The sequence below is a fragment of the Schistocerca cancellata genome, unplaced genomic scaffold, assembly GCF_023864275.1.
Source record: "Schistocerca cancellata isolate TAMUIC-IGC-003103 unplaced genomic scaffold, iqSchCanc2.1 HiC_scaffold_754, whole genome shotgun sequence".
In the NCBI taxonomy this organism is placed as follows: domain Eukaryota; kingdom Metazoa; phylum Arthropoda; class Insecta; order Orthoptera; family Acrididae; genus Schistocerca; species Schistocerca cancellata.
The window spans coordinates 10,238,538-10,305,419 of record NW_026046765.1 but is presented as its reverse complement, the minus strand read 5'-3'; the positions used below and the strand labels follow the sequence as shown (position 1 = coordinate 10,305,419).

Genomic DNA, 66,882 nt, shown 5'->3' with positions numbered 1-66,882 from the left:
AGTTCTATCCAACTCTGTGGAGTCACTGATCATTGCTCTCCTGCTGTGAAGTAAAAAGATACTGCCAAAATGGAAATAATGAGAAGTAGAAACACCTGCCAAGTCGGAATAAGTTCAGGCAGATTGTGAGAGATAAACCTGCTTTATACTCTGCACATTTTTAAGGAGAAATGCAATCAGGCAATGATCACTTTTAAAACTGAAATTGCTAACTACAGGAACTAAATAGATATAGAATACTCTGATAAGTAAAGCATCATGGGAGCTAAATAAAGTACTACGTAAGTCCCAAGGAGATGAACTAACACCTCACAGATGCTGCTTTGGCAGGGTACATATCATGCATGATGCAGTCAATCATGGTCTCTACACATTTTCTAGTTTTCATGGTGTAATGACTGCTCCATTAAATTTTGCAATTGCGACCATATAAATTCTGTTGCTTGTAAAATTTTGGCTGTATGTCATTCAGAAGGCTTCAGAGGAAGCAAAGACAGATGCTCCAGCTCACTCTAGTTTTATACTAGGCACTGTGCCACAGTGCCACAATACTTGCAGTTAGCTACAGAAGGGCTGGAGACATTGATCGGCAGCAAAATAGTAAGATATGGACAAGTCAGTCATTCCACTCTGGGATATGGTTGTAGTTACTAAAAGCTGTGCTACAAGAATGTCTTCACAATTTTATTACAGCAACTTCCATATTAAGACGTACTTAAACTGAAGCTGCCGTTTCTTACTAAATTCGTCACAACGTGATGCTTCAGCTTGATGTGAAGATGTCACTTGGGGACATGCAGTGTATGACACACACACACACACACACACACACACACACACACACACACACACACACACACACACACAATTTATGTTTATGTGCAAATAGCTGCCACCACCCTTCCCAGAGGAAGAGTGTTCTCACAAATTTGGTTCAGAGTGCACATCATTGCTGATGAGAGCAGTCTTCAGGATGAACTTCTGCACTTAAGTTTTCTGAGCCAATTGCTATTTTTCCACAGCAGATACATATGGCATTATGGATAAAATGAAAGGTGAACAGAAAGAGTTAAATCTGTGGCTTTCCTGCAGTATGTGGGACGCCTATCATCAGAAATATGACAGATTCTCAGTAAGCATGGATGGACCAAGTGGTATTTCATCCTCCACTGAAGACAGAAGCACTCCTGGCTTGCATCAAATGTTTTGATGCTCTGGAAGGCTTGGGTTAAAGAGATTCTCTGCAGATGTGGCCTTTCATACATCAGACCGAGAAACTGAGTCTGTGAAAGGTCTGCAGAACACTAGGTACACCTGGCTTTTCAGCTATTGTGGCAGAGCAGTGTATTTACGCTGGTCATTGTATGTTGTATAAATAAATCAACATTTTAGCACCCACTTTTTTGCGTTCAGTGGTGATGGGGAAAATTAAAATTTACTTAATGAAGAATTGAATTAATAGTGATAGTGGCTTCAGTTTGGATAAATCAAGGAATCCAGCACTTTCTGCAAATGTACAAAGGCATTTCCACAGTACAGCTTGCAGTGATACATAAACATCCCAGGTACTGTGCAGCCATAGCTAGAATTCATGCATATCATACTTCCTTGATCAGTCATTGGTGCTTGGGTATCTGTGCATGAATGCACAGTGGTACAGTCTTAAGTATAAAAACATGGAGTGGTTACTGGAGTGTCAATCTTCCAGCTCACTCTAAAGATATAAATAGCCAAAATATTAGAAGAAACAGAGTTAATGCAGCTATTCCTTTACTGTACATAGTATGCAGGGTTGTAAAATGTGTTCATACCCTTCATTTCTTAAACACAAGGTGACCACTTCAAGACCATGAAAACCACCACCACACCCTCAGTACTTCCACTGTGTTGTCACAGGGTATTCATTGCTTGAAATGACAAAATTCTGGTCATACACTGCCCACAGGTGTCACTCTTTACAGCACCTAAAGTAATGCGTTGCATTGCTTGACCATTGTACCACATTACTTTTAACTTTGTACTCGCAATCTCATTAACTGCAGTAGCAATCTAGACCTTGAATGATTCTTCTGTTTATTTCATGAAATTTTTACAACCCTTAGCAATGCTAGATGTCAGCTGTCCCTGTACATGAGGCCGGCTTGGTCTTGGTTTAGCTATGGTTGTTCCTTCAAATTTACACTTCACAATCTCATAATCACCAGGTGACTTAGGCAGTTTTAGAAGGGCTGAAATATCCCTGTTAAATTTGTTATTTGGGTGACACCAAATGGCTAGCCTTATGTTCGAAGTCGCTAAGCTCACATGACTGACCCATTCTGATGTTAGTGTGTTTCTGCTGACAATAATACTCATTGCCTTCTTTTGTTCTAGCAAGTCAGCCTCTCATGATGTTCAGTGGACAATTACACAATGTGTAGGTGTCTGAATAATGATGATAATCATAAGCATCCGTCGTTAAACTTCCAATTTACCAGTAAATCTATAATAAAAGATGAACCTTGTGACTCCATCCTTCGTACACTGCTTTCATGAATGACTTAACACAACCCTTTAACCCCCACATAATCAAATATGGAAATGAGTTCTCTTGTCTTGTGGATAAATATGTTAATGACAATAATGAAGTTTTGAAAATAGAATTGGCTGGATAAAAAGTAATTAAAGTGGCGCAGGAGAAAACACATAATTTATGGAAATGTGTGAAAGTCAGGAGCCAGTTGCTCCTTCTAACAAGGTTGAAAGGAAAAAGAGATAAAAGAAAAAGATTAGAAAGTTTTAAGAAACAGTTATGGAAAAGTTGCCCAGACCATTGGGTCAGGGGAGACTTGCTGGGCGGGATGAGAAGATTGAGTCATTCCTGTTCATCGCATCTGGTAGGTCTCGCTGACCTGGGGTTCTGTGAGACTTTCCTATAACTCTCCCATTTCCCAAAACTTGCCAGCAATTTCCCTTGATCCCTCTTCCTTCCCCTTCAACACACTGCAGAAACTGCCACTGATTACAAAAGCTTAAAAATTTCCCTAACTTTTATGTGTTTCCTTCTGCAGTCACATGAGTAGATTCTTCATCAATCAAATTAAATTTTATTCAATGGTTGGAACTGTAGTGAGTAAGGATCTTTAATTACTAGAGCTGTAACAAACTTGCCAAAATACTTCAATGTGAATGTCAGTAAATCTCAATTACTGAAATTTAAAATGAACAGTTCTCAACACACGAATGCCAATGTGTGTAACTTCTCAACAGAAATTGGCAGCTGTAAATTAATAGGTGGTAACGTTGATGGAAAATTCGTGAACAAACCATATTATTGTATGTGGAAAAGGCAGTAGTGTGTTATCTCCTTAGCCAGCTAGTAATGATAGTGCCCAGTGATACCTTAAAAGTAATATACTACAGGAAGATTTAACTTTGGGAATGAATTGGGGGCTGTGCAGCTGATGACTGCATTAAAAAAAAATCCTTACAGAAAAGAACAACAAAACTTGCACATGGCTTTTTCACAGAGAATCTTTTCGTGAAATTAATGAAAAAGAAAATTGAAACTGACAAATCCAAGCACCTGATTCAGTGGTTTGGTTTGACAAATTACCAAAGGCACTAAGAAAATGTAAGTGGAATGACGTTAAAAATTTGGTGTAATCTTTTCTAATAGAACACGTTCTAATATGAAGTCGTTGAATTGTAAGACACTGATTGTGATAATGGAACAGTATATCAGCTGTAAAGTAATAAATGTATAAAATAGATATGACTAAAAATTGTATTATATTACATAATTTGTAAATGAAATTACTGTAATACCTTAATTTCTTATGTTTGCAAAATCAGTTGTCATAACTCTGTGTGAAGAAATTTTATTTAAATCTTTAGTCTTCAAAAAAGGTATTGGGAAGTGATAAGACTTGATAAAAACTAAATCTCATTCAATATCTGTTATTTGGTTAATGATTTATATATCCAGAGGCTCATGATAATAGGTTTATCACACAACAGATGTAGAACTACATTGTGCACCCTAAACAGCTTACTACTATCATAACCGGATCCTTTCTCAGTGATTTAGAAATTATTGTATTTCACTCACTACATTGAACAGTAAATGTTTGTATGAGGCTGTCACTCAATTTTAGTAAATGACTATCATAAGATAAGAAGTTAATTCCACATTAACTTTGCATCCCTGCCTAATGAATCGAGCAGAGACTTTACTCTGCCACAAATGTTCCTGATCAGTTCTCCATGTATACAAAATAAAGTTAACGTATGCTAAGATAAGTGAAACAAACATCAAAATTTATCCTGCTTGCTATTCCTAGAAAACTTTGAAAGCGTATTGTGAGTTAAGTATTTCTCTCTAGTTTAAATATATGGCCGAAACAGGCAGCTTTCCTGTCGTCCAGGAACCTCTGCCACAAAGAGCGCAGATTCACCACGAGATGAGGAAAGTCAACAGGCAGGTTACTGTGATGAATGGGGCCAGGCTAATCAGCCCAAGTGCTGTAGTGTGCGAGTGAGACAGACCCTACATCACAGGGAAACCCAGGCTAGCATAGCAGTGTTCAATATTGCAGACCTGAGATCTGCCATAAAGGAAAAAAATTCGTGAAAACTATTCAATTCTGTAGTAATTCAAGGAATTAAGCCACACTTATTTTATTCTACCATCCTCCATAAATTTTCATTGTGATCCCAATAAAACTTGAATATTGATCATATCTATAATAGTTTAGGATTTACTGTTACAATGAAATTAACAGGTTTTCTAAAAGACGTGAATGCTAAAATCTGAAGGCTTTGGTCGATCTTAACTACCGACATTTCATATAGAAGCGTGTCATTAACATGAAAAATATTGTAAATATCAACTCTGTAACTTTGTCTAAAAGATATAGTAAATTTAAATTATCACTACTTTCAGTTAAGCATCAGATCATTAGGTAACAGAATATTTGTTGTAAAGTTTAGTGCATAAGTAACTTTTGTTCTTTATCAGAAAGCACATTGGTGCAAGACTACTGGCTGTGACATTCGAAGTTGAGAAAGAAATTGTATTGATGTTATGTAAAAGAATTTAATGTTTATTATGTAATGCATATTATTGTTACTTTATTTGGAATGTGAAAGTGGTGAAGCTTTGATTATTTAAATACGTTAAAATGTAAAATAATTAGAATAAGCTGTAGCCAATTGGATGGACAGCTTCAGTAAAGGGAACTGCCCTAATTAGTTGATGAGTGAGGATATTAGATGTGCAGGAAATGCAGGCAGGGACACGCAGAGGAACAGTGTGGCTGGAGGCAGCAAAGTGGATGGTGCTGGAGCAAACACGAAAGTGGACAGTTCTGGTCTAGACACCAAAGGGAACAGTTCGAATACATGCAAAAGCAGACATTTCTTTAGGTAACTAGGAAGTGAAAGGACTTAGCGAAGTTCACTTTGTGTGATACCATGGGACTTAGTCTCCAAGAGGTGAGCAACTGCACACCTGGTGTGAACTCTAACTTTTCATGTAAATCTTGAGATGGAGTATTGAACTTGTAATTCTCGATGAGATGGTGAATGATCAAACTGTGTCAAATGGACATGTGCTAGAGGGCAATAATAATTCTAAATATGACCACTTTCACAATTAGTTTGCATTCAGAATAAACATTATTCTAACCAAATTGCAACTTTGTGGCCTACATCACTTATGGGTCATAGTTCCTCATATTATTATTATTACTGTTGTAATATATTACATTAACTTTGCATTCCACAAACATGCCATCAGCCACACAATTTAACCAAAGGGTCACAAGTGTCTAATTTAGGGTGTGTAATATGATGTGTGGTTAAACTCCTAGACAAGTTTCAGCCAAAACATTTTGACAAAAAGGAACTGCATGTGAGCCCGAACGTCTTTAGCATGTTAGCTTGCAATTTTGGTAGCACTTTAACACAGTTCATTATAAACATACCACAGGACTGTACATGGACTCATTCTTAAAGTGTAAACAGTGTAAGTAGTCCAGTTCCTTGGTCTTCGGCAAAGTGCATTATTTAAAAAACTGCCAAATGCATTTTCTTATGTAATGTTGAAAAGCTGACAAATGTAGTAAAGTCAATTACAATGAAATAATTGTTACTGGAGAGCACCCACATTGGGAAAGTATTGGTTATGGTGGCTTCCTTGTTTATGGAATACATTAATCAGCTGAGTTCCCACGTATTGTTAGCTGTATTGTGCCTAGTTTGATACCACCTACTCATTTCTTGCGTTGCTCCAAATGTGATTATGAGGTTCCAGTAATGTTGCCATGTAAATTCATTACTATATGTAGATTTTTAATTCTGTCCTACTTCTAGCTTCCAATCATAATTCCACTGGATTACACTGCTTCTGATCTGGAGCCAGAGCACCGTGTTGCATACTTTCGGGAGGATATAGGCATAAATTTGCTGCACTGGCAATGGCATCTTTACTACCCATTCTCTGGCCTGATGGAAATTGTCAAGAAAGATCGTCGAGGTGAACTGTTCTATTATTTTCATCAACAGATCATAGCAAGGTTTGTATTTCTTAACTGAACTTGTTAGTGATGTATCAAGAAAAGCTTCACAATTGACTTCATTGTACCTTCATTTCATTTTGTGAATCAAGATAATAAATTTACGCCCTTCCTTTGTTTAGTTAGATTTTGGTACTAAGAATATCCCTTGTGATGTCAGAACATATCAAATTATATGGAGAAGAGACACACTTGGTTAAACTATTTCTTATGTTTACAGAGAAAGCAAGTGGTTCTGGAGAAACTAGTGATAACAATGATACCGACTTACATTTTTCTCATTAAAATGAGTTAAAACAGCCTGAGAAAGTTAAACAAAAAAGTTAATTTCATCTTCCAGGTACAATTTCGAGCGGCTGAGCAACAAGCTTGCTCGTGTAAAACGCTTACTGAATTGGCATGAACCAGTGGAGGAAGGCTACTTTCCAAAACTTGATAATATCGTTTCCAGCAGAGTTTGGCCCCCAAGGAATTCATTTACGACTCTCCGGGTAAGATTGCCTAATACAGCAATAGTAGCATACCTGTGCTGATGGATTTTTGTTTTACTGCTATGTCTGTTGATCCCAGTAGCATCAGAGTTACTAGAATATGGAATGAGTCAGTGTTTTTGAAGAGTGGTTCCAATCAAGCTCTTTAATAAGCAAGGTTAATAACACAAGGAATAGTCATTAATATTTAAGCATATGCTGATACATCCATATTAGTAATACCTTACACTTAAAAACTAATAAATCATTTGACAATAAACACTTGCACATGCATGCTCATTTAAACTAAAAGTTTACTAACTAAGCAGAATCTATTTACTGTGGGTAATCTATCAATTTGCTTTGTCAACTGGCAGCTTTCATAACTGCAGCAACACACCAAAGTGTACAATTCTAATCATTGTGCCACAGATGGTGATCTAATTGGACAAATAGAAATGGAGGTGCACAATCATAACTTAAGACATGATACTCAATGGCATGTGAGACCTCATCTTCCTGCTTTGAGGGTAGGGCAGACGAATATTTCATAACTTCAAATCGGGAACCCTATTCACAACGTCGTATTCCTCTGACATGCTGAACAAGGGACTACTCGACGTGCAATTGTGGCTGTGGGTCGAGGCCAATGCTATTGTACTTCTCCAATTAGTGTTCAGATGTAGAGCTGCCAGCTTCAGTACACTTAGTGATATACTTTCCAAGTGACAATACAGACAGAAATCTGGGGACCTGGTGGGCCAATTAATAGGTATAAGTTTTAACTTAATTTCTAGGAAATGTGGTCATGTGCACAAGACTCATTATCTAAGAAACTAAAACTTGAAAATTTTTGGCAGGGAAGAAAAATAATTTACTTATCAAACCAGACATGGACAACTGAAGCCATGTGAAGACATACCTTGAAAGGTGCATTCTCCTGCTAAAAACTACTCAAGTCAGTAAAGGAAGTAATTAAAAATGGTTGTGTTGATAGTTCCAATGTCTTGTCTTTCCATTTAACCTAATTTCCCATTGAATTAAAATAAAACTACACAAAAAATAGGTGTCCAGTATTCTTGTGAGTGGAAGATAATTGGACTATGTACTTCAATCACTGTTTCCTGGGACTGGTAGTACAGACTTGTTTTCACTGCTGTATTGTACACTCCTTTGCACTTGTTTGGGTTGGAAAAAAGCCGACAATAATAACATGGATGTTTGATGCATGCAGTGCGCATCATTTTTCATTCAGTGTTCTCTAATCACATGTGGTTGGCATTATTAGAGATCAGGCCTAACAATCTTCTTTAATGACCTCTCTGGAACATTAAACTTTCCTCTACAGTTTTATGTAGCAAATAAATCGCCCACATAATCTGTGTGCAGCGATACTCCACGCTTTACTTCTAGCTGCATGTGGAATAGTAATAGGCTGTAATCACATGTGCATATAAAATCAATAAAAAATTCTGCAAAGACTGTAGGGACAAAGTAACAAGGTATAAAAAAAATTAATGGTGTCACTTCAGAGTGCAAGGAAGAAACAAGAAATATTTATTTTACTAATAAATGTAATACACAGCTAAAGATGTATCTTTGAGCTACAGTGTATTTGTCCTAGCTGCTGCAGAACTACACCAAAGCAAGGAAATTTATGAAAAAGGCTTTAAAAGGAATAAATTATTTATAAGGTGTTAAATGAAAAAAATAGGATTGAACACAATTACTAATAAGTCCTAGACATGGTGGAACATATGCTTTCTGCAGTTATTCTGCAATGTTTCCAATGATGCAGAGTGGGTAATTGTGCTTTCATTAATGAGATGTCTAATTCTTGCAGGACATAAACAGAGAACTAGATCAAATTAAGTTTGATATCCAGGATTTAGAGCGCTGGAGGGACCGCATCTTTGAAGCTATCCATAGTGGATCTGTTATAAACGTGAGTATTTGCTAATAGTTAATGGATATGTGAAGAAGAATGTACAAATTTTCTCTCTCTCTCTCTCTCTCTCTCTCTCTCTCTCTCTCTCTCTCTCTCTCTCTCTGACCTGGTAAATTCACATGAGTTTAAGCCTTTGCTTGTCATTTATTACGGTGACATTAGAAATTGGAAAGTCTGCATGTAGCAGTATTAACAGCTGATGTATAACATGGAATCATACTAAGAATGTACAATCTATAAAAAATTAGGACATAAACTTTCACTCAATGTCCACACAACACAAATTGTGTTTGCAGTGGTGCCATGATCACGAAGCATGCAATACTGATGATGGTGTTACACTATGTCGAGTAATTAGCTCTACACTGTGCACAATAGTCCCTAGTGTGTCAAGCAGTGGCCTGCGCAAATGTTAAATAGTTCGCTAGTTTTGGAGGGGTGCACAACTGATGTTCCCAGTGTCCAGACATTGGGAGCCATTGAGTTGGAGATCAGGTCGGAGCTGCTGGTAGTGGTGCTGATGGCATCCTGGTACGTTAGACGTACTGCATCTTCATGTTCCCTCCTGTGTGACAGTATCTTGGTGCCATTTATCAACTGCACAATGCTTATTGACAAATGCCATGTGTGTCTATTACGATGCTCCAATGGCCAGCAAAAGCCCCAGATCTGGCCCTGATATGACATACAGGGGGCCAGCTTGGTTATCAGCACCATCCCAGTCCCCAGTATTCAGGGTACCAAGCACTGCGCGCGCATCCGATAGACTATGTGGCCACCGTTAATGGCAACTGGCAAGCTGAGAGTAAGTCACCAGATGCCCCTGCAGTTTCACTGGACAGTGGGGATGTCCTTCCCGCTCGGAGCAGATCACCCCAACATGTTTCACTTAAGTTTATGAAGCGGTGGCCCATTGAGTTTAAAGTAGATATGGGAGAGATGATATTCCTCGTTACTTGAGGAATGTACAGGCTCAGTGCTCAGAATTGCTACAGCTGTTGTCAGGTTGGGGACATACAATAAATGGTGTGTTCATTCACAGGGGCAATTCTCCATCTGTGCACATTATAAGAAAGTGGAATGGCTGCTCAAATTGTTAGTAGTAAATTCGCTGTTGCCAAAAACTGTTCTTCACTCAGACGGTTGTCTTTGTGAAAAATGTGTTGTCACTAAATACACCATTTGGACTCCCTATCCATTCACAAGGCCTCCTGTTTGAGAGTACTTTTGGACAGGCTGAAAATTTAGGCATTATGCTCTTCAGCTGTCAACACTTACTAAATATTGTTGCCCTCCCCCATTCACTTTGCCATGTGTGACAAGGTAAAAGTAGAAATTTGGCAGGGTTAAGCCTTAATTACTGCTATTATCTAGTCAGTGGGCCTCACCCTTTGGTGATGTCTAAAGACAGTACCATGTGACTGCAGCAATTTTAAACAGATGGTCAATGCACAACGTCCTGGATTTCTATCCAATTCCGCAGGTGGTGGTGTGACTAGAGTTGTTGGGAAATTAGTATATTTCATGCAGTGACTTCTGCCATGTCTACTCAAAGTTGCTGTTGAATTGTCACAATGACTCTTACTAATAAATATCCTCTTTGGGCTTCACTACTTAAATTGCTAGCCTTTCAGAACTTTGTCTGCACCGAAAATTGACAGAATTTGGAGCAGATTATTACAGATATTATCTGTTGCATTGGTTACCTTGACATCTTAACCAGCCCTAAAAGAGCAGCATTCCCTTCATTGCAGCTGAAAAACAGTTTTCTCTCCTTAAAGGTGTGCTTCTTGTACATTTTCATAGTAAAGATGGCCTTTTTACAATGGATGCCCACACAAAACCTAAATAAACATGCCAGTGCCCAAGAACTTGAAGGATCTCCATGTTCTGTATTATCCACAGTTAGCCCCCCCCCCCCCCTCCCGGCTATGCACATCTAACATCCTCTAAATTGGTATTGCTAGATGGGCTTCACGTTCATCTGGTCTGCAGATTGATCAATGGGATTTTCAGTCCCTCAAGCAGTGTTCATGCTCTGCTCCCTGTCTCACTACTTTTACACAGTGAAACTTTACCCCTAGCCTGTGACGTTCCATTATGGCACAGATGCAATTCTGTCTGACAGAAACCTGTAGGGCACCAAACAGCCCATCGCCTATGCATCAGACATTTTCTGCCATGCAGTGTAATTACTCAGAAGAGGAAAATGAAGTGCTAGCTATTTGTTTGAGAGTTCAAAAATCCCCTCGTCTTGCCTGTGGATGATGTTCCCCTAATCCCTGACAAAGCCACTGGTGTCTTTGACTCTCATTCAAAGCTGTCCAACAGGACTAACCACAAACTGCAGAGGTGGTTCCTCTCTCAGTAATTTTTGCTACATCATAAAGACTCCACTGCTCAGCATTCTCATGGCTTCGTGTGGGGCCCCAGGCAGAGTTCGACTTGAAGGAGGCTCTTGTGTTCATGCTGAAGACTTTCTGCAAACGCAGTCAGATTTTCTGTTCACAGTATGAGGTGTTACAACCACTGCAGTTGCTGAACCACGTTTCTGGAGAATTGTCCAAATGTGTTGGCCAGACTGCATCTCTCCTGCTATGGATCACCCTCTCCCCTCCCTGCCCATGATGGACTAAACAATGTCAAGGAGATCATGCTTGCCACATAGGAGCAATGCTGTCGAGTCATCTCCCAGTTGTTGCATGCACTGCAGTTGTTGGGTGCTCTGGGGAATGGCTTATGTGAAGGTATTGTGCTACTTCAGGTCTACTGATCTGCAGTAGGTCAAAACATACTGTCGGATGTGGGCTTGTGCACAGAAGCAGACTGTGGAGCTATTAGTTTCCTCCTTAGCTGGTCCTAGGAGCATCCTTTGGCAAAGTGCATGTTGATTTTGTGGATCTGTTTTGGGCAGCATGTAGTTGTTGATGATAAATGCATTTTTAAATTTCTTGTATGTAATAAAGCTGTCCTTCACATCAACTGCCATTGATGGCTGTCCTTGGCATTGTTGTATCTTCTCTGGAGCCTTGTCCAATAACAGTAGGCAACTCGTCATTGGCGTTTGAAGATTTTTCACATTCAAAATCATGTCGGACATGGAACTTGATGTGTTACATAAAACAGGGAGAAAGAAAACTGCCCCACTTCCTGCAGCTTCTTAAATGGAGGTGGAGTACTTCTTGTGTACATTAGACACAAATGAAGTGGCCAATGTCTGTCTCTTCCCATCATGGCACATTGTTCAGTTGTCTACGTACCAGGTGATGCTGGTCAGTGTGTGCAGTCTGGTATAACATTTACATGGGTGAAAGCTGTGTTCTCCTAGGTTTGTTGTACTCAGTTAGATGCCACACACTACCATGGCACATGGAGTACCCCTCCTGAGGATGCCATGGGGTCTGGTCACTGAGCTGGTGGTAGGGATGACTTCCAGGTGTTAGTGTGGGCTGCAAAGGTTGGCAATTTGTGGATGACACTACGGAGCAGCTTAGCGATCGTGCAAATCAGTTATGCCCATGCGCTGTTGGAATGTCACTGCCATAGTCTTCTGGTCCTGGATGACAGAACACTGTTGTTCCGGGTGCTAGTTAAACTTAAAGCAGCATGCCTCACAGTTTCTGTGCCCCTTGCTGTCACCTGCAGACTTGAAGCCCCAGTGAGGTTTGCACCTACGCTGCTGAAGTAGTCTATAACACAACCATTTTGTCGTTGTCGTCTTCAGGCTGGTTTGATGCAGCTCTCCATGCCACTCTATCCTGTGCAAGCTGCTTAGTCTCCCAGTACCTACTGCAGCCTACATCCTTCTGAATCTGCTTAGTGTATTCATCTCTTGTTACCCCTCTGATTTTTTTTACCCTCCACACTGCCCTCCAATACTAAATTGGTGATACCTTGATGCCTCTGAACATGTCCTGCCAACGGATCCCTTCTTCTAGTCAAGTTGTGCCACAAACTTCTCCTCCTCCCCAATCCTATTCAATACCTCCTCATTAGTTATGTGATCTGTCCAGCTAATCTTCAGTGTTTTTCTGTAGCACCACATTTTGAAAGCTTCTATTCTCTTCTTGTCCAAACTATTTATTGTCCATGTTTCACTTCCATACATGGCTACACTCACTACAAATACTTCCAGAAGGACTTCCTGACACAAATCTATACTCGTTGTTAACAAATTTCTCTTCTTCAGAAACTTTCCTTGCCATTGCCAGTCTCCATTTTATATCCTCTCTACTACGAAGATCATCAGTTATTTTGCTTCCCAAACAACAAGACTCATTTACTACTAGAAGCATCTCATTTCCTAATCTAATTCCCTCAGCATCACTAGAGTTAATTCAACTAAATTCCATTATCCTCATTTTGCTTTTGATGTTCACCTTATATCCTCCTTTCAAGGCACTGTCCATTCTGTTAAACTGCTCTTCAGAGTCCTTTGCTGTCTCTGACAGAATTACATTGTCATCAGCGAACCTTAGTTTTTATTTCTTCTCCATGGATTTGAATACCTACTCACAATTTTTCTTTAGTTTCCTTTACTGCTTGCTCATTATACAGATTGAATAACATCGGGGAGAGCCTACAACTCTCACTCCCTTCCCAACCACTGCTTCCATTTCATGTCCCTCTACTCTAACTGCCATCTGGTTTCTGTACAACTTGTAAATAGCCTTTTGCTCCCTGTGTTTTACCCCTGCCACCTTCAGAATTTGAAAGAGTATTCCAGTCAGCCTTGTCAAAAGCATTTCTCTAAATCTGAAAAAGCTAGAAACTTACATTTTCCTTTCCTCAATTTATCTTCAAAAATAAGTCATAGGGTCAGTATTGCCTCAAGTGTTCCAACATTTCTATGGAATCCAAACTGGTCTTCCCTGAGGTCAGCTTCTACCAGTTTCCCATTTGTCTGTAAAGAATTTGTGTTAGTATTCTGCAGCTGTGGTTTATTAAACTGATACTTCAGTAATTTTCACATCTGTCAAAAACTGCTTTCTTTGGGATTGGAATTCTTACATTCTTCTTGAAGTCTGAGGGTATTTCACCTGTCTCATAAATTTTGCTCACCAGATGGAAGAGTTTTGTCAGGACTGGCTCTCCCAAGGCTGTCAGTATTCTAATGGAATGTTGTCTACCATGTTGTTAGGCAATGAAAATTAGTACTTAGCTTTGATTCTTGACACTGAAGATTCAATCTCTATGCACTGCAGTTTGCTCCATGTGAGAATTGGAATCCTGTATCTGACATATTGCCAGGCAATTAGTGGTTAATAAATGTCAAGTGAAATGATCTAGCTGAAACAAAAGTTATTCTTGAAAACATAATCACAAATGTTAAACAGAGCTTGATAAAACCTGGGAAAACAGTGGGATGCCAGTTCTGTTGCCAGTGGCATAATATGGGTTACAATAATGGAAGTATAAGTTATAACACTGATTAAAGCATTAATTAAAAACTATAAATTGAGTTGTTTTCCAAAAGTAGTTACAGAACTTAGATTTCTAAAATGTTAATCATTTTAGAATAAAGAAGCTGAAGTAATATGGTTAACATAACAACATGGAAAAACCACCTAGCAACAATGCTGACTTCAAAAATTGAAATAACTTCTAAATTAAAAGTTGGGTTTTGTTGCTAACATGTTTTGCAGGTCTTTTCATCAAATAGAACAGTAATAACAAGAAAGTTTCCCTGTACCAATATTACAAGTGGGAGTTTTAGTGTTTATTTACATGTGTTGATATGTCTTTGAATAAGTTGGCCCATACTGCTGCTTTTCAAAGCAGCTACGTTTCGAACCAGCCTGTTCATGCAACTGCCCCCTCCCCTCCCCTCCTTCTTCTGTGCATGCACATCAGTGGACCCCCATTTCCTCAGCATATGTGCCCTTTTGCCTTTCCACTGAAACATGTAATGTTTGCATTTACTTCTTCGGTGGCCAAACTGCTGCCATGTTCTTCAGTCCTGTGCTGGAGGTTGTGACCAGGAACGGGTAACTTTCAGCCCTACATGGCCTTAACGGGGTAAGGACTTTGATGTGCCTACCAGCGGATGAATGCAGATGAGCTGGCTTGAGCAACACAGTGGAATAATACAGAAACACGTCATGGAAGGTGCATGTGATGTGTAGTGTGGCCAGACAGGCTCATCGAGAAGTTTACCTGGGGATATTCATGAGCAGAGCAGGCCAGTGCTTATGCTGAGTTAAACTGTCGCAGACATCACCTTGAACATAATGTGTTTGTGCCTAGTGGTTGGTCCACAGCTGCCCATGCTGGCTGTGCACAAGCTATCGCTGTCCATGTCCCTGAAAGTGCATGGTGTTTTGCCACTCACAGATTGACTTGCATAATTAGTATTAGTTCCCTCTTGTGGATTTTGATTTCTGTCATTGCAGAGCCATTTGGCCTCATGAAGTGCCTGCACTGATAGTGCAGTGTAGTGCATGCCAGTGTAGATACTAAAATAGAACTTGGTGGAAAATGTTACTTTTTGTTTCAGTAACAAAAAGATTAACATGCTGTAAACATAGATATTACATTCTTGTCATGTAGTTAAACAGTAAATTGATGCTTGTCGAAATAAATCTTACACATACTAATGCAGCCAATTATTTTTATACATTGTTTTACAGCTCTTAAACATCTAAAATTTGCTGAATGAATACACTTTTCAATTAAGAATTATTTTAGTTTTGGATTTAAGTTGCTTTTTTATTACTGTTTCTTCATGGGCTCTGGCAGTTCATTATACCATATCGGTCCATTAGTATATGGGCTTTGGTCCGTCATTTTTTAGTGTTATTGTTTGTCCGTAGTAATTTTCTGTGGACCTGGTGTTGTGGTCAGGTATGTGACTACATTTGGTTACTGCAGTTTTCTGGGAGGCAAAGTAATTAAATTATAAAGATAAGAGTATATGGTGAAGTACTTGTCTTTGAAAACATCACAGCAAGACTCTTATAGTCCAGTCCATGTATAATCCTTAACCCTCTTTCTTGTAGCAACAGTACTCTATTAAGGTGAATGTCTGCAGCACAACCCCATATTTCTATACAGTAGCTAAGATAGGGATAGATTGTCCCATAATTCAGTTTTAAGTGTGTGGGTGGGCACCATTTTGGATAGTTGGCTAAGATACAGCCCATTTCTAACTTTTTACATACAGCATTAGTGTGGCTAATCCACCGGAGGTTTGAGTCCAGGTGGACCCCTAGAAATTAGCACTCATTTGCTTCCTCTGCCACTATGCCCCATATCTCATTTAAGCACGAGTGGAGTGAGCTGCCAGTTGTAAATATTGCCGTCTGGGATTTATTTACATTGACCTTTAATCCTTGTACAAGAAAATATGAACTTAATTCCAATATTTTCAAAATTTCAGTTCCTCACAATCTTTACCATGAAATAAAACTGAGGTGTCATCAGCATTTACAATGTGCAAGTTAATGGGGTGTACAATGTCATTAATTTATGCTAAAAAGAGGAAAGGTCCAAGAATTGAGCCTTGAATGACTCCGTGTCACCATTTCACTTGCGGATTCAAAAGTTATGGTGGAGGTGTTAACTTGATGTGTAAGTTCGGTACACTGTTTCCAATTCACCAGATAAGTGGATACAAGTTTCATTGGTGGATCACTGATATTGTACGCCCACAGTTTTAAGAGTTAATGGTTTACTGAATCAAAAGCTTTGCTCAGGTCAAGGAATATTCTGGCTGTTTGCATACCCTGTTCTATATTGCAATATACTTCATGGAAAAAACTGGTAACAGCAGTGGCCATGCTAAAGTCTTTGCTAAACCCATGCTGCGATTGGGTAAGCATTTTGTATCTTGAGAAAAATGTTGAATTATGATAGGATAACTGTTGCGAATATTTTACTGAAGGTAAGGATTAGTGATACCAGTCTATTATTTGAAACTACTTCTTTATTACCTTCATATGGATTGGCTGAATTACACTTATTTTTAAGGCATTTGGGTATATGTTCTCATTAATACTACAACTGATAAGATACGTAAGGGGTTTAGTTATTTCATTGGCACATCTCTTTAACACCACACTTGAGGTACCATCCCATCCAAATGAATGCTTGGTCTTCAGCTTTTTTATTGTTACATATTTCCTGTTGATACACCTCCATAAGTTAGTTCTATACCTTCTGTGACATCATTTGGTGTGCCAGCCTGTAGATCTATAATAAGGGCTGGTTGGTCAAAAGAAGAGATAAAATGCTTAATGAACAAATTACATACTTCATTTGGATCTTCTACTAGCTGGCCCTCTCGTCTAATGCTAACTGGTTCACTCTGTCCCTTGCTGGTGGCATTACAATTTTTATTGATTAGTATGTAGGATGCCTTACTTACATTGCCTGAATGCTCTATTGTATCACTGTTCACCCATTTCCTCAAGTGTAAAAGGTCTGTCTTAAGTATTTCTGGCTTGATATGACTTTTCCTTTCATATATGTAGCTTTGTCTCCTTATATACACAGTCAAGATAATATATATTCTGCCTTAATCAGCCTAGGGGTAAGTTTCAGCCTAGTATTACTCTCTAAAGACAATAGTTGGTTCATACCCCAATTATTTCTTTGAGAGGGCAGCAGCAGTCAAAGTGCTTCAGCACTGTCCTATAATACCCCAGGGGGCTCACCACTCGTTGGTGGGCTCATGCTAGGCTACTATGGGGTACCAGTCATTGCAGCATCTGTTTTCCCTTCCGTGCTGCATCTCTGTCCTCCTATTCTTTTTCCCCTCTCTTGGGAACGACGACGACGACACAACACCGTCATCTCGAGGCAGGAAAAATCTCACCCCGCCATTAATCAAACCCAGGACCCCGCGCTCAGGAAGTAAGAACGCTGCCGCGAGACCACGAGCAGCGGACTTCGGGAACATGTCTAGGGTATTCTTGGGAATGTTTCACATTCTGAGCTGATGTGCAAACAGTTGCGACTTTGTTTGTGACTCACTTTTCCTTTCTTTATTTCCTGTCTCTTTAGTCTCTGCTTCAGCGTAAAAGGATCCTCTTCATTCTTCTTCCTCCCTCTGTGCCCATGTGTCTGACATGTAACAGGTTAGTGGGTAAGATGTAATTCCCAGCCCAGGTTGGCAGGTAGGGTTTGCACATACACCCTGGCACAGGCCGGGTCCATGGAAGGGTGATTGCCTGAACTGCAATCTACTCAAATTGCCGATTGGTCCTTATGTCAGGTGTTTGGGGGTGTGAACAATCACCTAAGGCTGGTGCCCCCCCTTGCGAAGAGGGGCCCCAGTTGGGAGGAGCGCGTCATCGGAGACACTAGCAATCATTGCAAATGTCCTCATGATGCATCAGTCAGCTTCCCACTCCCCTTCTACAAAACGTTAATGCAATGAGGCTAATGATTAAGAGACATTTCCTGCTGCACCACAGTTCCTTTTGGTATCACGTACTGAAAACGGTCAGTTCTTTGTCCCGGTAAATCTGTTTATTTTTCAGAAAGGTGTAATGCAATTTATGGCCCTGTGAAACACTGCTCCCGTTCACAGAATGGCACTTTGCTTCTGGCGACCACTTCTGATTCTCAAGCTTGACAATTGCTTGCTGTCTCGCCTCTCCATTGTTACCTTGTCTAGGCCTGCAGAACTTTGAATTCCTCCTGTGGTGTAATTTACACCAGGCTGCTCAACTGTCTGAGGCTGAAACACAATCTTAACTTCCTGAGCAGGGTGTCATTGCCATTCATCATGTAATGAAAAGTGTAGAGTCTTCCTTAGTGCCCACCTGCACTCTCTCTCACCTTTAATAAAGTGTTGCTTCCATCCAATCTCAAAGCAGGCTATGAAATCATCGTCCAACCACACATTCTGAATCCGATGTACTGCTACCAGTGTCATTGTTTCATCCACACTAGAATGACTTGACACCCAACCAAATGTCTTCTGCAATAGGAATGTGCAAGAGGGTGATCGTCCACCACCTCCTCCCAGCTGTAGTAACTGCAATGGCGGCCATGCCGCCACCCCTCAAGAGTGTCCAGCGTTTCTTCATGAGCAGGCTGTTGGAGATCTGCATAAAGGAAAAGGTGCCTTATCCAGTTGCTTGCAAGTTACTGGCTAGTCACAAACTGTGTTCTCCCATCAGGTACCTAAAGTTCTGTTCTTGTTACCCCCCTTGCTCCATGAAGAACACAGCCACGCAGACACACAACTTCCAATTCAGCTCTGAGGTTGTGAAATTGCCTATTGTCAAGATAGCATAACACCCCCCTCCCTCCCCCACCGCCCCCCTCTCTCTCTCAAATAATACCTGAGTGTTCATGTAACTAGAAACACTCAAAGAAATCCTCCAAAGGCAAACAGTCTTCTCCTTTGCCACCTTGAAGATCCTCTTCGATGGTGTCTGCACATAATACCTTAGCCCGGCCAGTCTCCGTATCGCCAGTGCGCACCAGCATCAGTTTCTCAGCGGTGGGTTCCAGACTGACCACACAAGCAAGCTGATGCTTCTGTGGACCCCATGGAGCAGAATCATCCTGCTTCTGTGCCCTGTAGCAGCACCTCTTCCCCAATAGCCGCTGAGGTGACAGTCCCACGTCTCTTCATTGTGACTCTCCTCCAATGGAATATTTGTGGCCTTCAGTCCCACAAGGATGATTTATGGCTGCTTTTAGTGTAGCAGTCTGCCTTCAAAAAACAAAATTGCGTCCTTAAGACTGCTTTGAGCTTTCACATTTTTTACTGATTGGTCTTGATCTCCCCCGTGAAGTCACCATTGCCTCATATGGGGGTGTCATGCTGTTCATACAGGATGACACTGTCAGCCCATCTCGCTGACTACTCGTCTTCAAGCTGTTGCAATTCACCTTTTCCTGCCCTGCCTGACTCTTTTCCCCTCTGTACCATTTATGTCCCTACATCATTTGCTGTTGCCAGGGCATACTTCTTAAAACTTACTGGGCAGCTACCTCCCCAATTTTTGTTACTTGGTGACATTAATGCACATAATCCCCTTTGGGGCTCTCCCAGGACCCTCTTATGTGACTTTCTTAACTAGCTTAACCTCTTCTGCCTTAATACTGGAGCACCCACTTTCCTTTCCGACTCCTCGCACACCTATTCCCCTGCACTTTCCAGCTTGCCCATTGCCTTGAGTGGTCCGTTCTTCCTGAAACCTACTCGAGCGATCATTTTCAGTGTGCTATCAATTTGCTGACACCTACCCCACCTGCGTGCACACCTAAATGGCAGCTTTGTGGGCCTGACTGGCAGCTTTACTCCTCCCTGGTGACCTTCGAAGAACAAGATTTCCCCAGCTGTGATGACAAGGTAGAATATCTCAAGTTATCCTTACTGCTACAGAATGTTCCATCCCCTGCACTTCCTCTCAACCACATTGTGACCCACTCCCTTGGTGGACTGAGGCATGCCACGATGCAATTCACACATGTAGATGTGCTGTCTGCATTTTTAATTGCCACCCTACACTGGCAAACTGCATTCATTATGAATAGAGTAGTGCAAAGTGTCAGTGTTCTTCAGGATAGCAAGAGCCAGCTAGATTTCATTAATTAGCTGTTTCAACAGTTCAACACCTTCCTCTGTTGTGTGGGCAAACCTCAGATGGCCCTCTGGCACAAAGATCCATTCCTCAATTTCTGGCCTGACAGTCACTGACTATCATCGTGGATTCTATTGCAATCTCAAACACCTTGGGCCGCCATTTTGCAGAAGTTTTGAGTTCTTAGCACTATCACCCTGCCTTCCCCCATCAGAAATGAGTGGAGGCCTCTCGGGTGATACCCTTCTGTCTTTCAAATCACCTGTGCTACAGTGTCACCTTTACTATGACGAAGCTAGATCCTGCTTTGTTCATCCAGATCTTCCACCACAGGGCCAGACGCCATCCACATTCAGATGTTGCAGCACCTTTCTCTTGCGGGCAAGCATTTTCTGCTTAACATGTACAACCGCATCTAGGCAGAGGGCACATTTCATGGATGCTGGCATGAAGCCATTATCATACCCATACCTAAGCCCGGTAAGGACAAACTTTTCTTCTTGCTTCAGCCCCTTCTCTCTTACCAGCTGCATTTGCAAGGTGATGGAACACATGATCTATGACTGGTTGGCATGGTGGCTAGAGCCTAGACATCTACTAATGAATGCACAGTGTGGATTTAGAGTGCAGTGTTCTGCAGTTGACGATCTCATTAATTTGTCCATCCATGTCGTGAATGGTTTTCTGCAGAAATCACAGAATGTGGCCATTTTTTTAATTTGGAGAAGGCCTATGACATTCGCTGGAGAACTAGTATCCTCCATACTCTTTACACGTGGGGCTTCCGTGGGCGCCTGCCGTTTTCTTCAGGCATTTTTACAAGACAGTTTTCAAGGTTCATGTGGGTTTTGCCTTGTTGGATACCTTTATCCAGGGAAATGGTGTGCCTCAGAGTTCTGTCCTGAGCATCGTCATCCTTGGTATCGCCATACAGACCCCACCCCCCCCTCCATTCATGGCCTGACTTCCACCAGACATCTCCAGATCTCTTTTTGTTGATGATTTTGCCATCTATTGCAGTTCTCCCCAGACCTGTCTCACTGAGCGGCGTCTTTGGTCTGGCTTGATCACCTTTACTCCTGGAGCATTGACAATGGCTGTAGCTTTCTGGTGGCGCAAATGGTTTCTCCCACCATCTGTACACCTTGGGCCTGTTGCCATTCCATTTGTTGAAACTGCATAATTTCTGGGGCTCATGCTTGATAGGAAGCTCTTGATTTTCCCATGTGTCTGACGTGGCAGCCCGATATACACAGTCCCTCAACCTCCTACGTATCATCACTGGTACTTCGTGGGGTGCCGAGGGAACTACCCTCCTCAGTTTGCACCGGTTCCTTGCCATTCGAAACTAGGTGATGGGGGATTTGTTCATGTGTCTGCTCGCCCATCCCTCTTACGCTCCCTCAACACTATCCACCATCATGTCATCTGTTCGGCCACAGGTGCCTTCTACACTAGCCTGGTTTAGTCTGTATGCTGAAGCTGCTGAACTGCTACTGTCCTACTGCTGTGAATTTCTCCTCAGCAGGTATGCATGCCATTTGTCTGCTATGCTTGGTCACCTCTCCTATGCTGCCTCCTTCGACAATTCCTTTGGTCGTCAGTATGGTGCTTGTCCCTCTTCTGTTACATCCTGGAGTCCACTTTCGCCATTTGCTACAGTGGCTTAACTTCACACAACCTGTAACTTTCCCAGTGGTTGTGAACCCTTCACCTTGGCTTCCTGTTGACCTTGGCCTTCATACGCTTCCTAGGGACACTGCTCCAACCTCAGTTTATCACCTTAAGTTTCATGACCTTCACATGAAACTTTTGTGATACTACCTTTGTACATACTGATGGCTCTTGGACTGACTGTGGGGTTGGGTGTGCCTTAGTCATTGGCACCTGTCTCTTTCGATAACAGCTTCTGGCACACTGCTCTGAATTTACAGCCGAGCTCTTCACCTTGTATCAGGCCACGGAGTACATCCGGAATACAGCTTTCCATTTGTGTCCTCTACTCACTCACTCAGTACCTTACAAAGTCCATGTGCGCTGTACACTGCTCATCCCTTAATGCAGCAAGTCCAGAAAAACTGTCAGCTGCTCACCTTTGGTGGAACCATTGTAATGTTTCAGAGAGTCCCTGGTCATGTCGGTGTGCCAGGAAATGAGGCTGCTGATGCTGCTGCCAAGGTTGCAGTCTTTGTACCTCGGCCCTCAAGTACCTATATTCCCTCTGACAATACCTGTGTTGCTGTCTGTCAGGAGGTGGTGTCCATTTGGCATCACCAATGTGTATTGGGCACTGCCTTTTTAGCCATTGTCATTCGCTAAGTAGGGCTACCCCTCAACTTTGTTCACATCGTGCCCAAATTTTAATTGTTTGCCACTTCCTGCTGGAATATGCTCTTTTAACGATACACGTTCCAGCTTGGATTTGCCTTCTGATTTATCACCCATTTTAGCGAATGACAGGTGGGCTGTTGACCCAGTCTTACTTTTTATCTGCCGAAGCAATATGTTGAAGGCCATTTAATATTTAATTTTGGACCTCCTATTCTGTATTGTGTTCTATAAGCCCTTTCTTCACGTGCCTGTTTTTAGCAGTTTCCTATTGTGTCCATTGGGATAGACATAGTTTAACTCTTCTGTGTTCATGTTCTATAGTTTTGACTTAGGCACGTATGACATCAGGTCGTGGTTTTTTTTTTTTTTTTTTTTTTTTTTTTTTTTTTGTTTTCCGCCCTAAAGAATGACGAGACCAAATGATCCTACAAAACTCTTCCCATTTGTTTTCTGACCCTTTAATTTGGTAAATAGCATCCCATTTCTTCTTTGCTAACTTAGTTTTGAAGGCACTGAAGTTAGTGCTATTCACGATCCACTTCCTAATTACCTTAGAATATTTAAGGTCTATTGTACTAACAACAATTGACACCTGATAATACTGATCTGAGTAATGAAAATCAATACTCTGAAAGTTAATACTGTCTTTTACATTTTTGTTGACTGTTACATAATTTATCTTGCTGGAGCTTGACCCTGTTACTTTAGTGTCAGAGTTCAGTATATTTGTGAGTTTAATATATGTAATTTTAAAGTAGGTCATACTACAGGAGTTTGCATCAATATTTGTCTCCAACTATGCTAAGGTCAGTGGGACCTGTTTGTCTAATTGCCCTGTTGAGTCTATAAAGATAGTAAAACACACTTGTATTTGGTGGGCAGTACACACCAATTAGTTTATGCTTAGCTAACATACTTGAACGAGTATTTATGTGGACCATAACACCAGCCATTTGAGTTGTCCCTTCTTTGCAGTATTGTTTAACAAATCAGATCTTCTTAAATGGAAGATGTTCCTTTACAAATATTATCACTCTACCCCCTTTGTGTTGTAGCCTACAGTAACTATCTGCTAACACACAACCATTTAGTTCGTAATACTCAATTTCACTGTCCTTTAGTCAATGTTCTGTAATTACGAGGGTCACTCCAAAAGAAATGCACACTATTTTTTAATCCATCTTTTATTCTACATGTTCAAAAGTTTTTTGTATAGCTACATCCTTCAAGAACAACATTTTCATTTCTCCACATAATTTCCATCCCTCTCAACTGCCTTACGCCATCTTGGAACCACCGCCTGTATACCTCCATGGTAAAATTCTGGACCAACCTGTTGGAGCCACTGTTTTGTAGTGGGCACAAGGGAATTAGCTTCAAACCTTGTTCCACAAATAGTCTCTGTTTTCCACAGACATGATAGTCACATGGAGCCAGGTCAGGACTTTAAGGAGGGTGTTTCGCTGTTGTCCATCGGAGTTTTGTGATGACTTCCATGATTTCTTGACTGACATGTGGCCATGCATTGTCGTGCAACAGCAAAACATCCTGCTTTTGCCAATCTGGTTGAACACGACTCAGTAGAGCTTGACGTTTCTTCAGTGTCATCACATGTGCATCAGTATTTGACGGTTCCACTTGGCATGATGTCGACAAGCAAGAGTCCTTTGGAATTGAAAAACAGCGTAGCCATAACTTTCCCAGCAGAAGGTGTGGTTTTGAATTTTTTTTCTTGGATGAATTCACATGATGCCACTCCATTGACTGCCTCTTAGTCTCTTGTGAAAAATGATGGAGCCTTGTTTCATCACCTGTCACAATTCTTCCAAGAAATTCATCTCCACCATTCTCATACTGTTCCAAAAGTTCGCTGCATACTGTTTTTCTTGTTTCTTTGTGAGCCACTGTCCACATCCTGGGAACCCACCTGACACTTACCTTTCTTAATGCTGACACTTTCAGTATTCTGCAAACACTTCCTTCCCCTATCCCAACAGAGAGTGACAATTCGTCCATTGTGATGAGTCTGTCAGCAGTCACCAATTCATTAACTCTCTACAGTACTAATGTACTGGAATGTGTGCAGTACGAGGCCTGCCACTGCGAGGACAATCATCAATATTGCCATGCCAACTTTCATCACGTACCCTGCTTGCCCACTGACTAACTGTACTGCGATCAACAGCAGCATCTCCATACACCTTTTCAACCTCTTGTGGATGTTTCCCACTGTCTCATTGGCAGCACAGGAATTCTTGGACAGCACGTTGCTTTTGACAAACGTGAAGTGTAGCAGCCATCTTGAAGACATGCTATGACGGTGCCACTCACGGGAACAGGTTGAACTAAGTTTCAAAACAAGTGGGAAGGATGTATCTACACACTGTAAAACTGTCACACACACAGAACGAAATCTGTATTTTTACAAAAATAGTGAGATTTCTTTTGGAGTGACCCTCGTACTAAGAGGTGTGGTGAATTCTCATCCACAGATTAGTACTGCAGATTTTTATTTCTGAGATACTGCACATTTCGATGAATTATCCTAAATGGTACTGATATCTTAAGACACTGTGAATTGGTGTTCTGAATCAGTTGAATTATCGCAAGAGTCTTTAACACTGCACTGTAATGACAATTTACTGTCTTCAAAGTCAGTTTCTTTGGCATGTGACCAGGATTCTCTCCAATCCAAGGGGTTTAGTTCAGCAAACTCGTGTTGCTTGAAATTGAGCCTAAAAAACTTGTTGATCATAATCTAAAATGACGGGGTCCATGGTTTTATGCAGCTCCTTACAGAGTTTGGTTATCTGGTTCACTAACCTTAGCTTTCCATTTCTGTCCGTCTGTGCCAGGTATGTTCATGTTTAGCAAGTGCACATGATTTAGTTTTTTACATAGTTTCTACAGTTCTAAATTATAGCACTTAACTTCTGTAGTAACACAAGACCACTGCAGGAGACAGTCGCACTGGTAGGTTTGTAGGTTAACATCTGTGTTGTACAGTTTTGGCAATAACATCCTATAAACTGAGAGTGCTTACTTGCTCTTGTTTTTGTAAACACCATTGGTGCCACCAATGACAAAAATGTGTTTTTTTGTTCTTTCTGATAAATTCTTGGCTACAGCATTAATGTAGCTCCTGGTTTAACTTAAGCAATTACAGAATATTCATTGTGTACAGCTTCATGAAGGGGAGCTGACAGGCTTTTTCCGTGGCTGTCGGCATACAGTAAATTTTTTTTTTTTGTGCCTCAAGGTGTTAGAATTTTCCTGTTACGACCTTTATCGGAGGATTCATTATATTTACAAATCTTTAACATATTGCAGCGTGTCAGCAACTGTGAAATGTACAGCAAATAAACAATTTTTTCAGCCTTCAGTTCCAAGGTAATTTTACTCGTTTACCTAGGTTTAGATTCCAGTAATGGAATCTTCTTCAGAACCTACAAATTAAACCACATACGGACATATATTACTCACTAAAAAGCATTATCAGTCTAATGATTGAATAATGAAGAAATTGTGATACTTACAAAAAATGAAATTATTTTGTGAGCCAAACACTGGCCATGTCACAGATTAAAAATTAAAACATTAAAGATGCATAATCATAAGATTACGTCAGTCAAAATTAAAACCATTAGGGCGAACGTAGACGAAGCTGCGCCGGCCATAAATCAGGACCACACGTAAGCGGCTCGAAATTATTTAATGTTGCTATACCAATAGATAGGTTTGTCCAATTGTAGGACAGCTTTCAGTCACATTTGTTTATATGTATATTTGCTCTAAGTAATTTTGAGACAGTTTGTCTCTCGCCCCTGCGCTTGCGCTTGCGCATGCGCTTGGCCGCGGCTGACCCTCGCCGCGTAACTGCTCACGACGCCTAGTTTTCGAGCCGCTTACGTGTGGTCCTGATTTATGGCTGGAGCAGCTTCGTCTACGTTCGCCCTAATGGTTTTAATTTTGACTGACATAATCTTATGATTGTGTCTTTAATGTTTTAATTTTTAATCTGTGACATGGCCAGTGTTCGGCTCACAAAATAATTTCATTTTTTGTAAGTATCACAATTTCTTCATTATTCAATCATTAGACTGATAATGCTTTTTAGTGAGTAATATATGTCCGTATGTGGTTTAATTTATAGGTTCTGAAGAAGATTCCATTACTGGAATCGAAACCTAGGTAAACGAGTAAAATTACCTTGCAACTGAAGGCTGAAAAAATTGTTTATTTGCTCATTATATTTAATTTAGCTTACACTATTCGTTGTTTTGCTGGATGAATCTGGTGCTGCAAACTTATTTGATGTAACTAGTGCACTGTTTCTAGTGCTTTGTTTTGGTTTTCTATTTTCTTGATAGTTTAGTGTTCTGTTTTTGGGCTTTACTGCAGTCCACATAAATTTATTTGTAGTCTTGACATATTCTGAGTTCGATATTACATTTCTTTCATCATAAATAACACCTTTTTTGGTTTGCAAATCATGCTTAACAATATCAATATGACTGTTTTTGTGACTACTTTTCACCTCTGTTCCACTGTTTTCACTACACCACACTTTTTTTCATTTAAATTTTTTGTTTTCTTGTTTTAGGAAGGCTGTTCCTTTCTTGAGGGTTTAAATATCCCTTCATCGTGCATTTTTTACATGCCGATTTATTGGTTCAATTCATAGTAATGTTTTACTTTCCCTTTTCTTAGGAAAAAAAGCAAATTGTTGAACTGACAGAAACTGATGGTATAGATATTCTTGGTAACATCGTAGATGCAAGCATACTGTCTATCAACCCCAATCTGTACGGTGATCTACACAACCTTGGCCATGTTATGATGGGATTCTGCCATGATCCTGATGCCAGACATCTAGTAAGTGCAAATTCTGCTTATTAACAACCTTATATTGTAAATTCTTCTGCATGCAAAGTAAATTGAACTGTATGTATAAAAAACATATTTTGTGGCATAGACTGGAATGCATATTGATCAGAAAAAACTGGCTAAAATATCTTACAAAATATAAGCTTTGCAGTGTCATGCATACAATATTATAAATTGGAAGCTAATGTACACACTTAATAATATTGTCAGTGTCAAACAAGAAAAGAATTTCACCAGTAGGGGATAAACTGAAGCAAATTAGTGAGATTCTCTTTAAAAATTTAATTTCCATTAAGGGTAATTCCTGTAGGGTGTGTCATTTTATTCACTTCTCACTAGTAATTTTTCCATGACAGGAAACATTTGGGGTCATTGCTGATCCAGCGACAACAATGAGGGATCCTATATTCTACAGGTGGCATGCTTTCATAGATGGCATCTTCCAAGAGCACAAGAAGGTTCTTCCTAGGTACACTGTCCAGCAGGTACGGTATAATTTGATTGCCTGAAATACATAACAAACAAACTGTTTTTACAGGTCTTGACCAATGTAAATCATCAGTTCAAATAATAGTGATCTAATAATGTTCTGACTCCCACAATTATGTTTTTCTCATTTTTTAAAAGAAAAAATTTGAACAGTAAGCCAAACAGAGACCCTAAATTGTTGACTTAACAAGCAATGCTAATGCACAAAATACACAGGATTACCAAATGGAGATCATGGAGTATAACATTTACAACAAAGATGATTTTTAAGGAGGGTATTTTAAAAAGAGATGCAGATCAAAATCTGCCATATTGGTTAAAAAGAACAAATACATGTACCTAATGAAGACGCTCTGTCAGAGAAAACTTATATTAACTACAGTTTGGTGTCGCAGGCACAAAAACTTAACAAGGTGCACAGTTAAATGTTAATGCTCCAACTGCAGTTTTGCTCAAGAAACGTTAATTCCATAAAGTAATAGCCAATAGAAAAAATTATCCTCTATCTATTCAAGAGTCCTATAACGTCCAACTATGAACAGGGTGCTCTTACGTCAATCAGGAACTGGTTAGAAACAATTACTGTCACTGTGTAATTGGTAAAATACCAAATGCATTTGCAATTGAAATATATGAAGGTTAAAATCAGACTGATATGCTCAGGAAAGATGTTGTGTATTGGGTCGGTGCACGAGTTCATAGCATTTGTCCATAAACTTAATAAAAACAGATATACATATGACTTCTGTCATTAGTAATAGTGTCTCCTTTACTGTTCACAATGGTCTACCAATACTGAGAACTTTTATTCCATGACGGTACAAATTGTGTGATTTTGTGGTGAAACATTTCAGCCATGTTTGGAGCACATTTGCATCTGGAAAGGAATTTCCTTGGACTTTGTTCAATAGAGAACAAAACAGTGAAAATGTGAGGGCAAAAGATGTGGTAAATAAGGGGGCTGTGGAATGACTTTGTATACAGTCTGCTGTACAATGTCATGTCAGTGTAGCAGAATGTTGGTGGGAGTTACTGTGGAGTAGCATCACTTCATGCAGTCCTACTGATCACTATTTTTTGATAGCATTTGGAAGAAAAAGATTGTTAACAATAAATGTGGGCAGTAGTAGTTAAATGTCGGGAAAGCAATTTATAGTACAAGACACTATCGCTGTTCCACCAGATGCATAACATTCTTTCATGGGTGCACACGGGTTTATGTACAGGAAGTTGCTGTTCTGTTTGGGCTCAGTCATTTCTTTCCTTCTTTTATGTTAGTGTAAAGACACAATTTCTCATTGTCAGTAATAAAGGCAGGAATGGTTGCTGCTGCTGCTGCTGCAGCTGCTGTCATTTAGCCGACTGAGGAGCAGCAAGCAGAGATGCACATGTCCATCCACAGAGTTTTTAGTTTTTCATTGGTACACATACACCACATTTTTTATACCTTCCTCATTGCATGCAAATGTCACTTGATAGTAGAATGGTCAGTTACTCACATTGGCCAGTTCCAGACTTCACCGACATGTCATGACATTGTATTAATGAATCTGAAAGATTTCATAAAACCCCAAAGGTCTTCCCTAATGGTCACAAATGTCAACATGAAAATCCTTAAAATCGGTACAATTTTTCTTGCTGTGCTGTCAAACTATAAAACTACCTTGGGGAATGCCAGAAACTGGTTTAGTTTCACTTGAAGACTTATCAACAACACCATGTTAACATTTGTATTTATTTAGTTAGTTAGCACAAATAACTTAGTGGTTTCAGTGATGGTAAATTGAGGTGCCAAACAGAAGCTGAGAAACATATACATGAAAACAAAGAATCTGGGATGTCTGCTGCTATGGGTATCAAACATATAAAAGAGAAAAAAAAAACACCAATACGGAAAGTAAGAGATAAAGTGGGGCTTAATGTCTTTCTAGACCTGTCATTTATTACCACCTCTTCAAGTCTTTCATTCTTCCACTTTTATCCCTCTGCAAAGGCTTCATTCTTTTATGGAACAAGTACTACTCTACTCTAATCTATGTTGTATTGTTCAGTTAGTGTGTGTGTGTGTGTGTGTGTGTGTGTGTGTGTGTGTGTGTGTGTGTGTAAAACATTTTGTCTGAAGGTATAGAGAGTAAGGTCTGTAGTTTGCAACTTTATTGGAAACATGTTGCAGTGAAACTATTAAATTACTTTATTGAATTATTTTTTTCAGCTAAGCTTCGATTATGTTCATGTCACTGGTGTTGAAGTCATATCAGAGAAAGCTCCAAAGAATGAATTTGTCACATACTGGCAGCAAAATGATATAGATCTTTCACGGGGACTTGACTTTGCACCACGAGGTCCAGTGTTCGTTCGTTTCACACATTTGCAGCATGCACCATTTGTCACTAAGATAAAAGTATGTATCAATCATCTACTAAACTTTACAATTTGCTATTCAATGAAAACAAACTAACATAATTGATACTTGTAGGTTGAAAATAAAGGACCTCAAAGAGCAGGAACTGTGAGAATTTTCATGGCACCAAAGTACGATGAAAGAGGTCTTCCAATGTTGTTAAGAGACCAGAGATCCCTCTTCATTGAAATTGACAAGTTCTCTGTGCAGTGTAAGTATTTACTCTTATAAGCAGCACGTATAATTTATATTAAGACTTTTTCAAAGTGTCATCATTATGACAAAGATGCTAGATGAAAATACTTCATCATCCTAATAAGATATCAAGAGGCAATTCCCTTGTCACAAAATTCCTCTAAAACAAATTTTGATAGTTACACCCAGTGGGTTGTAACTCAAAGCCCAGTCTGTGAGTAAAAACTGGATTGGTTACATCAGCAAATACTTCACTTAGTTGCACTTGAGTGTTGCATTGAAAATACATGATAATAGTTTTACAGAATGAATGAAGAAAAAAAAATACAAAAATAGACCTTTTGTCTGTACACAGCTATTACGGTTTATAAATCAAAACTGCAAAGCGTATATTTCAGCTATACTATTAAAATCTTACTTTGGTTTTTAGCTTATGCTTTCCTAACCCTGCTACCTTCTTCAGGTATTAAGTTAACATAGTGTTACATGATGAAGGTACACTTCCAAGTGACTGCAGATTGGATTTTAGTGTGAATGTGAAAATCTATTGTGGAAGCACAATCTGTGTAACAAACATCATTTCTTGAAGTTCCAATAAAGATACGCTGTGAAACACCTTAACAAAAATTATTCTGCTAGTTTGGCAATTTAACAGGTGTTAAACAATATCAAAGGAAATAACCCATAATTTGTTACGTTTATGTACAATTAAAGATATTTTACTTAAAATTACATCTACTAAAAGAAGCCAGTATCGCATTCCCCACCATGTAATAATGAAATCTATAATATATTGTCTACTTCCAGTATACAATACTCCATTACACCTTATCTATAAATCCAATTCTAAATGTTTTCTCGAATAAATCCAGTGGTAAATTCTCTTTTTCCAGTAAAGAGTGGTAGCAACATCATAGAGCGCCGTTCAGATGAATCATCAGTAACAATACCATTTGAGAGAACATTCCGCAATTTGACTGGAGTAGGAGAGTCTCAACAGGTGGCGGAATACACTTATTGTGGCTGTGGATGGCCACAACACATGTTGATACCAAAGGGGCGCCAAGGGGGCCTACCTGCTGAGTTCTTTGTCATGGTATCTGACGGCAGTATCGACAAGGTGAGTTTTCTTCTGCCAGCTGTTTGAATTGCCCATTTCCAGCAAAAATTGCTATAAAAGATTTCTTGTAAATTATGCATGAGGTGGAAAATTCATTGACAATAGTATTGTCAAACAATACCAGTACTTCAAGGTTAGTAATTCCCCATAATTATTTGATGGACATCTTATCTGAAAGATGAAACCGTGTGGTGCCTACATCTCGGAAATGCTGGCCACTGAATGGACTTAGTTTCTTTTCATGTAATATGAAAAAAGTATCCACGTCATACTTACTGCAGTTTGTGATTAAAGTGACTATCACTTCAGATTCTTTTAAAGATGTTCTCATGAGTATTTGAAGTGCTCATAACGAAGTACATGCTTGGTTTTCAACAAATTTGTCCATGAAGTACCATAAAATATCCTATCGTGGTTAATTTTCATAATGCATGTACTGGACCACTTAGAGGTTATTAAAATTATAAACAGTATCAGCTGCATAAAACGTGTTCATACATTGCAGACTGATATATTACTTTAATTACAGGTAATACTCACACAAGATTTTTCACCCAGGTCACCCAAATAGTCTGCTGTAGCATTAAGGGCTCTAGAAAGTGTTTAATATGGCTTTGTACAAAATGTCATGGTTTTTAGCTGCTACATTGTTCTGTGGATATAGTGAGGCACTACTTACATTAACACAAATCTTGGATATACTTACCACTACCTTACATGTGGGACATAAACAGTTCAAATTGTGACACTGCTTCCAGGTTGAACAACCGCCTCCGGAACAAAATTGTCGTGCAGCTCATAGTTACTGTGGATTGCACAAGCGTCTCTACCCAGATCGTCGCAGCATGGGTTACCCCTTTGACCGCGTGCCACGAGATGGTGTAAATACTTTACGTGAGTTCATGACACCAAACATGGGCTTAATTGATGTGAAAATAAGGCATTATGAAACCACTGTAGGCCCTGGGCCTGGAAATGTTCCTGTGCTGCCTCCTAATCTGAGCCAACTATGATCTTTATTATTTATTATTAGTATTTTATTCATGACGTACTGCAGATGCCTTATATACTCCTACAATAATTTTTGATAAAAACTTCTGTTTGTATAATTTTAATAAACAAAATTTCAACATTGCTGTGCTGTTATTTTTATTAAGTTGCTAATAATGAACACCCTTCCAATAAAATTAAAAGGATTTTTTTCGCAGGAAAAGTGGCACAAATTCTTTACCGGTCAGTAAATTCTAACCTAAGCAACAGGAAATAAAGTTAAGATGGGGATAAGGTACAAAACGCACAGTGGCACTGTAAGCATGACAACAGTGGAGAACTTTTGACCTTAAATGAACTGAAGTTTGATGGTTACTTTTTGCAAAAGATAGTGGCAAATATTTATTACTGAATTTGCAGGTTATGTCTTGAGGCACAACAAATTAAATCAGTAATAGTAAGGGATGAAAACTGCTAACGAGTGTCTAGAGAAAAGTTTCCATATTCTCGTGAATATGGTAAAGCATCTAGAAAGGTTAATGTGCTACCCTCACCCAATAGGTATGCAAATTGACATATCTAATCTAAAAGATGGACCACTGAAATGTGGCTATGAGGTTAGCTGTCATAGTTCATATGTGGATTTAAACAATAGAAATCCCTGTAGATGTTAAATCAGTTCACAGTTCACATGAACATCATAGATCATTTACAAAAAGGCAAGACACAGAACATGACCCAGTTTGGGAAATTGGAAACAACCTGTTTTCCATTGAATGAAGCAATACCAGGATGAAATACTCAAATTGGCTACTAGATTACTTGATGAACAAGTTCATTCAACTCACACAGTGAGAGTAACTGATAAATCTGTAATTTACTGAAATGAACACAACTTGCACAAACAGATTTGATACTTCAGTTTCATGCACACAATCTGAAATTGTAACAATTGTTACATTGCTGAAAAGTGACTCGGGCTATAATGGAGTTTCTAAGAGCATTAGAATCTGATTAAATTTTTATTGCAATGTCACTGACTGGAGCCATTATGTGGCAATTTATGACTGGAAGAAATATTTCTCATGTTCACTTCTGTAAAAGATTTTATACAAGTAAAGCATGGTGTTGTAAATGAAGTCATGAAACAACAAAAAAATACAAATTACCCCACTGAGTAGTCTGTGAAAAATGATTCACTTAACAGTATGAAGCATTGTATTAACAGTAATGTAGTCAGAATGCATAAGCAACATTTACACACAAAAAGTTTCTTAGTACAAATTAGTATTTTGTAACATTGCTTTCCATTGTTAAAGCTGTAAAAAAAAATCTAGTTCTAGACCTGATAGGTTGCACATGCTACAGCATTCAGTAAGACATTAAGGAACTAAAGAGTAAAATTCCACTCAAAAGGAGTCTCCTGCAAGGTTTGGTGCTGGTACTAATCATATTCACATACCTAATGACAAACCAATGGCTTTCACTATATATATTAAAAAAAATCTTCTGATAATGATAAAGGATGTAACATATATTAACAGTGATAGGTGAAAGAAGTATCTGGTTGGAAAGTGACATTTACACCATCCTAAGCCCTGCAATATCCACTTGCAAAACACTTATGTGGAAGTCAACTAGTGGGCATAGACAGGAGGAGGAGAAAGAGGAAATTCCTGAAACTAAGTAGACACTTTACTTAAAAGGAAGCATTTTGTAATTTTGCAGATCTTTAAAAAAACTAAATTTGTTGGGCTTCCAACCTGACAAAACTCTGAAGGAACATGGTATGGGCATCAGAATCTTTGCAGTTAGTAGATAAATATTAAATGCCACAGAATTCAGTCCATAGAAGAAATTTAACATTTGCAATGTTAAGAAGTGATTGGTACAGGGTAAGGGGGACAATCCATATTTTTGAATGGCAACTTAAGATACAGGGATGGGATATGAGCAAACATAGAGAGATGCTGAAGCACTTGTAAAACGTGCCTCATGAAGCACTTGAGACTTTAACTCTCTGCTGGACACATGGGTCTTAAAACTTGATACCCCCTTGCCTTTTCTGTGCTTCCTTACTTAATTATCCTGCAATATTCTGGCCCCTGACATCTTTCCCAGCTATGATAAAGACCAATAAGCAGAAATAACATAAACTGTAGCTTGCATTTATATCTTAAGAATGAATGAAAGTGAGCACTTGGGGTCTCCAAAGACCCCAACTATATGGGATTAGTTATGTTTGATGGAAAAGTTGTGCAGTGCAAAGAGGCTAAGAATCTTCATATGTGGGATATTGCCAATGTCAATGAAAGTATTTTTGACTGAATGACAACAAATAATTGAACTCGGGTTGCGAACAGAGGGAAAGCAGTGGTAATGGAAGAGGCGGCTAAGGAAGATGTCATTCATGGTAATAAGTAATGACATGACAGATTTCACAGGAAAAATGAAACACTTGGGTATAAAGAGCCTCCAACTAAGTACCAAACTACATCTTATCTGGGATAAACCTGTTCCTAAAGTGGCACCCCTAGTTCAAAAATTAATTACCCAGAAATATCTGTTGTGGTTGGGGAAACAGAAGTGTTTGGCAGTGTAAAAGCAGAATGAAGATAAGGTATACTGTTAGTACACCTGTGGTACGGAATGAAATAAATTTTTAATATCTTCCGGAGCTTCGAGATCAGGGTGGGAGGACTTAAGGGAACAGTGGAATGAGAAATATGACAGGCCTATTTTCATTGCATCTATGCACCTAAAAATATTCAAAGCTATTGTTTGTTGCTTCAGATTAGACAAGGAAACAAGGGCAGATAGGATGATTCATGACAAAGTAGCTGTATTTAGACATTCGGTAAATGTTCATGCCATGGCAGCTAGGGCAAGTGCTTAAATTGACAGAAGACCACTAAATAGGTGCCCTAAAGGGTAAGCAAGTGTTCTTCTTGCCCTTGGATATGTGGGTATCACGTATCATAGGGTGGTAATAACACATTTTAGATGTTGTTTATATGTTAATTTAGCACTGAAATAAGCGAAAACATGGCAGTCTGAACGTTGCATGCCGAGAGAATAGAACAAACGTAGTACAAAGATACTAGTCCAAAGATATGGCACTTTCCACCAGAGGTGCCACAGGTACTTTGCAAACCACAGTGGAGGGAAGCTTCTTCACTCAACCTCATAATCATTGTGCCAGTGTGGCAGTTCAAGAGTGCATCCAGCTTGAGATGTGGGCATGTCTGAAACCGTACTGCCAGTCTCGTGTATCAAACAGCTGCGTAGGCAGCTGAACATCTGTGTCTGCAGCATCAGGAGGCAGAGCACTAGTGATGGCAGGCAGATTGGATGTGTTAGAAAGCAGGTCAGAGGGACCACACCGGTTTTAAGCAGTTAACTAAAACTATTTGAGGTCATCCACTTAGCGAATACGTTCCCAATTAATCTATGTGATGCAAGACGTGCAGGCCCGAATAAGGTGGTTGCAAGGCCACCCCCATGGAGTCATCGTGCCGCATAAGGAATTCACATGATGCGAGGTCCTTGTGGACGAACACCGGCGGTGTGGAATGAGGGCGAGGCAGGGGGCTGCACAGGTGAGAGATGTGCACACGTATCCATTCCATAAGGGCCAGAAGATCGATGGCGTGGCAGCCAGTGGTGTGTCCTCCATGAACTCTGCTGGAAGGAGGAGGATCAGCTCTCCATAAAGGATCTCCATCAGCGGTGCAATAAGATCTTGTTTATGGGCAGAGCAGATGCTGCGCAAGACTCTAGGTAGGACCTCGGACCATAACCCACCATGGCACAAGAGTGCGGCTTTGAGAGTTCGGTGCAACTGTTTGACCAGGATGTTCACCTGAGGGTGATGAGCTGTGGTGTGGAATTTGGCTACACCACACGGGTCACACAGTCAAGAAAAAATATGGATTCGAACTGGCATCCCTGATCAGCAGCGAGGGAAAGAGGGCTGCCAAACCTCGCTACCCATGTGGGTATGAAAGAGCGAGTGATGGTCTCTGCTGTTATGTCAATGAGGGACCACCTCAACCCAACGAGTTACATGGTCGATTGTAGGTAATATGTATTTGTACCCCTCGGAAGTGGGGAGTGGCCCGACCACGTTAATGTGGACATGCTGAAGGTGACTCCTTGGGATATTAAACTTGGCTAGTGGAGACTGCATGTGTCTACCAACTTCACCACTCTGGCATGGACACATGCGTGAATTCAAGTGCAGCAGTCATGCTGCACTCCAGGCCAAACAAAATGTTCTATGACTAGCCTTGTCGTGGCCCACGTTCTGTCTCCGGCCATCATAATTTAGGTTTTCCGTGATTTCCCTAAATCCTTTCAGGCAAATGCTGGGATGGTTCCTCTGAAAGGGCACGGCCAATTTCCTTCCCTAACCTGAGCTTGCGTTCCATCTCTAATGACCTCGTTGTCGACGGACGTTAAACACTAATCTCCTCCTCCTCCTCCTCCTTGATTATAAAGTTTGTGTGGAGAACATCCTGCCACTTGCAATTGGAAGCTTGAGTTTTTTAAGTGGTCCACATGGAATGTTTTTTAGTTCATGCAAGGGCACCAATCTAAAGATTTCATGTGGGTACAGCATGGTGTGCAATCTGCACACTGCCTCATTCCAGGAGATGGACAAAAGTCCCTCCCCCAATAGTGGCTTGTCACCAGTGGTTACTGACACCCTGGGTACATCTTCTGATGTCACCACCTGATACCCTAGTCATGACACTCATTTTCAGACCTCACAGGAAATCACTTGGCATGGGAAGCAAAAGTCTCAAAAAATACTCTGGCTGTATTGGCGACAAACTGTTCGGCACCCAGCAGCAGGTGACTCACTCTGACTCTGAGGAGAAGTCTTTCACAACACGGCAGCGACGGCAAGCCAATAGGAAACAGGTCTTGGACATTAAGACAGGAGATGAGTTTTAGGTTAGACTCAGAGAAAATAGGAACTTTTGTGCTGAGACTTGAGGAGCACCATTGGAACTTTGTGCTGGGCCTTTTAATAGTGAGAAGCTGTTTCCAGGATGCAAGTAGTAAACTAAGTGATTGATTTTTGGGTGGCAAGAGGCCACGTAGGAGTCAAGTTTTGGATCTTTGTATATTTTGCAAATCTTGGACTTTTCTACAAGGGTGAACTTGACAGGCTTTAAAGTTTTGTAGGGAAGTTGGATAACATAAAATAAGAGTGAACCCTTAATTATATACTGCTGGAGATACTTTTGAACCTGCTTTGTGAATCTGCCTGTTTGCTAAAATTTACTAGTCACTACTACAGTTGCATTTTTAATGAATGAGCAATTCATGAAAAGTTATTTATGGGGTTGTTCGCTTATTTCTTGTAAACATCTCCAGTTACATTCTTTTATTTAAATCACTGTTATTAAGTCTGCATAATAATAAGTGTAAATTTGTGATTACTGTAAACAGGAACTCTTTTGCAGTGGTGTGCGATTGATTACTGCACAACATCAGATGAACCAAAACAGGGTAAATCCGATTGTGCATTTAAGTTCCCTCTGAAGAAAAGTTCATCAAAACAGGGAGGTAGCTAGCATATTACAGCACTAGAACAGTGTCTCCAATTTTGATTGTTGGTTAAATAACAGGTTTCTCCACCTGGGAACGTGTTTTCTGGTTACAGAGGGCTGGAAGGCTAATTCTAATCTGAGGATAAGGATGGAAATGAGTGTGCTCAGTGTGTGAGCATTTTGAACTGAAGTGCAGATGTTATAAGAATGGTGGTGTGGGCAATCAAAACACTTCCATTCTGACGGTGTATGATACACACAGGCTAGGGTCACTCCAAAAGAAATACATACTATTTTTCTAAAAATACAGTTTAATTTCTGCATGTGTGAAAGTTTTACAGTGTGTAGATACATCCTTCCTGCTTGTTTTCAAACTTAGTTCAACCTGTTCCCGTGAATGGCACCATCACAGCATGTCTTCAAGATGGCTGCTACACTTGACGTTCATCAGAAGAAATGTGCTGTCATGGAATTCCTGTGCTGTGAAAACGAGACGGTGGGAAACATCCACAAGAGATTGAAAAAGGTGTATGGAGATGCTGCTGTTGATAGCAGTAAGTTAGTCGGTGGGCAAGCAGGTTACATGATGAAAGTGGGCATGGCAATATTGAGGATTGTCCTTGCAGCGGCAGACCTCGTACTGCACACACTCCAGACAATGTGCAGAGAGTTAAAGAACTGGTGACTGCAGACAGTCGCATCACAGTGAACAAATTGTTACGTTACGTTGGGATAGGGGAAGGGAGTGTTTGCAGAACACTGGAAGTGTTGGCGTTAAAAAAATGTTTGTGCCAGGTGGGCTCCCAGGATGTTGACAGTGACTTACAAAGAAACAAGAAAAATGGTATGCAGCGAACTTTTGGAACAGTACGAGAATGGTGGAGATGAATTTCTTGGAAGAATTATGACAGGTGATAAAACAAGGCTCCATCATTTTTCACCAGAGATGAAGAGGCAATCAATGGAGTGGCATCATGCAAATTCACCCAACAAAAAAATTCAAAGCCACACCTTCTGCTGGAAAAGTTATGGCTACGGTGTTTTTTGATTCCAAAGGACTCTTGCTTGTGGACATCATGCCAATTACTTCTGATGCATATGTGACAACACTGATGGATGGACAACACTGAAACACCCGCCTTACAGTCCTGACCTGGCTCCATGTGACTATCATCTCTTTGGGAAAGTGAAAGACTCTTTGTGGAACAAGGTTTGGAGATGATGACTCCCTTGTGCACACTGTCAAACAGTGGCTCCAACAGATTGGTCCAGAATTTTAGTGTGCGGGTATACAGACGCTGGTTCCAAGATGGCGTAAGGCAGTTGAGAGGTATGGAAATTATGTGGGGAAATGAAAATATTGTTCCTAAAGGATGTATCTACACACTGTAAAACTTCAAACATGTAGAATAACAGATGGATTTAAAAAAAATAGTGTGCATTTCTTTTGGAGTGACCCTCTTATCAATAAAAGGTGGGCTGTTATGAGCTTGGTTTTCCTAACTAAAGGCTTTTTGTCTTGGGTGTTAACCATAGAGAAACCTGATAGTGTCTGGAGATTACAGTATCTACATTTAGTGAGGAGAATTTGAGACATTTTGACAATCAACAGGATATGGATTAATGCAAGTTACATGCTGATGAAATGCTGGGTGGTTCGAATAGCACAAAGGCATGTGTCCACTAGAAAGTAGCTTCTACAAGCACTCGTGAGGTGCTTACATTTGAAGAAGTTTCAAAGGTTTACCTCTGCAAGTCAATTTCAGGAACTTGCTGCAAGTACTTACAGAAGTGTTTCCATTAGAGTTGTGTTGTGAGATAGGCAAGTGGAAGTTTAGTGTGTCATGGTTAAAAAGAGAGGAGTCACCATTAGAAACAAATAGATGTATGGGTGAAGAAATGGTTACAGAGATTAGTTATCAAGAAACACTATTGAATGGGAAAAAACTGAACTTCCCAGAAAAATATTGCATTAAGAACAGTTGAGATTTAGTTAAGAAGTTAAAAATAGATGGTAAGATACTGACAAATGCAAAATTAGTCTCTTTTGATTTGCACAGTTTGCTCTCAGTATTCCTGTGAAAGATTATAATTACAGATAGTGTCAAAATAATTGGATTTACACAACATTAATCCGGAAGAGCAGATGACTTCTGTTTAATGAGAATTATTCCTGCTCTCAAGGGAGATATTATAAACAAGCAGATGGTCTGGCAAAGGGTTCATCCTTATCCCCCCTCACTCGCAGAATTGTTCATTGAGAAGTGGAAGACTGATGTTCATAAGGGTGAACCATTGGCATAACATATTGTTTATTGGTACATATGTCAATGACATTCTCTGTATGTAGAAATATTTCATTAGATAAGTCCATTAGGTCATGGAAAACATAAATCAGTGACAAACTAGCATAAAGGTCGGTACGGATTTGGGAGTCATGGCAATAATGTCCTAGAAATATGTTTATCGATGGAAAGTAACAATCTTAAAGTTAAAATTTACTGAAAGGCTCCTTTACTGACATATTCACCCCAGCTTCTTCTCAACAAATGTGCAGCATTTCACCTGTTTCCTAATCTCATGTCCCAAGAAAACTATAACCAATAACTCAGTACTATGAAACCAATAACCACAATACTGTACCCAATCAACAATACAAATAGATCGAAAAGGAGAGGGTGCAGTTTGTTTTGTAGGTAAACCTCCAAGTAGGATAAGCAACATTTTAAAAGCAGAGGGTTTCTATGTGCTTGTCTATGTTCAACAGACAGTAGGTAGGTGTCTCTTCAATTCAAGAGATAAACAACCAGACATAATAAGAAGTGGGGTTTTGAAGATCATCTGCTGAGTGTGTCAGCTATGTTGGACAGACTGGGAGGTCAGTCTGCACTAGGCTCAGAGAACACCAGAGAAATTGGAGTTTAAAGAAGCCAGAAACATCCTAAGCTGAATGCTGTGTAAATGACAACCACAATTATACATAATAGATACAGAAGTCTTACACATAGAGGGAAAGGGTGCAAAGCTCAGTTTCAAATTTTAGAAATTAAGAAATGTATACATGTATCCCCACATTACTGAATGAACAAATTCTACTTGGCTATTCACCCATTCTAAACAATACTGTAACCCCTACGTAAAACCTTGGTGCCTTCAATCAGATAACAAAAAATTCCTTTCCTGTTCATAGCTCTACTATAATATGGGTTTTGTCATAGTTATCATAAATGCGTTTGTATTACATCTTGCAAATCCAAACGTAATTTTGGCAAGATTGTCAACAGAGATAGCTTTTATAGTTTGTCAAGAATCAATAAATTGAAAAAGTTATCTTGGCCTGTTCTCAACTTTGTCTTCAGTTATGTACTAGAAAATGGGCTTGTAAGCCAAAACATAGGTCATACAGTAATAATAAAGTTTGTGAAACAAGGCTAAGGAAGTGTTATGTTTAGTTAGTACACAATTAAAGACTTCACTCAGAACTTCCTGAGAAGGTCATATGCTAGTTTTGAACAGATATTGTCCATTGTGCAATCAAATATCTGAAAAATAGGATATAAAAATGAAGTAAGATATACCACCAAGAAACGCCTTTATAATTACTGTTAAACTTTTGCCAACAGTTTTTATCACAAATGCATTTCATTTATATTTAAGTTAATATTTTTTAAAAATCTCCTAAAATTTAGAGATAAATGTACTGCCATTTTACGTTTCCTCCTGGTGAAACAAAATAATCAATAAATTAATTTCACACTTGGCTGTGGTGGCCAACTGAGCATGTTTAGGGGGTTCCAGTGGTACAATTGTTTTGGCCCATCTGTCTTTGCACCAGTCCTTTTCGACACTTAACATTTTCATACTGGTATTGAAAACACACAACTTCCAGCAACTTTGTAAGTTCAGCAAGTACTCGCAGAAAGATGCAATAAATTGTTTCCACTAATTTGCACTAGCTACTTCTGCATGTTGGGAATTTTTCCATGTCAACCTCACACTAACTTACTTGTTAGTAGACATGCATGTTTAAGAACAACAAAAGCACTATTAGAGAATGATGGCATGATAACATTCTCATTCCTGCTGCCGCAGCTCATGCCTGTATCCTGAAACACTTATTGCAGTTTCACTCTAAAAAGTTAGGTTGGTATCATGAAGAAATGTGTTTCAAGAGTTTGCATAGAGTGGGTTTCTAATTTTCTGCTGTAAAATAGCCTTCCAGTCACAGTAGCTGACTAAGTGCCAGACCTCTCAATTGTATTGCATAAAAATCTGACAAAGCACTGCTGGAAAGTAGATATTTTATTTTAGAGAGAACAGAGTGCTCATGTGAGAAAAGATGTGGTGTTAGTAAAAGGAGGTGATGGAACTTGTAACTCTTCATCAGCTAAACGCTCCACATTACCAGGTCGATGAACTACCCATGGGAAAGTGCACAACATAACCAGGCTTCATCAATCCCATGATCATTTCACTCTGACTGAACGTGTGTGAGTCCATGTGAAAAGTAATGGACCAAGAAACTATAGAAGAAAGCGTATTGATTAAAATGCCAGTGAATCTATTGTCAACATTACTACATAAGGATTAATCTCAAGTTGTGAGCCAAGAAAGCAAGGAGATATTGTTCGTGGAGATTCTGGAGCACGAGATAAAATAGATGGTCGTGCTGTGAGTCAGGTTAACAACTGTGGAGACATGGATTGGAGACAATTTGTGGCAAAAGAGATTGAAAAGATCGTAAAGTTGTGAAGCAAGAAGCCAGTGATGCTTCCATGGATTCCTGGCAGTTTGCTAGTATAAGAGATCAGTAATGTAAGTGGATGGATAAAAAGGTTTACTTACCAAGCAGTGGCAGAAGAGCACACATATGAAGGTGTCGAAATTTGTAAGATTTTGGAGGCAGTGGAAGGAAAGTTTTTCCTTCTCATCCCATCTAGTAAGTCTTCCCTGACCCAGAATTTAGGCAACTATTCTGAACTCTCCCCATTTCCAGTACTTACCCTTCACCCATCTTCCTTTCCCTGCAGCCCTTGTGCCAGAAGGTTCTGAAAGCATGCAAATTTCAATACCTTTACATGTGTGCTCCCCTGCTGGCACTTGGTGAGTAGATTTTTTTATCCATCCAGTCTATACTAGTACATAAAGACAAGATGTAGTTTAATGTTGTAACCAAAAATCTCGAATAGTTGTTAAATGATTTGGTTCAGATTTTTACACGATACTCCAATAAACGTTTGGGCGGACATATGCCTGCGTATTTTGTGTGTGTGTGTGTGTGTGTGTGTGTGTGTGTGTGTGTGTGTGTGTGTGTGTGTGTGTGTGTGTGTGTTCTTGACCGATTTACTTAAAATTTTTACACAATATTCTAAAGTTTGAACAACACGGGCGATGTATTTTTAATGTGTGGTGTATAACTCTACACCGCTATGTAAAGACATGTGGTTGTTTACCGTTGTTACAAAAAATCTTGAAAAGTTCTTGACAATATCCTTCGAAGTTTTACTTGATGCTCTAGAAAACATTTTATCGCACATAGGCTATATCCTATTCAATGTATGTAATACATAAAACACAAAAACGTTGCCAGCAAACATCACGAAATGTGCTTGAGTGAATAACGGTACTTCAAATTTTTACACTTTAATTTGATCACATTTCTGCGAGTCAAAAGCTAAGGGCACTTTCATAACAGCTCACTGGTCGAAAAGCAACAATCCTCTGTATTAAAAATATAAGTATGTAACGAAATGAATAGTAGGCACCATATGATATAGTACAACAAACATGACCTAAAACATATGCATGCTGCTCTCATCTGTTGCTTTCCCCTCTTTGGGGAAGTGTGAGGGGGAGTCTGTAGCCTGTCGGCTTTTACTCCCCTGTGAACGTGTGTGTGTGATTTTTCTATAGTTTTTTGGTGTCTGTGATTTGTGATTATTGTTGTGAGTGTGTCTGGTACTTGCCTGAGGTAGGCGAGAAGTTTGGTGTTATATGGGGAGGAACAGGATGATGGATTGGGTGTTGGGATTTTCTCTTAGACTTAGTCGTCAAAGATTGTCATAGGGCGCTTGTGCTTATCGCTGGACATGTCATACCGACCTAGGGAGTGGATGAGTGCGTTTCCAGATCTGGTAGAACCCTCATAGAAGGCCCTTGCCAGATCCTGGAAACGCTCTCTCAGGAGTGGGATTTCGGCTGTGGCGTGCAAGTCGTCTGTAGGGAATCCAAGAGGTAGGTGCAGTGCCCTTCTGAGGGCGCGGTTCTGCAGCCTCTGGAGTTTGTCCAGGTGCTGCTTTGCCGCGTATCCCCAGACGGGGCATGCATACTCCATTACTGGCCGGATCAGGGCCTGGTACACATTTAGTGCTACTGGGCAGGGAAGGGAGCTGGTTGTGTTCAGGATAGGGTATAGGATGGACATTCTGGCGCAGGCCTTCCTGTGGACCTCATCTATGTGGGGTTTCCACGTAAGACGAGAGTCCAAGGTTACGCCAAGGTACTTGGCGGTTCTGCGCCAGGGGAGTTGGGTTCCATTTAGGTGAAGGTGGAGGGGGGAACGTTGAGGAGGTTCGCGCCTTCCGAGCCTGCGGGTAATCAGCATTGCCTGCGTCTTCTCAGAGTTGATGGTGATGCGCCAGCGACGGGCCCAAGTTTCTGTGTCATCTAAAACCTTTTGTAGCCTACGGATGACCAGGTCCTTGTTCGAGTTTCTCGTGTAGAAGGCTGTATCGTCAGCGTACTGTGCGGTGTGCACCAGGGGGGCCGTTGGAGTGTCCGCAGTGTACAAACTGTACAATACGGGTCCCAGGACCGATCCCTGTGGCACCCCAGCACGAATACGCCTTCTGGTGGAGGTGGCAGTTTCTACTTTGACGGAGAAAGTCCTATTCGTGAGATAGCTCTTGATCAGCTGAACTATTCTCCCGGGAAACCCTTGTGTGTACAACTTGTAGAGTAGCCCTCTATGCCATACTGAATGAAAGGCTTTGGCTACGTCTAGTAGCACTATCCCGCAGTAGCCTCTGTGGTTGAAGCCCTCTGTGGCTGCTTCAACCATTCTCATGACCTGTTGTGGGGCAGAGTGGTTCTGTCGGAAGCCAAATTGGAAATCCGGCAGAATTTGCTCTCTGGTAATATGTTCTTGTATGGGTCTTAGCAGGAGGCGCTCATAGATCTTGCTGAGAGTTGGCAAGAGGCTAATCGGCCTGTAGTGCTGCGGGAATAGAGGGTCTTTCCCTGGTTTGTGTATCGCGACCACTTCCGCATGTTTCCAGCAAGCTGGGAAAACACGGGATCGAGTAATCTCGTTGAGGACGTTCGCGAGGTGTGTGATTGCTGTGGGTGGGAGATTTTTGACTAACTGATTAGTGACACTGTCGTGCCCAGGTGCCTTTTTTTGTAGGGAGGGATCTGATTACTCTTGCCACGTCCTCGGGGGCAAAAAGTATGGGTTCGTCCTCTGGGTCCTCCTTGGCATTGAGGAAGACAGCCAGCTGACGACGGACCACTCTTTCATGCTCTTCATCCTGGGGTTCTGCCGCTTGGAACTGCTTCTCGAAGGAGTCGGCGAGGGCGTTGGCCTTTCCAGCATGGCTGTAGACCAGTCCTTGCTCGCCATGCAGTGGCGGCATCCTAGCGCGTCGTTTTGTAAACTGTTTTGTCGCTTGCCATAGTTTATGATCGTCTACTTTGAGAGCTGTGAGGCGGTTTTGCCATTGCTGATTTCTGTGCTCATTGAGCGCTACCTTCAGTTCTCTCTGTAGACGATTGAGCAGCCTCCTGGTGGCCTGATTTCTGGTGATCTTCCACTCTTTTGCTACTCTGTTCTTATGTCGAATTTGAGCTAGCAAGTGTTCCGGGAGCTGTATTTGCGGCGGTGGGCCATCCCTTTGTGGAGGGGTGGCTTCTTCCGCTGCCTGCAAGATGCTGCCTGTTAGGTCTTTTAGCGCTTGTTCTACTGTTTCGGCAGCAGGTGGCGGACCGCGAGTGATATCAGAGGCGACAGTTTCTTGGTATCGCTCCCAGTCTGTACGTTTGTACGACGTCTGGTACCGTGGGAGTGCTACCCATTCTCCAACATCGACCTCCAGAATCACTGGATTGTGGTCGGAGGACATTCTGTTGATTGTCCTTGCGGTCACAAACCCTGCGATCCTCCTAGTGAGAGCTATATCTATCACGTCGGGCCTGCCTCCATTTTTTGGAAAATGTGTGGGCTCGACTGGACCCCATGTTTCGAAGTGGTGGGTGCGCGCTAGTTGTTGCAGTTTGGCGCCTGCTCTGGAGGTTACTCTAGAATTCCAATCAGGATGTTTGGCATTGAAGACTCCCCCTATTATGAGTTTGCCTTCAATTTGTCCTAGAGCAGCTATGTCTCCCTCATCTATCTGGTCATGTGGGGGTCGGTAGACTGCAACAATTGTCAGGGGTCCAGTGGCAGTGGTTACTTCCACCGCCACTGCTTCGATTTTGTTGGTAGCTGGTAAGAATACCTGGTGGTGGGGGATCCCTCTTTTTACATATATGGCCACTCCTCCGCCTTGGGTTGGCCTGTCTTTACGGTAGCTAACGTAGTTGGGAACTGTCGCTTTTATTCCCGGTTTTAGGTGGGTTTCCCCCATCATGCACATGCCGATGGAGAACTCCTTCATGAGTTCTCTGAACTCGACCTCTTGATTAACAATGCCGTCTGCGTTAAGGACGCACATTGTCAGGCCTTGAATATTCGGTCGTCTATTCATGATGGTGTTTTGATACTAGTGAGGAAGTCGCAGAGGGGAACGACTGCTGGACTGTTGCCTGAAGGGCGACGAGGATCTGTGTGTTCTGCTTCTGGGCTTCCCTGAATTCCTTCATCATTTCCATGACGAGGTTCATGGTCTGCGCCATTACGCCTAACAACTGATCCATGGGGGGGGGAGTGTGTGTGGGGTTCCCTAGATCTTCCTCGGTCATGGTGGACCTGGTCGTTGTTGCTTTGTGTTTCCTGGTGGTGTTCTCGTGATAGTGTCTGGTGTGGTGATTGGGCCACGCTTTCATGGTTCCTCGGAGGAGAAACCACTTCCGCATAAGTCGCCCTCGGTGTGTCCGGCCTTGGTTTTACCCAGGCCTTGTCTGTGTGTGTTGTCATGTTTTGTTTTCTTGTATGTCTGGGTGGGTTTATGGTGGTTTGTTTGTGTGCGTGGGGGGCGGCCTTTGTGCCCTTTGCATGTTGTGTGTGTCATTTGTGGACCTCACAACCTTGGTAACCCGCTGTGTGGTTTTTGCCACACAGCGCGCACCTTATTTGTGGGTCCGTGTGTAGAAGTGTACATGTTCTTGTGTCGTGGGCCTCGGCGCACTTCCTGCACCTTACTGCCATGGTGCAGTAGGCAGCGATGTGGTTCAGGCCCTGACATCTAAAGCACTGCACCGTCTTCTTCTTACGGCGCAGCGGTTCAGTGGTGACAGGCACAGCCAAAACCATTCTTATCTCCCTTTTGTTCTGAGGGATGTCCGGGAGTGTGGCCTGGTATAGTGGCCATTTACTGTTGATGTTGCCCATCTGTTGGACCGCCTTGACGACGTATCCCTGGGCAGTCAAATCTGTTTTGACTGCCTGGGGGGACACACGCCTTGGGAGGTCTCGTATAACTATGTTCCTGTTTCTTGTCTTACTTGTGGGGAACGTGTAGTGAGGCATGTTTTTTGTGTTGAATAGTGTTTTGACTGTGTTGTAGTGTTCGAGTGTGTGTACTGTCACTTTTATTTTGTCTCCACCGGCGGGTTTTGCCTGGAAACTGCCTCCCCCGATTTCTGTCTTGAGCAACTCGAAGAGCTCCTCGTAGTTATGAGGAAACTCTGCGACAATTGGGGGGAGGTGGTGGGCGACTTGGTTCTGTGTTTGTGTTATGTTTTCTGTTGTCTCTGGCTCATCAGCAACCGCCTGAAATCTGTTCGGGGTGGGTTCCACTCCCCTGGCTGGCGGAAGCTTCGGCTGGCGAAAAGTTTTCTTCGCCAGCACGTAACCATCCGAGTCCTGCCCGGTTACGCGGTTCCCTTCCAGTGCCGGTGTTTCCTGGTCCCCTCCCAGTGCGACGACAGGTGCTGCCGGGGGCGCTGGCTCCTCAGAGGGTGTGGAAGTGGTTGGGGTGGGGGTGGTGGAGTGCTTTCTCCCCTTGGAGAGCTTCTCCTTTTTGTCTTTCCTTACACGCCGTTGCTTTGACGTGGTGGACTTGAGTGGGGGGGGATTTGAGGAACTGGGATCGGGTAGGGGGTTGGGTGGCAGTTGCGGGTTTGGGTAGGATTTTAGTCGGTTGACTGGGCTTCTGCTTGCCGTTCAGGCTGCGGATGTGGTCGGCAAGGCGGTTACAGCCGTGGGCAAGCAGGAGAGGGCTGAGGAGAGGGGAGGGAGGGGGGTGGGATCGCAAATCCTGACGATGTATTTGTCTGTCTGCGTTTTGTGTAGTTTTGCCATGTCGGTAGCGGAAAGGGGGCTTGCTGCCAGGTTATTGTCAGTTGCCACTTTTGTTGTCACCGTTAGGTTTTCCGGTGGCATTGCTGACCCTACTATGACGATGGCAGACGCGGAATTCTGAACGGGGGCGGCGGAAAACATTTCTGTGGTTCCGCGGCCCGCTTCCAGGTCCTGGCCTACTTTTTCCCTGTTCTTGGTGGGGCAGAGACTGACTCTGCGGCAGCTGAGGTGCTGGAGACGGCCGGCCGCGCGGCCCGCGGCAACAAGAAAGCGCGCCTCGTGTCGTCGGCGAAAAGAGACCGCCGCGACCCCAAGGCGCCACCCAAGCTCGGCATATCACAACGACGAGAAGACACGACAACTCTGCCAGGCGACGCCATGCAAATGTTTTTCCCAGTGCCGTCCGTGCTAAGACCTAGGCGCAAGTGCCCGTCAATGTTTTAATAAAAACAGAGCCGGAGAACACTTCTATTTGTACTCCCGTGCAAGCGGGGGCCTATGGCTGACAGTACGCGAGTGAGAGGAGCGATGCTCAACCCTCGACTGCTACTCAGAGATGTTTTGCCAACATTCCTTCGACCATAAATACAATAGACTGGCCGTGACGTCATTTTCGTGGCTCCAACATCTCTGGGCTAAAGTCACGTGAATGTTGGCAAAACATGGTTGTTTCGTGTTGCGCTTATGGCTGCACTCAGCGTTTTGTCGGGGAAAATGGCATTACATTTCACGTGTGTTTCTATGACAGTGCAGATGTGTTTATTGAAATCTGCTGAAGTGACTTTCATGTTTTTTACACTTGAAATAGAGTATCACGTAAATTAAAGTGTTGAAAGTGATGCCTGTAAAGTCAGACTCATATTAAATTTTGGAAACTATCTGTGATAATTCGGTTACAGAAGTAAATATAACTGTTTCTCGTTCCTACTCGTATGTTTCCCTAAGGATGAAAACCGAAGGCAGCTTTGGATACAGGCCCTGAAACGGAAAAACTTTAAGCCATCGGCATCGCCTTTTTGTATATACAAGTGAGATTATAATAAGGTAAGAGCACCTATAGTTGACACTTGAAGAGAATTTTTTTCTACCTTCTAATACTATCAAATAAATGTAGGCTCCAGAATTATTTTCTGAAACTTCAAAGTCTCACCTTTCATCTAAAAATATCATTTTTTTTTAAACTGATAGTTTAAACTTTCGTAAAAATAGTAGGAACTGAATCTTTGAAGTGCACCTAAAATTGGTACTCTAAAATGGACCTGCTCCTAAAGTCGACAATTTTCGCACCTATAGTTGACTTAATTCCCATATCCCATTTTCTTTTATTACGTGACTAGAGCTCAAAACGCGACTAATCCAATATTTAAAGTTTTGACACGAGCCCACTCTTAGTGTTTAAAAGAATATTAACGTTATTTTACTTTAATTGATAGTTAATATTAATTTCGTCCCGCTGCCCACCAGAGGGGCGTTCCATGTATTTGTTAGATTTTATAAATGATACTGTGGGTAAATCCAGGTCAAATCTAGTTCTGCCATAATTTTTCGCAAATAAAAAAGGAAGCGTTTGATAGTCAATTGAGAAATGTGGGTAAAATACGATACAAACATAGGATGGCAGACCGCTGATCTGAAATCCCGCCACGTTTTGCCAAGTCACGTGGTTTATGTTGGAGCCACACCAGCCCTATAGCTTCTGCACAGCAAGGCCAGTCTACTAGTATCTATGGTCGAAGCAACATTCACGTGACTTTAGCCCAGAGATGTTGGAGCAACGAAAATGACGTCAGGGCCAGTCTATTATATTTATGGTCGAAGGGACAATGCTGCCTCTATCAACTAACTTTGCCAGAGAGACTGAGCGCCTAGCCGCCGACCCTGGCTTAATGAAGTCTAGAGTAAGCCTTCAACACCTGACCCGGCAAAAATTTTAAAAAACTGGCTATAACTTATAGCTTTGTTTTGAATAACGTTTTGCACTCATTTCGGATTATTAGTTTCAGGAACACAACGGGCGCTTTACGGCGGGGCGGGGTCGGTTGTCTGTGTTTTTGTTAACGCTATCGTTCAGTCCACATTGTTAAAGATGGCGGCGAGTGTAAAAGTAATTCGTGCATCCCCGCGAAAAAAAAGTAATTTTCGGTAGTAAAAAGAATACGTGTGTAAATTTTAAGGACGAGATCTCGAAGCTAAACGAACGAATATCCAGTTTACAAATGATAATCGGTGCTTTAAAGCTGGACATAAAGAAACGTGAGTCGCTGAAGAAGAAAGAAGACTCGACCTCTGCGCACAAGTGGCAAACAATGACGGGAGAAAACTGCACTCGGAAAGGACAATACCGAAATAGCAATGACACTTCAGTATGTATAAACAGTGAAACTTTAATGCATAAAATCTGTGAAACTAGAACGTGTAACGACCTCGTGGGAGTATTCACTACTGAAGATTCAATGAACACGCCAGCCGAAGTCGAAAAGTTACGAAATGAACCACAAAAATTAAACAAACCGTTGCACGGTGAACTTCCGACTGCCAACATTGTAAAATACGGAAAAATATGTATGTTACGCGATAGCCACGGCCGTGGAATTGCCGCAGTGCTAACGGAAAAATACAGTTACAGGGCAAACGGTTTCGTGAAGCCTGGGGCTCCATTAAGTGAACTGAAAAACCTTACAAAATTACGTAAAGTAACTAGTTTGTGTAAGGATGACTTTGTTGTATTGCTGGGAGGATCAAATGACGTATTTAGAAATGAGTCGCTCAAGGCTAGCACAGAATTGAGAAAATGCCTCAATAATTTATCTCACTCGAATGTACTCGTTGTAAATATCCCGCATCGTCACGATTTAACGAGGTCGTCGTGTGTAAACATCTCTCCAAAACCCAGGCGATCATTGTAGGCAAAACCACCCCTTCCTTCCGCCTTCTTGATTTCTATCTCACCATCTATGGCCGTCCTATCGCTCTCACTCCCACCCTTAAGTACCTTGGCGTCACCCTCGACCGTCGCCTCTCCTGGACTCCCCACCTCCGGACAATCCAAGCCAAGGCACGCTCCCGACTCCGTCTCCTCAAGCTCCTCTACGGCCGTACATGAGGTCTGGACCCCTCCACCATCCTCCACACCTATAAATCCCTCACCCGCCCTATCCTTTGTTATGCCCATCCGGCTTGGATCTCCGCCCCCCCCCCCTACCTTTTATAAATCTCTCCAAATCCTTGAACGCCATGCTCTCCGCCTCGCCTATCGCATCCGTCTGCCCTCCCCCACACGGATCCTGTACGATCTCATCCCCTTCCCCCACCTCCTCCTTTTCCTTGAAAGGATATGGATCCTGTACACCTCCCGTAAACTCGATCCTCCTCACCCACTCGTCTCCCCGATCCTCTCCCACCCCCGCCCGCTGCCGCGTCTGTATTTACGACCTACCCGGTCTCCATCTCTCCACCATCCTTACCCTCTCCCAAGGTGGCTTCCGCCAGCTCCCCCTCCCTGATGATGTCCTCCTCCCCACCATCTACCCCTTCCTATCAACTTCGACCCTGCCCCACCCCCCAACTTCCGGTGTCCTTTCCTCTAGGCACCCTCCCTCTCTTCTCTTCCCTTCCCTTCTCTTTCCTTTTCCCCCATCCTCTCCCCCACCCCTCTTCCCCCGGGCTTCCCCTCCCCCTTCCTCCCTCCCCCTATCTCCCCTGCCCGTGGCATCTCTGCTCTCCCCTCTCGCTCTCCCACTCCTCTTCCTCCTCCTCCTCCTCTCTTGGCAGGTCCCCGGACTCGCACACGCACAGTGAACATTCGCGCGCCGGAGGTCATTGCCATCAGTGTATCGTGTGTGTGCCTTCGTTTGTGTTTAGTGTTTGTTCGCTGTCACGCCGCCACTGTTCACGTGTACCGTCGCCGTCATCCATGTTCTGTGCGCCGTGTCAACTAGTGTCAGTGATGTTTTCTCGTCCAGCGTGAACGGCTCCATGTTTTTTGTTTTTTTGTTTTTTAGTGTCTACATTGTTTTGCCAGCCGTTTTGTTTGTATTCTCTGTGCCCCCTCTATGTATTACTTATTGTAAGACTCAAGGCTGAAGAGCGGCGTACTCTGCTGCTGACAGCCGGCCTTGTGGAAGGTGATAAAAATAACAATAAAGAAAATAAAATGTAACAGTGAAATTCATGCCGCAAACAAGTTTCAGTGAAATATGTACTCGCTAAGCAAATACAGACGTTATTGACATAAACAGTTTATACGGTTCACGGTCTTCATTTCACGGTCTTCATTTGAATGCATTAGGAAAGGAGGTACTTACGGAAAAAAATTTTACTCGTATTTCGCGGTGCAATGAAATAACCAAGACAAGTGGAAATCGATCGCAAGTAACAAAGCGTTCTTTTCATGCAGCGAACAATATAGCCATCAATCAGTGTCAAATCACGAAATGGTTTAAAACCAATAGGCCAGAAAGTAACATTCAAGCTGGGAAACAAACTCAAATTACGAAATGGTTCAAGCCAAAAAGAAATGAAGCACAAATTTTGCAAGCTCCAAAAATACTGGAAGACAAACAAGCTGCTGTACGTGTGTCTTCCAGAACAAGGAAAGCTGCAGAGAGGAACAGTGATTTTTTATGGCCGGCACCAGGGAAAGCACTTCAGCACCATCCAGATCCAGTGCCATCAAGAATGTAACTATGGATGTAAGTACACAATATCAAAGTGACAAAGAAATGTAAAAGCCAAGTGAGCAAGCTGATGGGCTGCTACAGAAGAATGCGGACCTACCCTTTTGTGAGGATGGCTCATTATTAAATATTAGGTCTTTAAAAATATAATTGATGATCTTAGTAGTAACTATATAATGCATTGTAATATAAATGGTTTAAGTGCTGAATACTCATGTGACAGAAGTTCTAAGTTAGATGAGTTCAAGTTTTTTTTATATGAATTTCTAAATATTAAAGTAATTTGTTTAAATGAACACTGGCTTAGTAGTGATACCATAAAAATCTTAAATAAAATTGAAAACTTCAAGGTAGCTACCAGCTTTTGTAGGATAAGTAAGTCATGAGGAGGTTCATGCATATTCATTATTCTGATTTAGATTACCATGTAAGATGTGACTTCAATTGTTTTAATGAAGAGTGTATTTTTGAAAGTTGCTGTGTTGAGTTAAAGGACTTAAATGATGTTATAATATCAGTTTATAGACTCCCAGGGAAGGTGACAACTGAGCATTTCCTACATAAATTTCAGAGTTTGTTAGAATACCTCAGTAAAGAAAAGAGGAAAAAAATTGTGGTTGCTGCTGATTTCAACATCAATGTGTTGAATGAAACGTGAGGTACCAAAATTTACAGACTCAATAAAAAAATATGGCTTCAAATTAAATTTTTATGAATCTACAAGAGAAAATGCTCAGTCAGCTACATGCATTGACAATATTTTAACGAATTACCTATATGAAGGTGGATATAAATTTTGTCTAGATCTAGGAATTTCTGATCATTCAGCATTACTCATTGAGCTACCCAGAGCAGGTAGAGAAGTCCCATGTAAAAAAATCTTATGTAAAAAGGATCTTCAACCAAGAAACTTTGGCTCTATTCCATGATAAGCTCAAGGAGACAGAATGGCACTTGGACAAAAATATTTCAAGCACGGCAGTTTTTGAAGCATTTATAAGGGATTTTCTAAGTGTTTTCAATGAAATGTTTCCACAAAAAACTTATTTTAATAAAATGACAAAATTAAAATGGATCACTAAAGGTATAAAAATCTCCAGTGCTAAGAAAAAGCAGCTACATAGGGAATTAAGACATAATAAAAAGATTGAATTTATTGAATATGTTAAACGAAACAAAAGTACATTTAAGAAGGTTGTCAAAGCAGCAAAGCAAACGACAAATAATAAATTAATCTTAAAACATGAGAATAAATCAAAGGCAGTGTGGTCAGTTGTAAAACACAATTAGGTATCAAAGCCTCCAGACATGGAATTAGTACAATTAAGCTTGAAGATGAGATCATTGTAAATCCAGCTCAAATTTCAGAATGCTTCAATGAGTTCTTCATTATTGTAGTGAAACCAGAGGTTAATGTTGTAGATTATGAGAACAATGTATGTCCCTTTGGACTAAATCAAAATTCTGAATGCCTCACAAAATTCAAAACAGTTTCAACAATAGATGTAGAAAAAATTATATTAAAACTACAAAACAAAAATTCTGCAGGTTGGGGTGGAATACCAGCAAAAGTCCTTAAATTTGTGTGTAAAATAATAGGATACCCACTATCTAAAATAATAAACAAATCCTTTGAACAAGGAAGCTTCCCAACGGTGCTGAAGTATGCAGAAGTAAAACCGTTGCTCAAAAAAGGGTCAGGAGAGGATATGGGGAATTATCATCCCATCTCCCTCCTTCCAGTCCTATCAAAAATCTTTGAAAATGCTGCTGCTATGCAGATTCGAAATTTTATGGATAAATATGATATTATTACAGAAAACCAATTTGGTTTCAAGCGTGGCAAAAGTACTACTGATGCAATTAACAAGTTTATTGACAAGATCAGCACATCATTAGACAACCATAATAAAGTTGCAGGAATCTTTTGTGATCTCACAAAAGCCTTGACTCTATAAATCATGCACTGCTCATCTATATGCTTTAGAAGTATAGGATCAAGGATAATGTTCTAAATTGGCTTACTTCATACTTATCAAATAGGAAACAAAGAGTGATTGTCTTATCAAATGCAGCAAATTACTATTCAAAATGGAAAACAGTAGCCCAAGGTCCCTCAAGGCCTGATTCTAGGACCTATTTTGTTCTTGTTCTATGTTAATGATTTAACGAACAATATAAATGCTCCATCGATTTTATTTGCAGATGACACATCTGTATTAACTGAAAACCAGGAGCCAGAAAACACCCCTCTCTACATAAAAAACACAATGAACAAACTAGAAACATGGTTCCAACTGAATGGATTAAGATTGAACACCCCCAAAACCCACATGATCCAGTTCAGAACAAAACAGTCAAATCCCCAAGAAATTAAAATAACTCATAAAAATCAGGATATAGAAGAAGTAGTCTGCGAAGTTTGTAGGGTTAAACCTAGATGAAAATTTAAATTGGAATAAACATGTTGACTGCCTGTTAAACAAATTATGTAGCTTTGCATTTTCTATGCAAATATTAGCTGGTGCAACAGACATGAATACAAGGAAAATTGCATACCACAGCTACTTTCAATCAGTTGTAACGTATGGTATTATTTTTTGAGGAAATTCAAGCAATATATTGCGCATACTAAAGTTACAGAAAAGAATAATAAGGAACATGTGTACTTCCCATCCAAGGACATCATGCCGCCCACTATTTGAAAAACAAAAGTTATTAACAGATCCCTCCTTATACATCCATGATATTATCATCTTTCTACATAGCAATTTAGAGTTATTCGAGAAAAACTACACTCCTGGAAATGGAAAAAAGAACACATTGACACCGGTGTGTCAGACCCACCATACTTGCTCCGGACACTGCGAGAGGGCTGTACAAGCAATGATCACACGCACGGCACAGCGGACACACCAGGAACCGCGGTGTTGGCCATCGAATGGCGCTAGCTGCGCAGCATTTGTGCACCGCCGCCGTCAGTGTCAGCCAGTTTGCCGTGGCATAAGGAGCTCCATCGCAGTCTTTAACACTGGTAGCATGCCGCGACAGCGTGGACGTGAACCGTATGTGCAGTTGACGGACTTTGAGCGAGGGCGTATAGTGGGCATGCGGGAGGCCGGGTGGACGTACCGCCGAATTGCTCAACACGTGGGGCGTGAGGTCTCCACAGTACATCGATGTTGTCGCCAGTGGTCGGCGGAAGGTGCACGTGCCCGTCGACCTGGGACCGGACCGCAGCGACGCACGGATGCACGCCAAGACCGTAGGATCCTACGCAGTGCTGTAGGGGACCGCACCGCCACTTCCCAGCAAATTAGGGACACTGTTGCTCCTGGGGTATCGGCGAGGACCATTCGCAACCGTCTCCATGAAGCTGGGCTACGGTCCCGCACACCGTTAGGCCGTCTTCCGCTCACGCCCCAACATCGTGCAGCCCGCCTCCAGTGGTGTCACGACAGGCGTGAATGGAGGGACGAATGGAGACGTGTCGTCTTCAGCGATGAGAGTCGCTTCTGCCTTGGTGCCAATGATGGTCGTATGCGTGTTTGGCGCCGTGCAGGTGAGCGCCACAATCAGGACTGCATACGACCGAGGCACACAGGGCCAACACCCGGCATCATGGTGTGGGGAGCGATCTCCTACACTGGCCGTACACCACTGGTGATCGTCGAGGGGACACTGAATAGTGCACGGTACATCCAAACCGTCATCGAACCCATCGTTCTACCATTCCTAGACCGGCAAGGGAACTTGCTGTTCCAACAGGACAATGCACGTCCGCATGTATCCCGTGCCACCCAACGTGCTCTTGAAGGTGTAAGTCAACTACCCTGGCCAGCAAGATCTCCGGATCTGTCCCCCATTGAGCATGTTTGTGACTGGATGAAGCGTCGTCTAACGCGGTCTGCACGTCCAGCACGAACGCTGGTCCAACTGAGGCGCCAGGTGGAAATGGCATGGCAAGCCGTTCCACAGGACTACATCCAGCATCTCTACGATCGTCTCCATGGGAGAATAGCAGCCTGCATTGCTGCGAAAGGTGGATATACACTGTACTAGTGCCGACATTGTGCATGCTGTGTTGCCTGTGTCTATGTGCCTGTGGTTCTGTCAGTGTGATCATGTGATGTATCTGACCCCAGGAATGTGTCAATAAAGTTTCCCCTTCCTGGGACAATGAATTCACGGTGTTCTTATTTCAATTTCCAGGAGTGTATTTCAATCACGCGTATAACACGAGAAACAAAGACAATTTTATGCTTCCCACTCATCACTTAAACCTATATGTGCAGTCTCCTCAGTATATGGCAATGAAAATTAATAACAAGCTAAAAGGAAAGAATGTTCTGAGTATGAACCTAGAGACACTGAAAACAAAGCTATATGATATACTTCAAAAACGCTGCTACTACACTGTTGAGGAGTTCATGAAGGATGAACTGAACATTTGAGCAGGATAAATTTACATATAGTCTTGTGTGTAAATGTAGCTATCCTTCACAAAAGGGAGGAAAGAAAAAGAAAAGTTTATATTAATGTTAAAATTCTTTGTACCAATTAGCCCTGTTTTTTTGATGTGTCTCCTGTACACTAATCATATGATTCGAAATTGTATGTTATGAGACGAATAAAACACTATTCACTCTTCACCTACCTCGACAGGAGGTAGACTAGAATGCATATTGATCAGAAAAAACTGGCTAAAATATCTTACAAAATAAAGCTTTGCAATGTCATGCATACAATATTATAAATTGGAAGCTAATGTACACACTTAATAATATTGTCAGCGTCAAACAAGAAAAAGATTTCACCATTAGGGGATAAACTGAAGCAAATTCGGGAGATTTTCTTTAGAAATTTAATTTCCATTAAAGGTAATATCTGTAGGGTGTATCATTTTATTCACTTCTCACTAATAATTCTTCCATGACAGGAAACATTTGGGGTCATTGCTGATCCAGCGACGACAATGAGGGATTCTATATTCTACAGGTGGCATGCTTTCATAGATGGCATCTATTCTCAATGGAGAGAAATCTTCCGAAGTAAGAGTGATTTCGGGTGTGCCGCAGTGGAGTGTCGTGGGCCCGTTGCTGTTCGCAATATACGTAAATGACCTTGTGGATGACATCGGAAGTTCACTGAGGCTTTTTGCGGATGATGCTGTGATACATCGAGAGGTTGTAACAATGGAAAATTGTACTGAAATGCAGGAGGATGTGCAGCGAAATGACGCATGGTGCAGGGAATGCCAATTGAATCTCAATGTAAACAAGTGTAATGTGCTGCGAATACATAGAAAGAAAGATCCCTTATCATTTAGCTACAATGTAGCAGGTCAGCAACTGGAAGCAGTTAATTCCGTAAATTATCTAGGAGTACGCATTAGGAGTGATTTAAAATGGAATGATCATATAAAGTTGATCGTCGGTAAAGCAGATGCCAGACTGACATTCATTGGAAGAATCCTAAGGAATGCAATCCGAAAACAAAGGAAGTAGGATACAGTACGTTTGTTCGCCCACTGCTTGAATACTGCTCAGCAGTGTGGGATCCGTACCAGATAGGGTTGACAGAAGAGATAGAGAAGATCCAACAGAGAGCAGCGCGCTTCGTTGCAGGATCATTTAGTAGCGGGGAAAGCGTTACGGAGATGATAGATAAACTCCAGTGGAAGACTCTGCAGGACAGACGCTCAGTAGCTCGGTACGGGCTTTTGTTGAAGTTTCGAGAACATACCTTCACCGAGGAGTCAAGCAGTATATTGCTCCCTCCTACGTATATCTCGCGAAGAGACCATGAGGATAAAATCAGAGAGATTAGAGCCCACACAGAGGCATACCGACAATCCTTCTTTCCACGAACAATACGAGACTGGAATAGAAGGGAGAACCGATAGAGGTACTCAAGGTACCCTCCACCACACACCGTCAGGTGGCTTGCGGAGTACGGATGTAGATGTAGAATTAGCTTTGCTTTGGAAACTTATGCGATAAAGGTGCGCTGAGCATGAAATTTACGAATGGAGGAATCTTCATGGTGAATTTCATAATTTGCATCATCAACTACGAAGATCAGCAGACAAATTCTTCGAATGTATATGGATGAGCAGAGACGTACGACTATGTCATCAATAAATAAAGACGAAAGTTTCTGGCATAACCAAGAACTTTACCGCATGGTGCAATGGTAGCGTCTTCGGCTACTAACCGGGACTGTCGTTCGGTCCCGGGATCGATCCTATTTAGTTCTTGTATTCTAACTGATTCGGCTACAACCCTGTCACCAATCCTATGCACTAACTTTCATCTGTACTGTTTACACTGCATCTCAAAGTGTTTGTACGGTATCGGCAAAGTACATGATATTCAAGAGTATACTCACCTGCCTCAGTATAACATACACGTTAAATTCCTAATAAAACACAATTAACAACCATGAAATTTTACTGATATTTGACTGTTGGAAACATAATTCGTCAGCCATCAGAGTTAAGACCAAACGTTTCACTTAATCTAAACAGTCTGCATGAATAAAGCACACAACATTTTTGAAAAGAGGGTCCAACGTTTTGTGAAATGATTTGTCTAAAAGTGAGATATGAAACATATTGGAGAAACATTTGATGCAGCTTATTTTCTGTATGTGATTTCTAACGCATTTCGCCGGCCGCTGTGACGGTCGCAGGTTCGAATCCTGCCTCCTTTGGTTAGTTCGGTTTAAGTAGTTTTAAGTGTAGGGGACTGATGACCTCTGATCTTAAGCCCCATAGTGCTTAGAACCATTTGAGCCATTTGAGTCTAACGTCATTTAAAGGCACATAAAATGTTTCTCTGATGCATTTCATTTTTTTTAGGCAAATCATTGCACAAATTATTTGACAGATTTCCTCCATTTTTTTATTTTGAAGTTTTATTCAGAATGCACGTTCTTAGCACATCATTTGCCTTCCTCTTTTCTCGAAATTCCCAAATTTAGTACGTGACCGAGAAAGTTCAAAGAAGGGAAACACGTTTTGTGTTATCGCGAAATCGGGCAAAGAGCGGCACGGGCATGATACTGGACTCGGGGTGGATGTCATTAAAACAAAGGGGTTTTTCGCTGCTGAGGGATCATTTCACAAAATTTCAACCATCAACTTTCTCCTCCAAATGGAAATTAATTTGTTGATGCCGACAAACGTAGGGAGAAACGATCGTCGCAATAAAATAAGTGATACCAGGTGTTCGTTTTTTCCGCACGCTATTCTAGAGGGGAAAAATAGGGAATTATTGTGAAGGTGGTTCGAGGAACCCTCTGCCTGGCACTTGTGTGATTTGCAGGGTAGCCCTGTAGATGCAGATGAAGATTCGAAGGTTGCCATTTTCACGTTTAAATATCACACCAATGTATCTTTTTATGTACAAGGTAGCTAGGTCTTGAACAGATGAAGACCCAGGCAAAAACAGACAATGTTTAACCGAGTTGTTACAGAAACAATAACCAGAAATGCTGACCGCTTCTCTGCCTCAGAGGATGAGCGGCTTATAGAACTGGTTTCCGAAAAGCAAATTTTGTGGAATATGGCCGATGCCGAGTGGAAAAATCAGATGAAAAAGGACTTAATTTGGGCAGAAATTGGGAGAAGAATGAATAAAACAAGTAAGTAGAAATGTTTTTATTATGTCCAATGTAATACATTTATAAATATATTCGTACTAATTTTTTAACCATGAGTTAAAAGAAGTTGTTATTGTGATCAGTCTATTGAAGTAATCAGTGAATCAGCTTCTCGCTGCAGGTCCCTCAGCTATGGCGCAACCGCCAATTCCTGCCAAGGGTATAAAGTTGTCCTTGGGCAGTTCATTAATTTCTGATGGATCTGCATTATAAGACTGTGGGGACTAAGATAGTAGTGCAAGCAGCACCAAACTGAAATGGCGTTGTCTACAAATTCAACTTCAATATTTATAGGCGTAAAGAAAACTCTGAATGTTGATCATATGATACCAAAAGCGTTCTCAGAAACTCTTCGTGCTCTGCTTAACTAGTAATTGAAGTCCCTTTTACATGAATTTTCTAACGTTTGTTGTTTGCAGTAAGGTTTCATCATATATTCGTCTAACCTGGAGGCCTTGTCGCAAAGTATGACATGAGGCCGTCTAACCTGGAGCCCTTGTCGCAAAGTATGACATGAGGCAACAGCAGGTATGATTGTGGCAATACCTGTGGCGGCGGGAAAGTTGACTCATTTTTTAACTAATCTCCCAATTTCCGATTTATTGAATATTCCGGCGTCTCCCTCTTTGCCATAAGAGCCTATGTCAACGACAAGAAACTTGTAGTTCCCATTCACCATGGCAAGGAGAACTACTGAAAAGTAGCCTTTGTAATTGTAATACAGACTTCCTGTTTTGTTAGGTGCTACAATCATAAGGTGTTTACCATCAAGTGCAGCAACACCATTAGGAAATTTCCGAGTCCAGAAATCTTCTGCCTTCCTCCCCCAGTCTATCTGGTCAGGAGCAGGTGAACATTTAGGTAACAGTGCTTGTTCAAGTGCTTCGAGAACACGGGCACAAATGTAATTATTCCAGAAACTGAAATGCGATGTGAGAATTCTAGAGATTCCCCAGTAAGAAGATACCTGAAAAAATTATGGGAGTAAATTACTTTGGATGAAAAGTAAGCACTTAATTTGAAACTGATACAAAATTCAATACATAACATTTTTGAAATTGAATAACAATGTTAACGTTATAAATAAAACGTGTTTAGACGCTCCATTCTAGATTTTTAACAGTTCCGATTTCAAATGCGCAGTACAAAGGGCGATGGAGAAACATCCGCGATCATTTTAGGAGATACATGAAACTAGAAATGTCTGCGACAACTGGATCAGCAGCGACGAAGAAAAAAAACCGTGTACTGGGACAGACTTCGATTCATTAATAGCATGGAGGACAAAAGAAAAACGTTTTCGAACGTCAACACGGAATGTATGGAGTCTAATAACGAGGGACAGGCAACAGTCGATGATCACAGCCACCAACCAGAGGATGGTTCCACAGCTTAATTTGGTAATGCTGAAAGGACCATTCAAGAACCTAACAACTCTCTTCCACCTGTCCATAGACCCGCAGCAAAGAAAACAAAACCCGTGAGTAACAGCGTCCAACAGGAAATCGTTAAAGAAAGATGTGAAGATCGACTGTTGTTTTCTAAAGTTATCGACAGGCTAATGGACCTGAAACTGAGGACGAAACTGATTTGTTCTGCAAATCCATGACACCAACAGTAAAAAAATTTAGATCCGACCTTATATGCGAAGCCAAAAACTAGATTTGCAAATATTGTGATGAACATACACTCCTGGAAATTGAAATAAGAACACCGTGAATTCATTGTCGCAGGAAGGGGAAAGTTTATTGACACATTCCTGGGGTCAGATACATCACATGATCACACTGACAGAACCACAGGCACATAGACACAGGCAACAGAGCATGCACAATGTCGGCACTAGTACAGTGTATATCCACCTTTCGCAGCAATGCAGGCTGCTATTCTCCCATGGAGACGATCGTAGAGATGCTGGATGCAGTCCTGTGGAACGGCTTACCATGCCATTTCCACCTGGCGCCTCAGTTGGACAAGCGTTCGTGCTGGACGTGCAGACCGCGTGAGACGACGCTTCATCCAGTCACAAACATGCTCAATGGGGGACATATCCGGAGATCTTGCTGGCCACGGTAGTTGACTTACACCTTCTAGAGCACGTTGGGTGGCACGGGATACATGCGGACGTGCATTGTCCTGTTGGAACAGCAAGTTCCCTTGCCGGTCTAGGAATGGTAGAACGATGGGTTCGATGACGGTTTGGATGTACCGTGCACTATTCAGTGTCCCCTCGACGATCACCAGTGGTGTACGGCCAGTGTAGGAGATCGCTCCCCACACCATGATGCCGGGTGTTGGCCCTGTGTGCCTCGGTCGTATGCAGTCCTGATTGTGGCGCTCACCTGCACGGCGCCAAACACGCATACGACCATCATTGGCACCAAGGCAGAAGCGACTCTCATCGCTGAAGACGACACGTCTCCATTCGTCCCTCCATTCACGCCTGTCGCGACACCACTGGAGGCGGGCTGCACGATGTTGGGGCGTGAGCGGAAGACGGCCTAACGGTGTGCGGGACCGTAGCCCAGCTTCATGGAGACGGTTGCGAATGGTCCTCGCCGATACCCCAGGAGCAACAGTGTCCCTAATTTGCTGGGAAGTGGCGGTGCGGTCCCCTACGGCACTGCGTAGGATCCTACGGTCTTGGCGTGGATCCGTGCGTCGCTGCGGTCCGGTCCCAGGTCGACGGGCACGTGCACCTTCCGCCGACCACTGGCGACAACATCGATGTACTGTGGAGACCTCACGCCCCAGGTGTTGAGCAATTCGGCGGTACGTCCACCCGGTCTCCCGCATGCCCACTATACGCCCTCGCTCAAAGTCCGTCAACTGCACATACGGTTCACGTCCACGCTGTCGCGGCATGCTACCAGTGTTTAAGACTGCGATGGAGCTCCGTATGCCACGGCAAACTGGCTGACACTGACGGCGGCGGTGCACAAATGCTGCGCAGCTAGCGCCATTCGACGGCCAACACCGCGGTTCCTGGTGTGTCCGCTGTGCCGTGCGTGTGATCATTGCTTGTACAGCCCTCTCGCAGTGTCCGGAGCAAGTATGGTGGGTCTGACACACCGGTGTCAATGTGTTCTTTTTTCCATTTCCAGGAGTGTAGAAACCAGAGAGATCAAGTCTATGGCAACAACTCCACGTTAAGGTACATAAACAGCAGCCTTCCTGCTTCTATCCCAAGTGTTGACAGTGAGCAAGGCCCTACAAACAGCGACAATTATGTCACGGCTGCAAACTTTGAAACTAATAATAAGTGAAACATGCTTTCTATATTATGCCACGTTGTATTATTTTCTCTCTTTCTGCTGCAATAAATTTTCTTCAAACTACAGCGTCAATAATTTTGTCCCATTCTCAGTCCCATTTGCTGCTGTCGGAAACACTATAAGCCACATGTATGTATGTAACGGAAGTTAGGCAAATTTGCATTTATTCTACTGGAACAATGGCAAAGCATTGCAAAGTGTATTATAATAATCGATATTACTGAAATAGTGGCACAGCCGTCCATATAACAATCATTACTACATCACATACTCTAATAGACTTTGCCACTGTTTCTATGTTTCGATACAGTGTATCGATACGTGGAACTGTTTTAGTGTTTCGGAACGGCTGTGGTTCACTGTTTCGAAACAGTAGTGTTTCCTTCCGCCCCTGTCTCGGATAACCGGACCAGATTCGATCTCGAGCCAGACACAGAAACTGTATCGTTGTTTCAAAATAAGGCTGTTTCAGTCCACCTGTGCTTGGAACGGACTAATTGTATCGAAACAGTGATGTTTCATTCCACTCTGTGTCGGACGAGATTCGGGCTCGGCACAGATACTGAAACACAACATACCACTTCGTGAAACACTTTCAAGAGTGTCGAAATCTTTTTCACAACCAATAGCATGAAGCTTAAGATATCCGAAAATAAAGCTTCGTTTCTAGCTGACTGTCCTATTCCGAAATGACGTAACATCTGCTTTATAAACACTAACCAAACAATAAAACAACGCATACTATTCACATTCAAAATAATAAATATGTGAAAATCATTCAGTTAAATTACACTTTTTTTATAACATACGCTTCTCTGTTCATGTACAGTAATCATATTTAGAAACGCAAGTAAGCCTACAACATTTTGAACAAAAAAAGGCGAAGAGTGAGAGTTATTAGACATATATACAAATTTGATGTAGGTATAATTGCAAGCAATCTGTTTGACATATCACTGATAGTGTAATGGTGAACAGAAAGGGATGGGAAGCATGGTGCATTTATAGTAGTGGTTCGACACACCTTGAAAGACAAAATTTTTTCTGTTATATTTTGTTATTTATTCGAATTATTTGGCATTATTTGTGAGTCTATAATCACTGTGCCTATTATCCACAATGATTCCCTTTGTGTGCATGGAAATTAGCAGGATGGGTATATTACCCACACTAACGGAATGTGGGAATCCCAGTAGCATATCCGTTGTTTCTGCAGTTTGCTCCCACCTCCAGTTCCGTTCGTGGTGGTTCTTCTGTCTTCAGCTATGGCTGTCCTCAGCCAGTTGCAAAGTATGAAACTGACACGACACGAAAGCAGCGCATTTGCTGCATAAAATACAGAACTGCCAAAACGCCTTAGTGATAGTTTCATACTTTCTGCGATATGATTAGTGCTCACGCGTCTCATTTGTGTTTATATGAGACATAGTTATTTAGCATACATTCAAGATGATAAAATGTGTAGGTTTATTAAATTATAAAACTCAAATTGTTTCACTGTTTCGAAACAGCGTACCGAGTTACATTAACGTTACTTATTATTGAGAAACTTACCTTAATGTAGCTGCGAGTTTCTTTGCTGGTGCGAGATTTTCTGCTCGTGTAATAGGTTTTGTCACTCAGTTACAGGAATTACTTCTCAGTTTGTGTTCAGTTAACGAAAGAAGATAATGAAACTAATTAGGTGTGAATCTGAAAAATGCCTTAAACTTCTCCTCATTTCCGAGTAAATGTTTTTTTAACTAAAATTTTTTATGCTCCTTCTTCTTCACGATGCAAGAACATTTGTCTCACTGCTTTGCGCTTCCTGAGAACTCTTTCCAGTAACAAACAGATTCCTCCTCTTCCCTAACTTCCATGTACTTTTGGAGTCCCAAAATTAACAGTTTTTTTTTAGCCCGTTCAGTGCGCTGCTACTGCCCCGGGCCTAGCAGGAAGCTCCTCGCAGCGCGCAGGAAATAACTTCGCGCCAATGAACGCACGAAACTGCTCTCGTCTAGGAGAAACTATAGCACCCACCAACATTCAAAAAACTGTAAAAATTATTTCAAACCTTTCCGAAACGTGTTCTCGCTTTCACCCCTACAAAAATTGTAACGGGAAAAAGTTTGTCGCTTAGTACATTTTGGACATTGGTTTGGTATAAGTTCCATGTCAGACTTCACATTTTAACTTATTGCTTCACTATTACCGACTCTATTGGCCAGAACTTTTGCAGAATTTATCGACATATACTACGGAAGGCAACTATAAAGTTATGTTGTTTTACGACACTTCGTTTAGGAGGTATGGCGTGATAAATATCACGAAAAATC

At 41.5% G+C, this 66,882-nt stretch overlaps 1 protein-coding gene across 1 annotated transcript; it reads left to right on the top strand.

Moving 5' to 3' along the window:
- Nucleotides 1-6,354: 6,354 nt before the first annotated feature.
- On the top strand, nucleotides 6,355-32,976 carry LOC126142836 (phenoloxidase 1-like; the record flags this gene model as incomplete). The annotated part of the gene is made up of 9 exons (XM_049915290.1): nucleotides 6,355-6,557; nucleotides 6,898-7,048; nucleotides 8,871-8,972; nucleotides 27,560-27,724; nucleotides 28,093-28,221; nucleotides 30,438-30,626; nucleotides 30,702-30,837; nucleotides 31,715-31,941; nucleotides 32,700-32,976. Coding segments are annotated over 9 exons (1,557 nt in total), but the record flags the coding sequence as incomplete, so codon positions are not given.
- Nucleotides 32,977-66,882: the final 33,906 nt, after the last annotated feature.